General features: G+C 42.7%; 3 protein-coding genes across 3 annotated transcripts; 2 read left to right on the top strand and 1 right to left on the bottom strand.

The window, feature by feature from the left end:
• Nucleotides 1-10,857: 10,857 nt before the first annotated feature.
• On the top strand, nt 10,858-16,114 carry LOC311054171 (ankyrin repeat and protein kinase domain-containing protein 1-like; the record flags this gene model as incomplete). Its single annotated transcript, XM_084070049.1, has 9 exons — nt 10,858-11,000; nt 11,661-12,000; nt 12,273-12,418; nt 12,515-12,570; nt 12,982-13,137; nt 13,649-13,731; nt 14,048-14,087; nt 15,050-15,328; nt 15,567-16,114. The coding sequence occupies 9 exons, from the start codon at nt 10,858-10,860 to the stop codon at nt 16,112-16,114; spliced, it is 1,791 nt and encodes a 596-aa protein (XP_083926175.1).
• A 7,900-nt stretch (nt 16,115-24,014) lies between these two features.
• On the top strand, nt 24,015-44,200 carry LOC311054160 (uncharacterized protein; the record flags this gene model as incomplete). Its single annotated transcript, XM_084070039.1, has 8 exons — nt 24,015-24,107; nt 34,020-34,070; nt 35,670-36,122; nt 36,264-36,365; nt 37,169-37,398; nt 38,752-38,932; nt 40,452-40,596; nt 43,899-44,200. 8 exons carry the CDS (start codon nt 24,015-24,017, stop codon nt 44,198-44,200), a joined length of 1,557 nt encoding a protein of 518 aa, XP_083926165.1.
• Nucleotides 44,201-51,988: 7,788 nt separating this feature from the next.
• Nucleotides 51,989-54,400, bottom strand: LOC311054149 (translation machinery-associated protein 16-like; the record flags this gene model as incomplete). The annotated part of the gene is made up of 4 exons (XM_084070028.1): nt 51,989-52,522; nt 52,989-53,031; nt 53,436-53,584; nt 54,396-54,400. The coding sequence occupies 4 exons, from the start codon at nt 54,398-54,400 to the stop codon at nt 52,327-52,329; spliced, it is 393 nt and encodes a 130-aa protein (XP_083926154.1). The 3' UTR covers nt 51,989-52,326.
• Between the last annotated feature and the right edge of the window lie 1,216 nt (nt 54,401-55,616).

The following is a 55,616-nucleotide window of genomic DNA, read 5'->3' as shown; positions in this document are numbered from 1 at the left end:
ACATTTGTGGAAATCTTTAAATATATATATTTTTTAAAGCAAACATTTGTAAAATATGTTGGTCCAAGGACCCCCCAGAAACAAAGATTTGAGTTACAAATGTTCACTATTAAATATATATTCAAAGATTTGCACAAATATTCATGATTTTTCAAAAAATAGCAGATATACAAGCTCATAGCGCGGCACTCAGTGCCGCGCTATGAGATTGTATATCTGCTATTTTTGAATAACCAAAGAAATCTAAAAATTACACAGATGCGTTTCTTTCCCGGTCCTAATGGGTTAAAGAGGAGAAAAGGCTCTGTTGTCCATTTGTCTTGACCTAAAATCATTTTAATTTCCTTAAACCAGGACCAATGCAGACAGATTCTCCATCTACAGGCAGAGGGTCTACAGAACCTGCAGCCACAGCTCTTCTCCATCCCACAGCAGCTCCAAGTATGTTTATTTCTATTTAAATGTTGATGTTGATCTGAAGCCTGGACGATTCATTTCAAAACACAATACTTACTCGTTCATATTTTTTATTTTGTCATTTGTTTTGTTCAAAACTCACATGAATGAATACACATGATCTCTGGAGTCATGTGATCCAGATGTATCAATCAGATTTTTGCATATTCTATTGTGACAGTGTATATTTCCAAACACACTAATGTATGCATACTTTGTAGATTAGATCATGATATCAAATGACTTCTTGTGTTTACAGAGTCTCCAGTCAATGACTCACTACCATCAGTGCCTCCAGTCAATGGCTCACTACCATCAGTGCCTCCAGTCAATGACTCACTACCATCAGTGCCTCCAGTCAATGACTCACTACCATCAGTGCCTCCAGTCAATGACTCACTACCATCAGTGCCTCCAGTCAATGACTCACTACCATCAGTGCCTCCAGGGAGCACAAATAGAAAGGACTATTTAAAATGTGAGTACAAGGTGATCAGTAAACTACTTTTACACAAACCCTTCATACAGTGACATTGTTTGGATACAAGTAGACCAGTGGTGGGGTTTTGGGACCCCCAGGGGTCCTTGAAGGGGTTCCAGGGTCTACTCCCCCTCCTCTCCTCTCCTGTGAAAATGATCATATTTGAACTGGGGACCCCACAAAATGATCATATTTGAACCTGGGGACCCCCCACCCTGACGAGCACTTAGAATCTTAGGAGTTGAGGCATTACATTTAGTTTGACTCGGTTCCACAGATAAATATTGTGAAAATAGCAGATCTACAAGTCCACAACGCCTCACAATGATTCGCTATTTTCACAATTTTAGGTTAAAAAGGTATTAAAATTCCTTAAATTCACTTCACTGTCATCTGAGGACCCCCCAAAATCATGTGGGGACCCCCCTGTTAATTAATAATAAATAATAACTACATTGGATCAGTTTATTTTTCCTGTAAAGTAACAGTCTGGACTTACAAGGTTTCTACCTGACAGACTATGTGTTGGAAGAAGTACTCAGATTGTTTACATAGGTAAAAGTATTAATACCACAATGTAGAAATACTCTGTTACGGTAAATGTCCTGTGTTCAACAAATTACTTGAGTAAAAGTAAAACTATTGCCATCAGAATACACAAAAATAGTTTATTTTACTACTTTCTACTTCTACTCCACTACATCTCAGAGGCAGATATTATACTTTTCACTTCACTATAATTATTACTTTAGTTACTTTGTGTGTGTGTGTGTGTGTGTGTGTGTGTGTGTGTGTGTGTGTGTGTGTGTGTGTGTGTGTGTGTGTGTGTGTGTGTGTGTGTGTGTGTGTGTGTGCGTGCGTGCGTGCGTGTGTGACACTCAGTGAATGATGTGTTTAATGTTTATTGTGTTATTTTCTCATCAGATTTCTCTCGTCTCACACTGAACACAAACACAGCCTACGAGACCCTCTCTCTGTCTGAGAACAACAACAAGGTGTGGATGAGGAGAGAGGATCAGCATCATCCTGATCATCCTGACAGGTTTGATGAATGTGAACAGGTTCTGTGTAGAGAGGGTCTGACTGGACGCTGTTACTGGGAGGTAGAGAGGAATGGAATGGTTGATATAGCAGTGACTTACGGAGGAATCAGTAGGAAAGGATATGGTGATGACTGTAGGCTCGGAGGCAATGATAAGTCCTGGAGTCTGGTCTGTGATGATTATAATATCAGATACAGTGTCAGACACAATAGTAAGGTGACTGTCCTCCCTCTCCGTCCCTCTAGGCGCTCTAAGAGAGTAGCAGTGTATCTGGACTGTCCTTTAGGGACTCTGTCCTATTATGAGGTCTGCTCAGACTCACTGACTCACCTGTTCACCTTCACCTTCACCAACACATTCTCTGAACCGCTCTATGCTGGGTTCTGGTTATGCCTTACCTTCTCCTCAGTACGTCTGTGTGAGCAGAGATAGAGTCTCTATGTGAGGAGGACATCAGGTCACCATGGTTACTCCACATGTTAGTGACTCTAGGGTTGATATGTTTAACTCTTTCCTCTCCTACTGCTGTGAGCATGTTGTCGGCTGACTACTTTACTCTCATGTAGTGGTGGGAAAAGTACTTCATTTGTTTACTTAAGTAAAAGTATCACTACTGCAGTGGTGGAAAAAGTACTCCAATTCTATACTTAAGTAAAAGTATCACTACTGCAGTATAGAAATACTCTGTTCAGTAAAAGTCCAGAATCCAAAATTTACTTAAGTAAAAGTAAAAAAGTATTGGCATCAAAATGTACTTAAAGTACCAAAAGTAAAAGTACTATTATGTTTGAAAATAGTAGATCTACAAGTGAGCTTGCAATACTCCGATGTAGAAATACTCTGTTACAAGTAAAAGTTTGGAATTCAAAAATGTACTTGAATAAATGTACCAAAAGTAAATGCAGAATGTCCCATCTAAAATGTGTAAAAGTATTTTAAAAAATAGCCAAAGTTTAAATAGAACTGAAGTGGTGAATGTATGTTTTGTAATAATAATCTAAATATACAAAGTAACTAGTAACTAAAGTTTTCATATAATTGTAGTGGAGTTAAAGTACAATATTTTCCACTGAGATGTAAGAAGTAAAAGTATTGAAACATGTAAATACTCCACTAAAGTAAAAAATCCTCAAATTGGTACTTGAGTACAGTACTTGAGTAAATGTACTTAGTTACTTTCCACCACTGCTCTCATGTTGAACTCTGTAAATCAGTGTGGATTCAAACATCTACTAAATGTCTGCATTCATTCATTAATGACATTCAAATCATTCATTGTTCATGTATTGATTCATTATTACATCATTATGTTATTGTTGTTTTTATTTGCATATTCATTCCATATTCATCTCATTCTTCACATGTTATTGTATGATCATCTGTAGATGTTTAATTGTTTAATAAATGGATTCTTAAAAGTCTGACATTGTTCTTGTGTATTAATATTCATAGTGTTGTCATGACAACATGGCCTCAGCTCATTGGTCATGGTTGTTATTTCATGATTACAAATATAGAGTAATCCATTACTCTTTGATTACAAATACAATGTAATCAATACTATTTGATTACAAATATAGAGTAATCCATTACTGTTTGATTACAAACAAAAGTCTCCCCGAACGCGTGTGTATGTCACAAGTGCTGGCATCGGCAGACGTCTCCGGTCCAGTGTCCACTATTGTCTGAAAATGGCAGAAAAGGGCACTTTTCTGACCCCTGACCTCACTGGACGGCCCGCCACACTTTTTTTTACACCTCTCCCGCTTAGCGGAGAGTGTGGCAGTGTAGAGGGGGTCTCCCCGAACGCGTGTGTATGTCACAAGTGCTGGCATCGTCACAGGTTAAACTCATGTCATGAAAGCTGTGAAGAAGCTGTGAAAAACACCTTGCTCTACTTCACCATTCTGAGGTTTGATGGATTTCACACGGAACAGTGTTCTCACACATGTTGAAGTTATGTGTCTAGTCAGGAGTTTCTACTGCTCCAAAACTGCACAGAGCTGGCCGACAATTTCAATGACGATGTCTGGGTTGTGAGCTGAACAGAATTTTAAAGTTCTATGCAAGGCTAGCCTGGCTCCAGCCGCTGAATCGCTAGCCTCTCATTCAGGGTCTGGTGACGCTGCCGAAGGCAGGGTTTTCTCGGTTGAAAATCTAACCGGCGGCCCGGCCCAATTGAGATCGGGATAATCCAGTATGAACCAATCTTCAAAGAGTCCCACTTTGGCCACTTCCCCATCTCAGAAAACGGCCGCACTGAGAGGGCTTTCAGACTGAATAATGGAGTGAGTGAAACGAAATGAAAATTTCAGGCTGAGTGTCAGGCTAATGCAAGGCCACAATGCACGCGCCATTCACATTTCTGTATGACAGAATGGAAAGCATTCTAAAAAATAAGAATATACAGTATGGGGTCCCTGCTTGTAACAGAGAGGTCCTCTGTTACTTGCCATTTGCACATGTACATTGTAACATTTACTTATGGATGGATTAATTGCATAGCATAATCACTTTAGTATTTGCACGGCATAATTTGCACATTGTAGTTTGCACAGAAAGGAATGCAGTCATTTTTATTGTTGATTACATTTAACTGAACATTTGAGATGTGTCCTGTCCAGCTGAGCTGGCCACTCAGCTAACTAGTCCACCTATGGAGACAACATGTTTGGTGATATCTGGCAAGTGCAATTGGTGTAATAAGAGTGCAATAGAGCAGTGGTTCTCAAACTTTTTCATGTCAAGGACCCCCAGTTTGACATGCATTATGCTATACGGACCCCCATTTAATGGCATTTCTATCTCTGGGACCCCAATTTATATTGTAAAATCAATGTTAATTTAACTCTGAGAGTGTACAAATGGAACCAAATGGACCCGTAAGGGTCCATTTGGTTCCATTTGTACACTCTCAGAGTTACAGACCTATAAGGGCCCACTTGGTTCCTGTCCATCATTTAGCTGGGGACCCCCTGGAACCCCGTCAAATACCCCTGGGGGTCCCCGGACCCCACTTTGAGAACCAATGCAATAGAGACTAAGTGGAATGTGTGAGAGGTGCAATATGGGTAATGCTGAGTGATGATTGAAAACTTAACATGTACCAAAGTGGGCTGTTCCAATACAAAGACGAGGAATAAGAAGAATAAAGTAGAAGTTACGTGTGGTTGCAAGTGTAGACTTGGCCAAAAAACAATTTAAAACATTTTTGGCCCATTTTTGGATTTTGGCCTGGGGCCGCATTGAGTGACGGTGCGGGCCGCATGCGGCCCGCGGGCCGCCAGTTGCCCATCCCTGCTCTGGACAATAGGATATACTGAACAAAGGACACACTCCCCTCTTGGAGTGTGGCCCGTAGCGCATCAGTATGTATATATCTGAGAAACATTTACATTTCCTTCTTCTGCTGCGTGTTTTTAAAAAGTGTTGCATAGCGAGTGCTGACAACTTATTTTGCTATTTTCGTTCCTTTTATACTCTGGTTTTAACAAGAAACACAGAGACTGCCAAGCTCAACTAAAACGTTTTCAGCGTTTTCAAACAAAGCGACCTAACCTACATTGTATTGAAAGAGAGCAGGGTGGAGAGCAACTGTGGTTCAACAAGACCGATATTTAAATAAGAGAAGGGCAATTTCTCCTGTGAAAGCAAACAGGCAGGTCCTCGAGCACTGGTTGGCTCCTATGTGTGCACAGGTCACAGGTTAAACTGCATGTTACACAGGTCACAGGTTAAACTGCATGCTACACAGGTCACAGGTTAAACTGCATGCTACACAGGTCACAGGTTAAACTGCATGCTACACAGGTCACAGGTTAAACTGCATGCTAGGTCATCAAATTATTGTTTTAGGAATGTGACAAAGACTGAAACAAATATCCATAAATTCAAGTCTCCATGGGGTGACTAATGCATAGAGAAAAATAATTTTGAGTCATTCTTGAGAGTGTAAAATGAAACCAAATGGACCCTTACGGGTCCATTTGGTTTCATTTTACACTCTCAAGAGATAAAGATCTAATAAGGTCCATTTGGTTACCAGCTCTCTCCATCATTTAGCTGGGGACCACCTGGAACCCCCCTCACGGACCACTGGTGTTCCCCTGACCACTGGTTGAGAACCACCGTCCTAGTGGGACCAGAGGCGTGACCGACCGCACGACACAGAGTTGGACGATGTGAGGCCGATACATGGAAGAAGACAGCTCAAGGTAGGAATCAATCTTTCTTTCTTTTCTTTCTTTCTGTCTTTCTGTCTTTCTTTCTTTCTGTCTTTCTTTCTGTCTGTCTGTCTTTTTGTCTGTCTTTCAAAGTGATAATGTATAGTGCTAGCTAGTCTCAGCTGTGCTCAAAGGCCAAAGAAAAGAAGCATGTCTTCAATAGTGATTTAAATATATTTATAGACTGAGCAGCTCTAATATGGACAGGCTGTTCCACGGGCGCCTAACTTTCTCTGAGTGGGAGAGCACAAAGAGAGACTTAAGTGCAATTTTTTAAAATTCATTTATTCTTATTTTCTCCCTCAAAACATTAAGTTGAGTGTCTTTGTGTGATTTCAAGATTTTCAACCTTTTTCATGCCAAGGACCCCTAAATTGATATACATTTGGCCGCGGACCACCATCTGAAAATGTTTTGTGCCAGGGACCCCCAGAAGCAAAGATTTTAGTTAAAATGCATGTAATGTATTGCAAATATATTCAAAGATTTGCACACATTTTCAAGATTTTTCAAAAATAGCAGATCTACAAGTTCATAGCGCGGCACTCGGTGCCGCGCTATGAGCTTGTATATCTGCTATTTTTGAATAGCCAAAACTAAGTGGTTAAAATGATTCTGATGCTATGTTAACTCATTTTGCTGGGGACCCCCTGGTACTCCCCCAAGGACCACTGGTGGTCCCCAGACCACTGGTTGAAAACCACTGACCTATACAGATATAATGTAAAGCAAAAATACTGAGCATACTGTATCAGCACCCAAAATAATGGATAACCTTATTATTGCATTGTACTATAAATATACATTACATGTCACCATACTTAACAGTTAGCCAATACCCACCAGATTATCATCTGAGTCTGAATGTGGTCAAAGATGATTCATTTATCTTTTTCTTTGTTGGCATGCTTTCAGGTAAACACAGATAGCTTTAGCTTCTTGATTGGATAATGTGCATTTAAAATGCTAATTAATGGACTTTACTCCAAAAACCTTTCATTTATCAAATAAGCTTAACTGTAGGCCTAAGCTGATCACTGTATTCCTGTACAACTTATTTTCCTTTTACCATGTGGGTTCTGTACAGCATTATAAAAACAAATAATAATAAAAAACAGTTTTAATCCTTGTTTTTATTACCTAAAGTGTCATTAAATGAAAATACAGGCACCTCTACATTACCACAGCATGTCAATGTCAGTTTGGCTGCAACCGTCACATACTATTTGAAAATGGCTGATCTACAAGCTCACAACGCGTCGCATCATAGATCTGCTATTTTCAAACATTTTAGTACTTTTACTTTTGGTACTTTAAGCACATTTTGATACCAATACTTTAGTACTTTTATTCAAGTGCATTTTTAATTCCGGACTTTAACTTGTAACTGTACTGTACTTCTACATTGCAGTATTGATACTTTTACTCAAGTAAAACATTTGAGTACTTTTTCCACCACTGCTTTTTGCAAAGTGGTCTTCAATTATTCTGTGGATACAGATGAGTGAACGCTGCACACAGCTATAGGCTGCATTGCTGATAGTTAGCCTACAATCTAATGTTGTGACACACACTGACAAGCACTTAGTTAGACTTGGTCCCACAGATAAACCGTTGAATAAAGGCGTTGTGAGCTTGTAGATCGGACATTTTCACAGTTGTTCCCTCTTTCTTACACTATTTGACAAAGTGGCCAATATGTTTGACCAGTTTCTATAGTATAGTTTGTTGATCACTTTTGATGCAGTAATGGTCTTTTTCTTTTCTTTATTTCTTTTTGTTTGAGGTATTAAAAGGATCTTACAAGTCTTTAATTTGCCACTTCACTGTCATATGTGGGGGGGGTCCCGACCCACAGGTTGAGAACCACTGATATACATTATGAAAACTTTTCTGCTCTTTGTCCCAAAGGTTTTATTCAAAGTGAAGTGAAAGCAAAACTTACATAAACAAATATTAATGCCATTTGTTTCAAATGTTTTTCCCAAGCTGACTTTTCCTACTTGGATGTATAACTTTTTTTCTGACAGAAAATGCACAATTTGACTGGTTTTGCAAGATAGCTTTCTATAAGTTGCATTGTAACACGGCTCTGTTTACACACATCTTTATTCTTTGTTATAATAATTGTACCAACGTAGTTTTCTTTTTATTGTTTTGTTCGAGAGAGAGAGAGAGAGAGAGAGAGAGAGAGAGAGAGAGAGAGAGAGAGAGAGAGAGAGAGAGAGAGAGAGAGAGAGAGAGAGAGAGAAAACGTGTCGTGATGCGATGCATTGTCAGCTTGTAGATCAACTATTTTGAATTAGCCAAGGTACAACATATGGCGGTTAATGTATATTTTATAATGTAATGATAAAGTTATAAAGTAACTACTAACTAAAGTTTTCAAATAATTGTAGTGGAGTGAAAGTACCATATTTTCCTCTGATGTAGTGGAGTAGAAGTGAAAGTATAGTACTACTGGCCTTTGATCAATGTGATTGTCAGAGAACTGTAAATGATCGAATCAAAGAGAAAGAGAGGGCAGCACATAGCCTACAGTATAAATAGTACATCATGAACCTCAGTTCATACATTAAGCCTTGAGGACTTGACCGAACGGGTGAGCTGTTATAATTACTACAAAAGTTACTTTTGAGAAGCTGTTAGTTTCTTCTACCCAGCCGCTGTTGGATATCCTTCTCAAGATAAATCAAGTAAGTAAGAAGAATTGTCTTGGCCTTTTCCTTTTGCCATTTAAGTGAGTGTTTATATATAATGGCAACATTGTATGCTAGCTAAGCCGCTCTGTCAACTCGTTATCCTTAACTCTTTATCCTAAATAAAGGCTGCTCAGTGAACTTGTATTTCATTCAATAGTTATTTAATGTAAGTAAATGTAGAGCTTCACTTTAGGCTTTGCTTCATATTGTTTTTGGTCTGAAATACAAACTAAACATTGTCGCTACAATAGACGGGTCTCTTGCCTCATGCCTTTGGCAATATTGTACTTTTTACTCCACTACACTTATTTGAAAACTTTAATTAAAAGTTACTTTTTAGATTTATTATTACTGATCTTGACCAATTGTGAAAATGTTCTGCAAAATTAGTACTTTTACTTTTGGTACTTTAAGTATTTTGATGCCAATACTTTTGTACTAGTATTTAACATTTCTACATTGTGGTATTGCTACTTTTACTTAAAGGGAAAGGTCACCCCCAAAATAATGTTTTTCTATCGATCAGTCACTCCATGAAGACCACACCCCCATTGTCTCATTCCTAAGCCAATCATTTGATGACCGGCAGCGGTTCCGGTAGGAGACTCTTTGTGTCTCCTACCGGAACCGCTGCCGGTCATCAAATGATGCCTATCGGTCCACTGGTCATCTAATTATTGACAAAAACTAAACAATATCCATGAATTCAAGTGTCCATGGGGTGACTGATCCATAGAACAAAAGATTTGTTTTGGGTGAACTATCCCTTTAAATGTAGGATAAGTGGTATGTTGTGGTTAAAACATAGCATTTCTTGTTAAAAGGTTAAAGCACTATATTCTGATCATTGCTAAGTGTTTGTTCAGTGACATGAGTCTCCTTGTCTCTCCAGCTCTTATATAAACAGAAAATACATTTTCAGGTACGTTTAAACATTTCAGACATCTTTAAAATACAGTGATTTACTTTTTAATTTTCTCTGTGTGTTTAATGGAAGGTAACTGACATACGGCCTGTACTGCATTCTAATGACACATATACATATAGACACATCTGATGATTCAATCAGGTTACAATGACATCATCACCTAATGACCCAATCATTAATCAGTTTACAATGACAATGACACACGTCATCATCAAAGGATCCAACCACTGGATTTGATTGGCTTTGCTGCCATGTTGAGACTTCTTATCAAGCACACTGACAATGCATACTGAACACGCACGCACACACACACACACACACACACACACACACACACACACACACACACACACACACACACACACACACCAGTCAAAACCCTGGCAAAGGCCCCAAAAACTAGTGCCTATAAATGAATTAATGAATATATTACGAAGGTGGACTTGTAACCTGGAAGCCTTTAAGAGAGCGGCTAAGACATAAGGAACAACATGTTTTGAGATGGGGGTCCGTGGCAAAATCAAATCATTTTGGGGGTCCTTGACATGAAAAAGTTCGAGATCCACTGATTATAGCAAGTTTAAAAAAACAAAACTGTTAGTATTTAGAAGACATTTGTAGAATCGACCAGAAGCAAATATTTGGGTTACAAAGGTTCAGCTTTAAAAACATATATATATATATTCAAAGATTTGTTCACATTTTCACGATTTTTCAAAGAATAGCAGATCTACAAGCTCATAGCGCGGCACTCGGTGCCGCGCTATGAGCTTGTAGATCTGCTATTTTTGAACAGTCAAAGAAATCTAAAATGACAGAGATGCGTCCCCGGATTGAATGGGTTGACAAAGCATCAGCACTATGCAACCCTATCGCCAGAGGAAACTTTGTCATTGAACGCTTCATTGTCAGCAGAAAAGTACTGTACGTGTATGTGATTCATTGGTTGCTTCAGTATGGAAATATGTCATATTAATTTTGCCTATGCCTTACTGCCCTCTAGATTTGAATCTGTGGTGGAGAGATGGCAGCCCCGGACAGAGAGACGATTGGCGATGAAAGTCTGGAGAACTGGAAAGAGCTGGGCTCCGGGGGCTTTGGATGTGTCTACAAGGCCAGCCACAAGGACTGGGGCTTTGACCTTGCCATCAAGCTGCTTTATGTTGGGTATGATGAATATGATATTTAAAAAAAAAAAATTATTACAGGACTTTTATCAGCAACATGGTTGATTCTTTCACTCTAATCAATCACATACAATATTCAGTCCTATCAAAGTCAGCCTCACATAACTGGATTCTAACCAGTGGTGAAAAAGTACTCAAATGTTTTACTTAAGTAAAAGTATCAATACTGCAATATAGAAATACTCTCTTACAAGTATAATGTACTTGAGTAAAAGTACAAAAGTATTGGCATCAAAATGTACTTAAAGTACCTAAAGTAAAAGTACAAAAATGTTTGAAAACAGCCGATTTACAAGCTCACAACGCCTCGCGATGCGACATGTTGTGAGCTTGTAGATCTGCTATTTTCAAATAGCCTAGGTATAAAATAGGGCTGAAGTGGTTAATGTATGTTTTATAACGTAATCATTTATATCTGCAAAGTAACTAGTAGCTAAAGTTTTCAAATAATTTAGTGGAGTAAAAGTACAATATTTGCCTCTGAGATGTAATGGAGTAGAAGTAAAACAAAAAAAAATAAAAAATACCCCAGTAAAGTAAAAGTACCTAAAAATGTACTTAATTACAGTACTTGAGTAAATGTACTTAGTTACTTTACACCACTGATTGTAACTGCTGTCTTTCTCCTCCTAAACTGTAGCTCTGACACCTTGTCCACCGCTCTGGGGCGAGAGGCTCGTCACATGGACGCTGTCGCCCACCAGTTTGTGCCCAAGGTCTATGGGATGTACCAGGGCATTCCCCCTGTCCCTAAGCTGGCCTGTATGGAGATGCATGGCATAGTAATGGAGCTGATGGAGAGAGGCTCCCTGCTGACCCTCCAGAAGGCCCTGGCTGGGCCTGCACCCTGGCCCTTGGCTTTCCGTCTGGCCAACCAGGTGGCCGTGGCCATGAACTTCCTTCACAGCAAGAAGCCACCGGTTGTGCACTCGGACCTGAAACCAGACAATGTACTACTGGATGCCCACTTAGAAGTCAAGGTATGCACACACACACACACACACACACACACACACACACACACACACACACACACACACACACACACACACACACACACACACACACACACACACACACACACACACACACACACACACAACAACAACAACAACAACGTAACCTCAAGGTTTTGGTTCAGATTTCAGACCATGATGCATATTGCCATGCCATTTGTCACTGCTTCTCTTCACTGGGCTTCAATCAAAGCAGGAAGGCCTTAAATGCTCTTTTATCCTCTTTCTTTTAATAGTTAGCCGATTTTGGCCTCTCTATGGTGTCCACCAGTGTTTTGAATACCAGCAACAAAGGTGAAGAAGGAGGCACTCTATTCTACACTGCCCCAGAGGCCTTTGAACAGGAAAACTACCGTCCTGTCCGCTCTTATGATGTTTACAGGTAAACTCTTGAAGGAATGCTGTCGATATAGTCATTACATTTATTTATTATGTGAAAACAGTTTCAAACCTTTTTTTAAATATATTTTTTATTTAGTTACGGCATACTCCTATGGACCCTTCTTACTGGAAATTGGGAGCCCTATCTAGCAGGTAAATGGTCCACTATTTCATGTGAATGTATACAGCAGCACACATACAGTAAGTATGAGATGAATGTATACAGCAGCACACATACATTAAGTATGAAATGAATGGAGTTAAGTCCAGTGGTTGTAGAAAAAGGAATTTCACTTACAATCAACATGCTTGATTTGTGATATTTATGAGCCTTCAACTATCTGTTTTTATTTGTCATATTTGCTGTGTAAAGCAATGTGTAAACTTTGAGAAAAGTGCTAAACAAATACATTTATTATTATTATTATTTATACCACTATGTACATAACAACCACTATGTACTCATTCATAACTATGTATTCACATTTTGAACCTTACGCACGCATGTACGTGCACACGCACAGTCGCACGCATATACAAATATCTGTTCTGTATTTGTTTTAGGGGTGAATCATTACGTGCTGACCTTCAGGATTATTAAGGGAGACAGACCTGATCTTCACAAAATTGATCGGAGCAAAGCAGATGGATTAGACAAGCTGGTTGACCTCATGGAGAGGTGCTGGGACAAGGATCCCACTATGAGGCCCACATTCAAAGGTGAATTGACATTCTTACACAGATATAACGTTTTTAGGGAAAGTCATGAAATGGGAGCACACTACGAGCTTCCTGCTCAATGTTAATTGACTTCAAACACTTCAATAATGTGTCCAAAATATATTTCTGTCATGTTTTGTACATTTAAAAACTTCAAATATACTGTATGATATAAACGCAAACAAGTTTTTGGTAGAAAAGAAAAACAGTTTCGGATTCTCTGAGATCGCCATGCCGGTACTTTATGTAGCTGAAAGGATTCAAGTGGGATGTTGTTTTGTCGCCAAAATATATCTAAAATACTTTGTCAATATGATTTATACAGTAGTATCCAAATTGTACTAAACTGATTTAAAAAAATGTCATACATGTAATTCATGTGAAAGAATTAGACCTAGTGTATATCTTGTTATGTACGCACAACATTCACGCTGGTACAGAGGTACATCATTCTGCTCATTTACATTGTCAAATGACTAAATATCTTTGTCCTGTCATATGATGGTTTCAGAATGCACTGAAGTGACAGGTCGTGTTTTCTCAAAGCATCAGAAGGGAATCCGAGCTGCTGTCGATGAAACCTTGACAAAGCTGGTAGGTACACATTTTTCTAGCTGCGTTTTCAAACTCAGAACAACTTTTAATAGTTTATTGATGGAAGCCCACTATAACATTTTATGAAAAAGGCCTTACTTGTGACTTTATGATTTTTAACTGTACATCTCAGAAACACTTGTATAGTTTTTCTTGACAACATACCAACACAAGTTGGAAGTGTGAGTTGTGAAGTTAAAATTGTGATAAAGAAACTCAGACTTTATCAGTTTATTCATTGTTGGAAATGTGTTTCTGTACTTGTGACCTTAAATGTAATCAGTAATCTAATATGTGTGTAATGCCATTACTCCAGGACTCTGTGAACAGACAGGAGGAGTGTGTACAACCACCAGGTACGTAAACTATCTATTTAACTCCCATAAACATCACAGAACACTACGGCCTCATTATAGGGATGGCTATTCCACAATGCATGATGTGATTCTTTACTTTAGTCTGTGTATAATGACTAAATTAATTCACATTGCTTAACCCATTCAATCCTGGAACGATCTGTCATTTTAGATTTATTTGGCTATTCCAAAATAGCAGATCTACACGCTCATAGCGCGGCACCGAGTGCCGCGCTATGAGCTTGTAGATCTGCTATTTTTGAAAAATCGTGAACATTTGTGGAAATCTTTAAATATATATATTTTTTAAAGCAAACATTTGTAAAATATGTTGGTCCAAGGACCCCCCAGAAACAAAGATTTGAGTTACAAATGTTCACTATTAAATATATATTCAAAGATTTGCACAAATATTCATGATTTTTCAAAAAATAGCAGATATACAATCTCATAGCGCGGCACTGAGTGCCGCGCTATGAGCTTGTATATCTGCTATTTGCTATTTATATCTGCTATATCTGCTATTTAGAATAACCAAAGAAATCTTAAAATGACACAGATGCGTTTCTTTCCCGGTCCTAATGGGTTAAAGAGGAGAAAAGGCTCTGTTGTCCATTTGTCTTGGCCTAAAATCATTTTAATTTCCTTAAACCAGGACCAATGCAGACAGATTCTCCATCTACAGGCAGAGTGTTTATTTCTATTTAAATGTTGACGTTGATCTGAAGCCTGGACGATTCATTTCAAAACACAATACTTACTCGTTCATATTTTTTATTTTGTCATTTGTTTTGTTCAAAACTCACATGAATGAATACACATGATCTCTGGAGTCATGTGATCCAGATGTATCAATCAGATTTTTGCATATTCTATTGTGACAGTGTATATTTCCAAACACACTAATGTATGCATACTTTGTAGATTAGATCATGATATCAAATGACTTCTTGTGTTTACAGAGTCTCCAGTCAATGACTCACTACCATCAGTGCCTCCAGTCAATGACTCACTACCATCAGTGCCTCCAGTCAATGACTCACTACCATCAGTGCCTCCAGTCAATGACTCACTACCATCAGTGCCTCCAGTCAATGACTCACTACCACCAGTGCCTCCAGTCAATGACTCACTACCATCAGTGCCTCCAGTCAATGACTCACTACCATCAGTGCCTCCAGTCAATGACTCACTACCATCAGTGCCTCCAGGGAGCACAAATAGAAAGGACTATTTAAAATGTGAGTACAAGGTGATCAGTAAACTACTTTTACACAAACCCTTCATACAGTGACATTGTTTGGATACAAGTAGACCAGTGGTGGGGTTTTGGGACCCCCAGGGGTCCTTGAAGGGGTTCCAGGGTCTACTCCCCCTCCTCTCCTCTCCTGTGAAAATGATCATATTTGAACTGGGGACCCCACAAAATGATCATATTTGAACCTGTGTTTAATGTTTATTGTGTTATTTTCTCATCAGATTTCTCTCGTCTCACGCTGAACACAAACACAGCATACGAAACCCTCTCTCTGTCTGAGAACAACAACAAGGTGTGGATGAGGAGAGAGGATCAGCATCATCCTGATCATCCTGACAGGTTTGATGAATGTGAACAGGTTCTGTGTAGAGAGGGTCTGACTGGACGCTGTTACTGGGAGGTAGAGAGGAATGGAATGGTTGATATAGCAGTGACTTACGGAGGAATCAGTAGGAAAGGATATGGTGATGACTGTAGGCTTGGAGGCAACGATAAGTCCTGGAGTCTGGTCTGTGATGATTATAATATCAGATACAGTGTCAGACACAATAGTAAGGTGACTGTCCTCCCCCTCCGTCCCTCTAGGCGCTCTAAGAGAGTAGCAGTGTATCTGGACTGTCCTTTAGGGACTCTGTCCTATTATGAGGTCTGCTCAGACTCACTGACTCACCTGTTCACCTTCACCTTCACCAACACATTCTCTGAACCGCTCTATGCTGGGTTCTGGTTATGGACCTTCTCCTCAGTACGTCTGTGTGAGCAGAGATAGAGTCTCTATGCGAGGAGGACATCAGGTCACCATGGTTACTCCACATGTTAGTGACTCTAGGGTTGATATGTTTAACTCTTTCCTCTCCTACTGCTGTGAGCATGTTGTTGGTTGACTACTTTACTCTCATGCAGTGGTGGGAAAAGTACTTCATTTGTTTACTTAAGTAAAAGTATCACTACTGCAGTGGTGGAAAAAGTACTCCAATTCTTTACTTAAGTAAAAGTATCACTACTGCAGTGTAGAAATACTCTGTTCAGTAAAAGTCCAGAATCCAAAATTTACTTAAGTAAAAGTACCAAAGTATTGGCATCAAAATGTACTTAAAGTACCAAAAGTAAAAGTACTATTATGTTTGAAAATAGTAGATCTACAAGTGAGCTTGCAATACTCCGATGTAGAAATACTCTGTTACGAGTAAAAGTTTGGAATTCAAAAATGTACTTGAGTAAATGTACCAAAAGTAAATGCAGAATGTCCCATCTAAAATGTGTAAAAGTATTTTAAAAAATAGCCAAAGTTTAAATAGAGCTGAAGTGGTGAATGTATGTTTTGTAATAATAATCTAAATATACAAAGTAACTAGTAACTAAAGTTTTCATATAATTGTAGTGAAGTTAAAGTACAATATTTTCCACTGAGATGTAAGAAGTAAAAGTATTGAAACATGTAAATACTCCACTAAAGTAAAAAATCCTAAAATTGGTACTTGAGTACAGTACTTGAGTAAATGTACTTAGTTACTTTCCACCACTGCTCTCATGTTGAACTCTGTAAATCAGTGTGGATTCAAACATCTACTAAATGTCTGCATTCATTCATTAATGACATTCAAATCATTCATTGTTCATGTATTGATTCATTATTACATCATTATGTTATTGTTGTTTTTATTTGCATATTCATTCCATATTCATCTCATTCTTCACATGTTATTGTATGATCATCTGTAGATGTTTAATTGTTTAATAAATGGATTCTTAAAAGTCTGATATTGTTCTAGTGTATTAATATTCATAGTGTTGTCATGACAACATGGCCTCAGCTCATTGGTCATGGTTGTTATTTCATGATTACAAATATAGAGTAATCCATTACTCTTTGATTACAAATACAATGTAATCAATACTATTTGATTACAAATATAGAGTAATCCATTACTGTTTGATTACAAACAAAAGTCTCCCCGAACGCGTGTGTATGTCACAAGTGCTGGCATCGGCAGCCGTCTCCGGTCCAGTGTCCACTATTGTCTGAAAATGTCAGAAAAGGGCACTTTTCTGACCCCTGACCTCACTGGACGGCCCGCCACACTTTTTTTTACACCTCTCCCGCTTAGCGGAGAGTGTGGCAGTGTAGAGGGGGTCTCCCCGAACGCGTGTGTATGTCACAAGTGCTGGCATCGTCACAGGTTCCCTGCTCTACTTCACCATTCTGAGGTTTGATGGATTTCACACGGAACAGTGTTCTCACGCATGTTGAAGTTATGTGTCTAGTCAGGAGTTTTTACTGCTCCAAAACTGCACAGAGCTGGCCGACAATTTCAATGACGATGTCTGGGTTGTGAGCTGAACAGAATTTTAAAGTTCTATGCAAGGCTAGCCTGGCTCCAGCCGCTGAATCGCTAGCCTCTCATTCAGGGTCTGGTGACGCTGCCGAAGGCGGGGTTTTCTCGGTTGAAAATCTAACCGGCGGCCCGGCCCAATTGAGATCGGGATAATCCAGTATGAACCAATCTTCAAAGAGTCCCACTTTGGCCACGCCCCCATCTCAGAAAACGGCCGCACTGAGAGGGCTTTCAGACTGAATAATGGAGTGAGTGAAACGAAATGAAAATTCAGGCTAAGTGTCAGGCTAATGCAAGGCCACAATGCACGCGCCATTCACATTTCTGTATGACAGAATGGAAAGCATTCTAAAAAATAAGAATATACAGTATGGGGTCCCTGCTTGTAACAGAGAGGTCCTCTGTTACTTGCCATTTGCACATGTACATTGTAACATTTATTTATGGATGGATTATTTGCATAGCATAATCACTTTAGTATTTGCACGGCATAATTTGCACATTGTAGTTTGCACAGAAAGGAATGCAGTCATTTTTATTAAATTTAACTTAACATTTGAGATGTGTCCTGTCTGAGCTGGCCACTCAGCTAACTAGTCCACCTATGGAGACAACATGTTTGGTGATATCTGGCAAGTGCAATTGGTGTAATATGAGTGCAATAGAGACTAAGTGGAATGTGTGAGAGGTGCAATATGGGTAATGCTGAGTGATGATTGAAAACTTAACATGTACCAAAGTGGGCTGTTCTGTTTGCCAGTGTAATTGGGCTGGACCAAGTCAGAAGGGCAGAGGGGGGTTGTAATGTGTATTTGGAATTGTGAGGGATCTTGTGTAAAGTTGTAGTATGAGAATCATTAGTGGTGTAGTTCATGGAGTTTTAAGATATTTTATGAGTTAATTTTATATGTATTTCTGTATTTATATATTTCTGTATTTGTATATCTGTTTATCTACCCGTCTTAATTGCCTGAGCTGCTCCAGCTGAGTATAAAATGCTGCCAGTAACAAGCCTGTTTAGTTAGAGGTAGAATGAGAGCCAGGCAACACCATGTCGGCTACCTGTGTTGGAGCTCCTGCATTGTCTTGTTTGATGTCGGTGAATAAACACACCTTTTGGTTGCACTTTACAAAATGCCTCTGTACTGCTTCCAGCCGCAAAAGGGCTCATTCTCACACTGCTTCATCTCTATATCAGCTAAGGGGTCCTTGACCCCAAAAAACGTTGAAGACCCCTGATCTACAAAAAAGCGGAAATACATCATCCAGGCGCAAAAACCTATCCATATATCCACAACTTTTATGAGCTCTTGTTGTTCAACTCAAAACAAAACACGGTAATGGCGGCAGCAGGAGAAGAATGATCTGAGTCTGATCAGCAGCTGAATCAGTCTGACAAACCTCCATGAACACCCATGGCCTTATCTGTACATTTGACAATTAGTATCTGTACTTTTACTCAAGTACTGGGGTTGAGTACTTTTTCCACCACTGCCCAACAGCGACAATTTATAATCCATGTCACAAACTCAATGCTGATACCTGTGTTGTTTGCGCCTCCAAGACAGTGGCAGACTCAGCCATGACGCCCACAAATACCCGTTTGTGTGTCGAGGCTGATTTCTCATCGTGAATATGAAGGCATCAACCTGTATGAATGACGCTATGTGAATAGTTTGAGGTGAAATACTATTTGTAGTCATTCATTTGACACGCCTGACTGACGCCTCCGGCGTGTAAAGGTGTTTAGGGTTGCTGCTGTGTATAAAAGTGTAGCCAGCGGTCTGTAGTGTCTGTTTAGGCACTGGTGTGTTTGTTTTTCAGTGTATAATAATGGTGGTGCTGTCATTCAGCGGGTTGATACTGGTAGAGCGGTGGCTCCACTGCTTTTGGTCAAACCCATTAGCAACCACACTGCAGGTGAATAACAGCACTGTGTCACTGGAGTAGTGTGGTTGGGTTCACCTGCAGAAACACACTGCCCTCTCTCTGTATTTTGCTTTGGTAAACCAACAATGTCCCCGTCTACCAAAACAAAGAGAAAACACTAAAATACAGTGAGAAGGCAGTGTGTTTCTGCAGGTAAACACCACCACACGACTCCAGTGGCTGATGACTGCTGGTAGTGCTGGTACAGAGGGAAATGATGGGCAAAACATGTAATTATTGTTTTGTTTATGTAAAAACAGTTACATACTGTGCCTTTAAGTTTTGTATTTTGAGCAGTGTTTTTCCTTAATGAGACCAAGGACAATGACAGGAGGCAGGGGAGAGAGGAGGACAGACATGTACCTCAGTGGACAGTGTCCAACTGGACTCATTTTGTGCACCTTGTTGTCACAAGGTTATTTCCCTTGGGATTAAGTTGACAGATTTATTGAATGAAATACATAAACTTCACCAGGCAGCACAGATTTATAATGAATGTATTTATTTTATTTTATTTATTTTTATAATGAAATATATCAAATTGATAAATCAAATGTATTTATTTGTTTATTTTTATTGTATGAAGGCAGAATCATTGTCCGTTATCTACATGGAAGCAGGAAGGGCTGCCACCACCGCCTTAGGCGCCTTTGTTTATAAACATTGGAGTTTGTACAGCTCCTTCGGAGAAAAAGAACTGCTTTTGGTTGGTTGCTTGGTTAATCAGTACACTAAGACCAGGAGTGATAGCGCCCCCTGCCAGGCTCCTGCGCATGTTGCAGCTAAACCCTAATATAAGCTTTATTCGTATCAGAAATGATGTTCACTTTGGTCGCTCTCTGTAATGGTAAGGCTATCTCGAAATATACTCAACTGTCGTGGACACAGGCAGTGAAAGTCCTCTTTTAGTAAAAGAAAAAGTCCTCTATTATTGAAAAAAGCTAAAACATTCTGAAAGAAACTTTGAAAATGTTTGAAATATTTGTAGAAAGGGTAAAAAACTGACTATTTACTCACGAGTGTCACAACCCTTAAAAAACAGTCCATGACCCAAGATGGGTCATGACCCTATGTTTGTGAAACACCTACAGTATAGATAATTATCTGTGTGTGTGTGTGTGTGTGTGTGTGTGTGTGTGTGTGTGTGTGTGTGTGTGTGTGTGTGTGTGTGTGTGTGTGTGTGTGCGTGTGCGCGCGTGCTTGTGTGTGTGTGTGTGTGTGTGTGTGTGTGTGTGTGTGTGTGTGTGTGTGTGTGTGTGTGTGTGTTTGTTTACTGACCAGTTCAACAGTTCTGTTCCATCATAATCCCAATGAGCTGAGCCAATCTGAAATAGGATTACACAACACACATTACACACATGTACTCACTTACACACATGTACTCACTGTCACACATGCAGCCCACCTCGCGCACGCACAGGCGCACACACACACACACACACACACACACACACACACACACACACACACACACACACACACACACACTGGAATTACTTCTGAGGATGTTTTAGGATGCCTATTTTTCGTTATAAATGTCTTTTTTTATTCTTGCCATTTTTAACCCTAAAACTAAAACATCTAACTCCTAGAATCAGAATCACGATCAATTTATTGTCACGTCACAGATTTACATGTGTTAAGACTAAGAGAAGTGGGTGAAGTACTTTTTTTCGTGCGTGCTCCGTCATTTTGTAGTTTTTCGTGAGGAGAGAGGATATAGTGATAGAGTAAGAGCAGGAGAGACAATAAAAAAACAGGATAGAAGCATGTCAAATAATCAAAAAGATACAGTACAAATAGCAACCAGAAATCTAACGCACCACCTAACCCCTAAATTAATCAATATTACACTTGACGAGAGGGTGTGCTTTACCGTGGTTATTGGCACCACAGTGATGCAGTCAGGAACGAGGCGGAGCCGAGATCCACAAGCATCCCTCAAGTGTAATATTGCGATTATATGTATTCCTGGAAATACATGGGGTCTGTCCTTATCTCAATAGATTTTGGGTGAACTACCTTTAACCAGTAAAAAAAAAAAAATCCTGTGGTGTCTGGCATTTTGGATCTCACTTGAGAAAAATACTTCACTAGTCGACCCTTTTTACATTTTTGGACCCCAAAAGTATAGTAATACCTGTACGTTCACACACTTTAACACACAGTTAATCGAACAAATCAATGTAATCGATTATAAAAAATATCAATAATCAATCATTTATTGAAATAATTGATTAATAATCAATCCTTATTTTGGGCAATTCTTTTTTCTAAAACATTTTCAAAAACGTAAACAAAATTTAGAATTGCGGATGTACAAGCTCACAAGTGTGACGACACGACACAGTTGTTCGACAAAGAATAAAACAGGGGATGTTTTATCGATTTGTTGATATAAAAAACTTATTTTTATGAAAATAAAACACTAATTAATAATCGCTAATAAAATAATCAATAGTTACAGCCCTAATTTATCATAATCTTCTGTCATGTAACTGTTTACACAACTGTGGGTGTGTGTGTGGGGGGGGGTGCGTGTGTGTGTGTGTGTGTGTGTGTGTGTGTGTGTGTGTGTGTGTGTGTGTGTGTGTGTGTGTGTGTGTGTGTGTGTGTGTGTGTGTGTGTGTGTGTGTGTGTGTGAAATACATGCACACAACATATGTAAGCTCATTAGCACCACCGCTAGCAACTAGAGGGGATTGGGGTTAGTTAAATCCCTAAGCCTCATGGGACGTATGCGTCTTATTACCCAGCATGCACAGCGGCCGCAGCCTCCCAAGCTACACGCTCACATTGGCAGACTGGACTGTACACCTGGCCGTTCCTGTTCTCTGCTCCGACTGAAGTCTAGGTATGCAACTAACTATCCATTATTTTATTAACCATTATTCTATCCATTACTTTTTCTTTTTCTCTTTATTGAGTATAGTACAGTAGGTTGAGAAGAAATGGGTAGAAAGAGATGGGGAGTGACACGTAGCAAAGGCCGTCGGGATCGGGACTCGAACCTGCGACGCGCTGTCGGGCTATATTGAGCCTATAGGTGCCTGGACCGCTACGCCTGCCGTCCCGGCCTATCCATTACTTTTTGAATTGAATAACCGAGAAGCGATTCCCACGACACGGAGTGAGCATGTAGATCTGCTATTTTTTACCAGGTTGTCAAATCTTGTCTATATCTACACTCGCTAGTAGTCACTTCCTCATTGGCTGGTCCTTTTGCAAGACTTTTTCCATTTAGCCAATGAGGGCTTAATGTCCTCTCAGAATATGGGATCTCAAGACGACCCACAATACCGTGTTCGGCCACTGTATGCATCCCTATGGTAAATGGCGCTGTTGCAAAAAAAAAAAGTGTGGTCGTCGCCACCAAACAAACTATTGACTTGACTCCTCATACACACACACACACACACACACACACACACACAGTGACCTCCAACAGCGACCCAGAAAAAACAAGACAACGCGCACAAGCCCTTACTGAGGCACACAAACTGATTTAGCTCTGTTCAAAACGATTTACTATTTACTGCCATTTTGGCTGTTTTTGTTTTGTCCGCGAGCGAAAGGGTACAGGACCACGGGTCCATTTGGTTCCGCGCGCGCGGACGCTGGAGAGAGCAACCTGGTATAATACGACTGTGTCATATCTTGTTTTTGTTGATGTATTTGTTGCTTTTGAACATTTTCGCTTCTAACGCCATGCCCACAATAGGGAACAATTATTAATCAATCATGTTATTAAATGATTGATTACTTCAACCCATTACGACCGGGGACGCATCTGCGTCTCATTTTAAGATTTCTTTGGGCTATTCAAAAATAGCAGATCTACAAGCTCATAGCGCGGCACCGAGTGCCGCGCTACGAGCTTGTAGATCTGCTATTTTTGAAAAATCTTGAAAAAAATATTTTCCAGATTTTTTTCAAAAAACTGAATTTTTTTAAAGAATCGCCTCAGGTCTTAATGGGTTATCTGTTGCACACCCCTACTGAAGTCTCTCTCTCTCTCTTCCTCTTGCCCCCCCCCCCTCCCCCCCCCAGCAGGAAGGAGGAAAAGGTGAAGGCTGTCGCGCGGGTGTCCCCCTGTTGGCATGACGACCGCTCGCACGCCCCCCATCTCACGTGCCGTCGTCTGCCTGTTACCACGGTGACCCCGTTCCATCGTCTCCTCTGTTCTCGTCTCTTCTCATCCCGGCCTTGGGGAGGAGAGAAGAGCGTTGGTTGGGTCTCTCTCCATCCATCCGCTCACGGATGGGCCAGTGGATTGTGCGCTCCTGGACGTGGCGTGCGCGGTGGTAGTTGTTGTTGTGGTGGTGACGGCAGACAGGTGCGTCCCTCTGGGCATGCTGTGCTGGGAATAGGAGCTATAGGGGGGGGGGGACTGGGAGCAGCAGCATGCCGGTACAACAGATCTCTGTGACGTCGGCGGGACGGGAGACGGCCGGCGGCAACGGCAAGAGCGCCTCTCGCTCCAAAGACAAGAATGAGGTGAGTGAGTCCCCCTGAGAACGCTGGTCCTCAAACTTTGTCATGTCAAGGAACCCCCAGTTTAAAAAATATTATTTTTTTTTCAGAAAAGAGCTGATCTATAACGCATTGCGATGCTATATTAACAAAACATTTTGGGGACTCCCTGGAACCCCTTCAAGGACCCCTGAGGGTCCACGCACCCCACTTTGAGAATCAGTGCTCTAGTCTAAAACACAACTTTTCAAAGTGGAGGACCACACGAGGCATCATCAGGGTGGCTAAATGGAAAGGAGAGGGAAACTGGAAAATATAATATAAACTAGAAAAAGTGCTCCTCGGAGCACAGGTCTCCGCCAGGTCAGATTTGGACAGATTTGTTGGTTTGTTGTGTTCAAAACGAACCAAACCTGCAAACTTTGGAAGCCAATATTAGCCAATCAGGATAGAATATAGAAAATCGGACAGATCTGTGTTGATCACATGACTTTATAGATACTGTGTACCGATTTGTGTGAGGTTTGGACAAAGTCTGTAGGAGTGATATCCAAAAATGTGTCTTAAACAAATCGGCCTCCTGGTGGCGCTATAACAGGCCAATCTGAAAAGTTCGGGGCAGAGGTTTGGCTTTGGCATCCAGGGAGTGTGTGTGCACAGTTTCGCAGCGGCCGGGCTAACGGTGCCGGAGATTAGCTGTTCACAGACACACGGACAGACGGACGGACGGACGGACGGACGGACAGGGGGTAAAACATACTCTCTCGCCATGCCTTTCGGCTTGGCGGAGACAAAAATTCAATTCATGATTATTTTGCCAGTTGAACCACTTTCAACCTGACATCCCTATTTTCATTTTTAGCCTATCTACACGCTCAGAATAGTCATAATTATGTTATTGTATTTTTGAAAGGTTTAGTCGTTTTTTTTAAAAGCCATTTTACAAAAGGGGGGCCGCAGCCAGAGGCTAATTTGGGGGTCTTTGTCATGGAAATGTTTGGGAAAGTCCTGCTCTAAAACATGGCGTTTCTTTACGGGTGGCACTGGGACCCTGAGAGTAGCCCGCGAAACCAGTTGCTGGAACTCAAAAACACATAGATAAAGAACAGCTCATAATAGAGCAATGTTGTGATCATACTATACTGACTTCATCTTCGCTGCAAAATTCAAGTCCTAATAAAATAATAATGAAAACATTCTGAATCATTGCTCTAAAACCAGATATCTGTTACACTGGAGTTTGAATGGGTGTCCGACAAAGGTTAGCAGGTTTTTGACATCAGAGATGTTAGAAATTGGTTTGATGAACACAGGAGCAGGCGCACACACCAGTGTTGATGAGGAGGTGCTGCTGACCACGGAGGAGGCACTGTGTACATACACAAGAAGGAGGTCGCACATCTCGTAGCCACGACGTAATAACGGCAGTGGCTCAGGAGGAGGTAGGGCTGACGCTTGGGAATCGCAAGGTTCCCGGTTTGATATCCCGGGCTCCCACTGTGTTACTGTCGAAGTGTCCTTGAGCAAGACACTGAACCACAACTGCTCCTGATGAGCATGTTGGTGCTTTTGCATGGTTTCCTCCGCCAACGGTGGGTGAATGTAATGCACATTGTAGTGCTTTGGATAAAGGCGCTGTATAAAGGCACCATTCACCATTTTAAGTAACTTGTTGGTCAAAACGTTGGTTATCCTTTTAAAATGAATATGTTATTGCATCGTGGCTACGAGCTGTGAGACCTCCTTCTAGTAAATACAAACCGGTTTGATGCCACGAGCAGAAGTCTTTGTGGTAGAAGTTCAATGACCGTTAATCTCGGTAAAGGCAGAGTTGGGAGTCGCATGTGGGCGTGTTACGTGACTTGGTCAGGTGTGTGTGTGTGTGTGTGTGTGTGTGTGTGTGTGTGTGTGTGTGTGTGTGTGTGTGTGTGTGTGTGTGTGTGTGTGTGTGTGTGTGTGTGTGGGTGGTGTTCATCCTTGTAGCTTAATCCTCACTACACTGGCAGTGTCACCTGTCCTTTCATATTAGTCGTATAGTGGTGTCCAGTACTCAATGTAGACGATACATTTCGAGTGTTAATTAGCTACAGAGTGTTGTTACCATGACTGTACAAATGGAACCATCAGAGCCGTCTGGGAGAAATGCGGGGCCCGGTGCGAAGTCGCGTGCGTTTTGGGCGGATATTTCCGAGTTTTTGGTGGTTATTTGCGGTTATTTCTTTTAATAATTCTTAATAAACGTGATTCTGTTCACTTAAGAAAAAAAAAAAAGTATTTATTTTTTTCCCGTTTTTTTGCGGGCCCCCCCCCAGCGCGGGGCCCGGTGCGGCCGCAACCATTTGTAGTTTTGTACACTCCTCTGAGTTAAATTGACTCTAAGAATTGTATTGCGTATGCCAGTGTGGTGAAATGTTGACCTGAGAGAGAGAGAAGACGTCAGGTGTATAATACTTATGGACCAAAGTCAACATGTGTCACACATGTCAGCAATGTGCTTCCATTGTTTTTTTTCCGTCTTTGTTTCAAAATTTGACATCTTGAATAGCTAAAGCAGAGGCAATGGAGAGAGAGGGAGATGAGATGAAGGATACAGTGAAACAAGGAATATATTTATTGAATGTTTCATAGTTCATGATTGCATACAGGAATGTATGAAGTATTCTCAAGAAGCCAACTCCTTCATGAGGCTGATGCACACAATGCCATGTGTCTCTTTCTTTACCTGTCTGTCTGTCTGTCTGTCTGTCTGTCTGTCTGTCTGTCTGTCTGTCTGTCTGTCTGTCTGTCTGTCTGTCTGTCTGTCTTTTTCGCCACCTTTCTGTGTAATTCTCCCACACATGCATGCACGAATGTCACACATACGTACAGGCAACATGCGCGTAACTGCGCACGTACATACACACATGCGCACCCGCACCCGCACCCACCCGCACGCACGCACGCACGCACGCACGCACGCACGCACGCACGCACGCACGCACGCACGCACGCACGCACACACACACACACACACACACACACACACACACACACACACACACACACACTCACGAAGCACTTTAACTGCCGTCCCTACTGTATGTTACACAAGCCTTTTATTACTACTCCATCGGGGGGGGGGGGTATCCTTCTATCCTTCCATACTGTAGATGGCTTTTAACCACTTCAACTCCAGCATCCGTATTGTGGGGAAAGCTTTAGCAGAAAATAGCAGATCGATTGTCGATCGTCTATTTTCAGCGGAAGCTTTTCCCACAATAACAGAAAACAAAAAAGACATTAGCATAGACTAGAGCCCTGAGGGACTCTGGTCAATCATATATAGGGTTTAAGTGGTTAAAGTGTTTCTTTACTGAGACAATGTGAAGGTGATGTTGAGTTAGGTCTTTAATATCACTATTACTACACTATTACCAGACTAGATATCTAGAACATATCTAGAAATGATAGTTAACAAAATCATAAGGATGAGCATTTCAGCTATAATCATCCATTCACACATAGTGATATCACTACATTATTACTGTGTTGGTTTGTAGCTGATATAACACGTTCATGTTGATTATCCTGTATGGATTCATTCGGTTTCTCTCTCGAATTTTGAAAGGGGATTTCCACTTGATAACAACCAGTCAAGTAGACTTGATGAGACTGTTCTTCATTTACATAGTTACAGCTACTGTAAATGAATGATTACAACACGAGGCCTAGAGTCTGATAGATACTGTAAATATATAGATAGATAGATAGATAGATAGATAGATAGATAGAGTAATACAATTTGATATAAGATTGTAATAATCCAATGCTATATGCTGTGTATTATCTAAGGACCATGGTTGTAGGTTCACTAATAGTACTATGTAAGAACTTCCCACTAGTCCCACTATTACATGTACTGACAATGCCGTAACACAACACAACACAACACAATGACTCTAATGTGCAAATGTATCTGCTTTGGTAACTGGACTTCAGTTGTGTTTGCTTTTGAACATTATGTTAACAATTATTGCAAACAATTTCAAATGTAACAAATAAGAAAAATAGAAGATGTTCACAATGCGATGCATTGTGAACATTGTGAGCTTGTAGATCATTTTCGCTATTCGTCGTTTGATTAAGTATATACATAGGGCTCAAGTGATTATGGCAGAGTGTCATTAAGGGCGCACTGTGCTTGCTTCAATATTGAAGTGTACTTAATGACCTTTACATAATATGTTGATACACAGGTTAATACACTGGAACACTATGTGGTCTCTGTCGGGTGGAAACCCTACAGAATGTCCAAAACTGTTACTTTACAGGATTCAAATGAAACAATATGAACAAGTAGGACGTTAATTTACGGAAAAACACAAAAAGTTTAAATACGGAGATAGGAGGTTTCTGCCCGACAACAACGATATGCAAAGTGCTAACACAAGTGTTAATGTAAAGAGGCCTATTTGGTTACATAAATCAGTGATTCTCAACCTGTGGGCCCGGGGCACATTGGTGGACCATGAGGATATTACAAGTGGGTGCCCAAATAATTGGCAAAACACTAAGATTGTAATGTAATGATAATATAACATCAATATTTAGAAAAATGGATGTTAAAAAAGTCACTGTATTTTTTCTTTAAAACTTCAAAATGTAGTTCTCATTGTGATGCCAGTAAACAAGAACTTAAAGTATGCTATGTTAGTTCCATTGATCCAATTCCAAGGGTCAGGGTATTAGCATTTCCAAAGTGTTACTTTGGCCAGCTTGTTCATTTATCTTATTGTCCAGGGATAAAGCTCTTTAGCAGTCTACTGCCGCTGGCCATGTGGCTGCAGTCTGCAGAGACACTTTCCAATGTGTGTGTGTGTTCTTTTTAAATGCTCCCCCCCCCCCCCTTTTTATCTCCAATTTAGTCGTTATGCCAATTGATTCCTCCCCCACGCACTGTGTGGGTGAAATTAAAATGGTTGAGAATCACTGCTAGAGCCGTAAAAATATTCTCTTATGGGGGTGGTCCCTGGCATGTCTTTTCAAATGGGGGTCCGCGGCGGGCTAATAAGTGTCAATTTGAGGGTCCTTGACATGAAAAAGTTTGAGACCCACTGACGTCGAGCCTTCGTCCTACTCCTCCCGCCCAACAACACTCCCTGCTGAGCGGTTCCGCCCCATGCAGCGTGCAGTGACATTTATCTCCCTCCCTGCCCGGCTTACCTCCCCCGAACACCATGTATATAGACACTCGACAAAGCAACCATTTATTAAAACAAGAATGAACTGAGCGACTTCAGGTTGAGGTGAGGAAGGATGAGACTGAGGTGGCGGTGTATAGTCTCAAGCCTGACACTTTGTCGTACGATGGTGTGTCGCGTGCTGAAAATAGCCGATCTGCAAGCTCACAATAATGCGTTGCATGCTATTTTCGGCGTAAGGAGCTGACGGCCATTGCAGCTCTGCTCTGAAGTGGTCGTCATGGCTTCTTTTCTGCCAGTTTATGTCCAAGTTTATGGTTTATTTCAAGGTTTGAAAAAGAGGAATTGAAAAAAAGAATAAGGAAATGGAAAAGCAACTGTGTGTGTGTGTGTGTGTGTGTGTGTGTGTGTGTGTGTGTGTGTGTGTGTGTGTGTGTGTGTGTGTGTGTGTGTGTGTGTGTGTGTGTGTGTGTGTGTGTGTGTGAGACACCATTACCATCTTATTGTATGGGACAGGGAGAGTTGTGTGAACTTATGCGGACGATAAAGCTCATGTTGCTTCATGAGGAATTGAAATTAGAATTGAAAATAAGGAATAAGGAAAAAACGACAGGTATTTGTGTCTGACCTGAGTTGTGCACCACACTGTTGCACCACAGAACTGGTAGACCGGCTATTTTTGATGAAGATATAGTGTAGAGGGAACAAAGTATAGGGGACTACCTAGTATTGTAATAGAACTCTGGGGGGACTATGTTTTCCTTTTTTTTCATACATACAGACGGACATACAAATGGGTACAGGACTTCACACCCAACATAACAAGAATACGAGATAAATGATTTTTCCTTTAGATAAATGAGAACATTACAAACACAATAAGACATTCCCCTACCCTTTTCCCCTCCTTGGAACTTTGGCTCCCTCTCACTTCACCATACAGGCATATTAAACGTATCTTGAAAAGGGTAGTGGATCTTCAATAGAGCTTTTATTCCGTGGAAGTGAAGTTACAGGTAGCAGAGCATAGGCAAGCCATGGTCGTATTCTGACTGTTAAGACCAACACACACGTTATATTTATACCCTCCTTCTCTCAGTCTGGACCTCGCCCACGCCCTCTTCTCAGAACTGTTAGGGCATCTTTTTCATGTTCTTAACTTTAACTCAACCTGGTGATTTTGGCTTTCTATTCTTAACCCATTGACCTTCAGTAATAGCTGACTACACTCCATTCCTTAACTCCCAGAATGTGCGGAATAACAGACAACCATACTTTGAACATTTACTCCAGACATATACTCTACTCCACTGGTTCCCAAACTGGGTATCGGGACCCCCAGGGGGGTGATTATTTTGGGGGGTCCACAGATGATTTCCTTAATGTGCAACATTGTTTTCTCACTCAACAGTAAACCTCAGCAGTTACAGCAGTTACAATTTAATGACTTTTAAGACCTTTTTGATACAAATTGGCCAATATTGTCAAATATTACGTAAGAAAGAGGCAAATATTGTGAAAATATCAGATCTACAAGCTATTTTCACAATATTTATTTGTGGAACAGAGTCAAACTAAATGTAATGCCAACAATTACAAGTGTCAGGGTGGGGGGAGTTTAAATATGATTATTTTGGGGGGTCCCCAGTTCAAATATGATTATTTTGGGGGGTCCCCAGTTCAAATATGATTATTTGGGGGGGGTGAAAAGTTTGGTTACCCTTGCTCTACTCTATCTTTACTCTAAGTCAGGGGTCTTCAAAAGGGGGTCCGGGACCCCTAGGGGGTCCTCAGAGTTACGACAGGGGGTCCGCCGAATCTTACAAAACTTTCATTAACCACTTGAACCCTAGCATCCCTTTTCTGATGAGCCAAAAATAGCAGATCTACAAGCTCACAACGCCTCGCAGCGCGAGGCGTTGTGAGCTTGTAGATCGGCTATTTTTGGCAAAGAGTTATAGGTGTGTAGAGGGAAAAAAGAGCAGCAAAAGTGTATCTGAATTGTATACAATATAGAGGGGGGTCCCTGCTTCATCTCTCTCTCAGCTAGGGGGTCCTTGGCCTGAAAAGGTTGAAGACCCCTGCTCTAAGTACTCCTCACTATGATGCAGTCATCATGGGACTACAGACATCAATTCTTCTCCACTACAGCTTCAATGGTGCTATCACTCACAGGGACTGTCAAGTCAAGTTGCTGACTGAGTAGAATAATGTAGCTTTAGGTAGGATTTGTACTGTATGTTTAACAGTAAATTATAATGTCACTACAATTTGTCAGAGCTCAAACGAGAGCTATAGCGACTTCAATGGTACTCTTTTCCTGGGTTTTACTGTAAAATAAATGTATAGTAAATAGGCTAACTGCAATAATAGAAAATATGGGGTTATTTTCTAGAGGAAATTACAAACATATACATTCTTTAAAAAAATAATAATAATAGTATTGCCAATGAATTCCTCCCCTCACACATTACTGTGTGTTGTCACTGCTGTTGTATCCTACTGACTCACCTACCGGTGAGGAGCCCCCACCGGGAGGACGTAGACGAGCCTCTGTCCTACTCCTCCCGCCCAACACTCCCTGCAGGGGTGTGGCCGTGACACTTATCTCATGCAATTACCCCCCCCCCCCACCCCCCCCCCCTTCCCGCTTCAGGGGAGGTTGTGAGCCCAGAGACTGTGTCATGCTTGCGCACATTGTTGTGGAGCATCAAAGCCAAATATGATGCAATTTCATTGCAATGAATGTTTTTTTAACTTGACGCGCGTTGGTATGAATAATAAGCATGTTAAATAGTATAAGCACCAGCATAGAGGTTGCAGTTCAGACTCCCGAGAGTGCATACTGAATTGTGAAGTGTTAGTTTTCTAACAAACGTACTTTCCCGACTGCCCTAATCCAGCGGTTGTAGTTTAGTTTTTTTCGGGTACTTCTAGGTTCAAATAACATAATATCTGGCGTAGCAATGTGTACATGGCCTCCCTTTTTTTCCTTGTGCTCATGAGTTAAACCCTGATAACAGAAGTCATGCTCTGCCAACTCCAACCGTATGAGAGTTCACACAGCGCAGTGTGTTGGGTTCAAAGTTGTGTCAAAGCTCTTCATTTAACCACTTAAACCCCAGCATCCTTACTGTGGGGAAGACTTTCGCAGGGAAATAGCCGATCGACAAGCGTTGTGTGCTGTTGTCTGCGAAAGCTTCCCCCCCACAGTAACAGAAAACAATACACTAGTGTAGAGCCCTGAGGAACTCCGGCTGACCATATAGGGTTTAAGTTGGTGATGTTGCTGTAAATAGAGGCACATTGCAGAGCTGTGTCTCTGGCACTGAGCAGTAAGAGGATTGGTTGGCTTTATAACCTGAGGTCAGAGTGAGGGAACACACAGACACGTGGTCAAGCATGACTCCTGTCTATCGTGTTCTGGATGTCAGCCGGACACGTTCTGCTGCTGACAACTGGAACTCACCTTGAAACCTCTTATCTCCATATTCAACTTTTTTAGTTTTTTCTTAAATAAATGGCCTACTTGATCATGTTACAGCGACAGCAACACAAAAGTATCCAAAATATATCAAAAAAGCATCAAAAATTGCAGATCTACAAGATCAAATAGCAGATCTACAAGATCAAAAATAGCAGATCTACAAGATCAAAAATAGCAGATCTACAAGCTTGAAACGCGGCGCGAAGCGACGCGTTTTGAGCTTGTCGATCTGCTATTTTTGCTATTTTGGAATTTTAATCCTGAAAAGTACCATTTTTGGACATGGTGTCCACCCGACAGGGACGATATCAAAGATTCTTACTGCTGAAATGAAGATGAGAATCAACCACTTGATCCCTATAGCGTCCTTATTCTGGGCATGTCGTAATACGCGAACATTCACCGAAAATAGCAGATCTTCAAGCGTGTGAGCTTGTATTCTGCTATTATCTTTAACAGTTTTTTTTTTTTTTTTGTCGTAAACATACAAATCTTGCAGCAATTTCTTTTGTCATAAACATACATAACTGTAACAAAAAAACAAAACAATTTATTTATATGTTATTGAAACAATAATCTTATTTATAATTCACAAATGTTTTAAAATAATGGTAATAATAATAAAGAGAGAAAAAGAGGGGAAAAGGAAGAGAGGGAAGGGAAGGGAAGGAGGAAATGTATTCTGCTATTATGAGATAGATACACCGTAAGAGATGGTGAGGGGAAAAGGAGGGGACCTAGTATAGAGCCCTCGGGGACCCCTGTTAACTATGTATATAAATGCCCGTGTTTTAGATTGAAACGGTCAAAGCTGAAGGTCACAATCAAGATCAAGGACAAAATGGAGAACAACACATACTGTAGGTGGATTTTCATGAAACTTGTTTGGGAATGATCAGTAGGCTGCCTCAAAGAGATGATGATATTACGGACCCAAAATGTCAGAGGAACAGGGTCACAATCGAGGGATTAAAAAGACATCATCTCTCATATTTCAGGTGGATAATAATATATCTTGAAAACTGCATAGCGTTGGCAGAGGTTACACTTACTGCAATGTTTCCAGTTTGTTATACAAATTGTGCTTAGTACAGATATCTATACAAATACTGAAGATAGAGAAAATGTGTGCGTGTGTGTGTGTGTGTGTGTGTGTGTGTGTGTGTGTGTGTGTGTGTGTGTGTGTGTGCGTGTCAACCCGACATGAGACTCTCTTTTTCTCATCACCTCTCTCTCTCTCTCTCTCTCTCTCTCTCTCTCTCTCTACAGGGGGGGAAGGCCCCTGGGAAGTCAGGGAGGCGATCCAGCAACGTCTCCAAGGTAACGGCTGAACGTCAGAGAGTCTTACTGAGCTATAGGAGGAGAGGTAAAGCCACAGATAGACAGAGAGAGAGAGAGAGAAAGGTAACAAGAAAGAGAAAGGGGGAGAGAGCAGGGAAGGGTAAGAGAGACAGAGGGAAAAGAGAGACAGGTGTACGGTAGTGAAATGGAGTGGTATATCGTCTCTGTCAGGGTGGAAACCTCATACAACAATATGTCCAAAACTGTTACTTTTCAGGATTCACATTCAAAAGTAGCAGATCTACAAGCTTGCGTTGCTTTTGATGCTTATGTGTGACGCTGTAGTATGATCAAGTAGGGCGTTGATTTACCAAAAAAAAGGGGGGAAAAATTTAAATATGGAGATAAGAGGTTTCTGCCCGACTGCAACGATATAAGGGGTAAGAATGGCCCCTATTTTAGTCCAGACTGGCTAAATCCACTATTTGGGGATTTAGGGTGGCGCAAGGGGTGTTCCCGTGCAAAAGTTGCTATTCTGGGACACCTGCCTTACCCGCAAAACACCTGCACTACCCGAGTACCTGTTACATTATGTGGTGGTTTGGGCGTTACAATAATAAAACCAATCACTGTGCCAGAGGCCTTTAAGAGAAGACTGCGCAAGCCATTATCCCCAATGCAATCTTACACTCTCCTCTCTCCCTCTCTGTCAGTGTTGCCGGGTCTGCTTATTATAAGCCACGTTGGGCTTGTTTTTCTGTAAAGTTGCTTGTAAATAATGGTAGTTGCGGGTTGCGGTTGTGAGCTTGTAGATCGGCTATTTTCAAATAGCCAACATATATGAATATGCACATTGTTTAACAGGCGACATATATAGGTTTGAAGTGCTCATGTGGCCTAGTCGTTGCTTTTGGGCTTGTTTTCATAGACCTGGTAGCTTATTCCTCTCGCAAAGTCTGGCAACACTGCTCATGTTCTGACATGAACTCTGCTACCGCACTGAGGCGCCGTAACATTGGACACCATATGCCCGACGTTTACTTCATAGGCTCTATAGCCTTTGATTGCCTTTCAATAAAACCATATTTGATAGACATACGTATCACCTACATGTTAATGATTAGAGAGAATTTTATCTTATTGTAATCAGTTAATTATTTCCTGCGTAAGCGATGAATAAAACTGAAGTGTGTAATTTGGAGAGCATCGCATTGCGCGACGCACACATTATCTTCTTTGAAAAGATTATCATCTTATATAAACACAATTGACACAAGGAATTGACACTCTCACTTCTGCTGATTATAGGAACATTTTATTCACAGAGATTTGTTGAGAATTAGGAGAGAGGGAGCCTTTGAATAACAGAGTCGGCATAATGAATAGCAGGTATAAAGGTTTAGGGACAGTGCCAGCTCCCTTATCCGTGATTCATGGGTTGCGGGCAGTCATTTGCGGGTGGCGGGCAGCGGGTGCGGGTATAGCCATGGCCAGAATAGGGCCCTGTGATTCCTGCCCATTCATCATGTTAGAATGAGAACACCTTCCCAACAGCATGTTCTTAGTTTAAAAGATGTACATCTACAGGTCCTAAACACATAGGAAACAACTGTCTCATCTCAAAATACTTTGTTCCAGGGACCCCCAGAAGCAAAGGAGGAGGATACCTCGGTGAAGGTGGGCCCGTCGGCCCAGGCCACCCAGAAGAGGCAGGTGAAACGGCGTCACCGCCGCAAGAGGACCGGCAGCGTCCCGGCGGACGCCGCCAACACGGACCCCACCACCGCCACCACCACCAAACAGGACCGCCGCAGCCCCGACCCCAGCCCCCCCGGCTCCGAGAAGAGGGTCGAGAAGAGGGCGCGGACGCCCGGGCCACGCCGGGGGGAGCGGGAGCGGCCCGCGCGTCTCCGCGACGTCGACACGGAGTCGTCGTCTGAGGACGGCGGGGAGGCGCGGCGCGAGGCGCGAAGCTGGAGCAAGGAGAAGGCCCGGAGGGGAGGCCGGCGCCGCAGCGAGGAGGGCGGCGGCCGCAGCGAGAGGGCCATGGAGGAGGAGGTCATGATGGATGAGGTCATGGAGCTGCAGTCCGTCTGCTCCGAGGAGGGGAAAGGAGAGGAGGAGGAGGAGGAGGAGGAGAAGGAGAACCGGGCCCCGCCGGAGAACGGGGAGGGGGAAGGGGGCCTGAAGAAGCGTCGTAGTGCCGGCAGTGGGGGGTCTTCCTCGGTGAAGGGAGGCAGGGGGAGTGGCTCGCAGAGGAGTGGCTCGCAGAGGAGTGGCTCGCAGAGGAGTGGCTCGCAGAGGAGTGGCTCGCAGAGGGCAGCGGCGGAGGAGGTAACTCAGATTTCTATTTTTGTACTTAACCCATTGAGACCTGGAACTGTGTCATTTTTAGATTTGAGCTAAAAAGCATTATTTTACACTTTGGGCTATTCAAAAATAGCAGATCTACTAGATCTACTCTTGTAGATCTACTATTTTTTTTAAATCGTGATGCAAATGTGTGCAAATCTTTGAATATATATATTTTTAAAGCGAACATTTTTAACTCAAATCTTTGCTTCTGGGGGTCCCTGGAACAAAATATTTTGATGGGGGTCCGCGGCCAAATACATATAATTTTGGGGGTCCTTGAAATGAAAAAGATTGAGCACCACTGATATAGAAACATACGTTTTTCAGAAAACTGTTGGGATTTAGGAGACATGTAGAATCGGCTTCAGGTCTCAATGGGTTCAAGTAAAAGTAGCAATACCACAATATAAAAAAGTAGAACAAGTTACAAGTAGAATTCCTGTATTCAAGATTTATATAAAGAAAATTAAAATGCATTTTATTTTATCTTTTTCGATATTTTTGAAATATTTTCCAAAAATAGCAGATGTACAAGCTCGCAACGCGGCACCCAGCTCGTCACTTGGTGCCGCGTTGCGAGCTTGTACATCTGCTATTTTTGGAAAATATTTCAAAAATGAGCTTATGAGCTTGTATATCTGCTATTTTTGAATAGCCCAAAGAAATCTAAAAATGACAGAGACGCGTTCCCGGTTCGAATGGGTTTAAAAATGGGTGAAGTGGTCCTTTAAGTGCAGTACTTGAGTAGAAGGTACTGAGTTACTCTGCACCTGTGATGGCAGAGGGAGTCGTTGCATGGTGCTGACGGAGAGAGGGAGCAGAGGTTCGAGGGGAGCAGCTCGTCATCATCGCCGGCAGAGGACGGGGAGGAGCTCATCACCAAGCGCTACCAGGAGACGGGGGCGGGGGGCGAAGACATGTCCGTGCCCACGCCACAGAACGACGTGCACTTTGGGGAGAACGGCGGCACCGCGTTCCCCTGCTCTGATGACTCCGAGGTGGAGGTCTGCAAGTACGTGCGACTTGTCGTGCGTGTGTGTGTGTGTGTGTGTGTGTGTGTGTGTGTGTGTGTGTGTGTGTGAGAGAGAGACAGTGTACCCGTGTGTGTCCACATGCACGGGTGCGATCATTTGTGCACCGGCGCTCTACACTTAAATGGCATTTCGTTGCTCTTATCTCCATATTCTAACTTTTTGAGCTTTTTCGTAAATGAACGCCCTACTTAATCACACTACAGTGTCACACAAAAGCAAAAAAAATAGCAAGCGTCGAACTTGTAGATCTGATACTTTTGCTATTTTTGAATTTGATGCCACTATGATCTGCTATTTTTGAAAAATCGTGAAAATTTGTGCAAATCTTTGAATATATATACTTTTTAAAGCGAACATTTGTAACTCAAATCTTTGCTTCTGGGGGTCCCTGGAACAAAACATTTTGAGATGGGGGTCCGCAGCCAAATACAAATCTAAAAGTATGTTGCTATATCAGTGGTGCTCCAACTTTTCCATGTGAAGGACCCCCAAAATGATATGTGTGTGTCTGGCCTCAACAGCTGCAGCTGATTGAAACACAAAGATGCAACCAGTTACACTAATTAAACACAAACAGGGGTGCAACACATGCGCATAATGATCAAAGGCACCAGTCACTTCACACTGGGTGTGATTTTTGAATAGCCAAAAAAATCTAAAATGACACAGATGCGTTCCCGGATTGAATGGGTTAACTGAAGGTGCAAAACCTACAACCATTTTCTTCCCCAATACATTGAGACTAATTATTGTGATAAGTATATCTCACTTAATGACATGACATGATCATTTTAACCGTGATTGTGGAGCCCCGGTGTACACTGGTCATCTATCACAGTGGTTCTCAAACCTTTTCATGTCAAGGCTGATATGTATTCGGCCGCGGACCCCCCATCTGAAAAGGTTTTGTGCCAGGGACCCCCCCCAGAAGAGAAGATTAGTGTGAAATAATTTAGAAATTTGACATTTTCCAATACCTTCACGATTCTTTTTTTTTAATATTCAAAAATAGCAGATGTACAAGCTCACATCGCGGTACAAAGTGAGCTTGTATATCTGCTATTTTCGAACAGCCACATTTTGCTGGGGATCCAGGGGGGTCCCCAGCAAAAAGTCCCACCTTGAGAGCCACTGATCTATCAATATCTTTCACCTTCCATGATGCGTGCGTGGCTGGATGTGTGTGTGTGTGTGTGTGTGTGTGTGTGTGTGTGTGTGTGTGTGTGTGTGTGTGTGTGTGTGTGTGTGTGTGTGTGTGTGTGTGTGTGTGTGTGTGTGTGTGTGTGTGTGTGTGTGTGTGTGTGTGTGTGGATGTGTGTGTGCGTGCACAGGATCTGCCACTGTGAGGGAGATGAGGACTTTCCTCTGATCACTCCGTGCCACTGCACAGGGAGCCTGCGCTTCGTCCACCAGGCTTGCCTCAACCAGTGGATCAAGTCCTCAGACACACGCTGCTGTGAGCTCTGCCAGTACGACTTTGTCATGGACACGCAGCTCAAGCCGCTAAGCAAGGTATACAGCTACATGCACATGCCACATTCAGTGGCGTGCACAGACATTTTGAGGGGCAGGGGCTCAAGTAAATTATACTTTTTTTTGTTTACTTGGTCTGCTCTTTTTTCCCTCTACACCTATACCTCTTTGCCAAAAATAGCAGATCTACAAGCCCACAACGCCTCGCAGCGCGAGGCGTTGTGGGCTTGTAGATCTGCTATTTTTGGCTAAAGTTCTCCTCAGAAAAGGGATGCTTGGTTTCGAGTGGTTATGGTAAAAAGAAAAATCATATCACATAAAGATTTGGCGGACCCCCTGTAGTAACTCTGAGGACCCCCTAGGGGTCCCGAACCCCCTGTTGAAGACCCCTGGTGTAAACTGAAAAAAAAAAACATTTTTTTTTTCAAAAGGGCACTTCTGGTCAAGAGGGCAAAGGGCAGGTGCTCTAGCACCACCTAGAGTCTATCTGTGCACGTCCCTGGCCACTTTACTGGTGCTCTTTTACTAAATATTTCTGACGACTGTCTAGAAATCAATGGTTCTCAAAGTGAACGAAACATGAATGACCGCACAGTCGACTCTCGCCAGCCATACAAATAAAAGATGTCACAATAAAGACACCCCTCCCAGTCCCCAGGACTTTTTTTGTGTTATCTTTTTAGGTTCAATGTCTTACTGCACCACGTGCTGTTCACATTTGATTTATCCAAAAGGTTATACACACATACAAACACATAACAAACAACTACAAAACACCACAGACACTAGTACTCAATACAAGATGAAACGGGTACACATACCATCCAATTACTGATCGACCAAAACTTAAAGGAGATTCTAGTACAATACATTGGCATAGAAAGAGGCATTAATATTACAAACTTAAAGACAATAAGAAAAAAGGAAAAAGAGAATAATTAAAAACAAAAAACAAAAAAACGTTTTTTTTAAGTTTTATGTAAGTGAAATGTAATTAAATGCAAAGTCAACGTGCTGTTTACATTTATGACTAATACAATATTCAATCAATCAATCAATCAATCAATCAATCAATCATAATCCAAAACTGTTACTTTTCAGGATTCAAATTCAAAAAGAGCAAAAGTAGCAGATCAAAACGCGAGTTTCGAGCATGTGGATCTGCTACTTTTGATGCTTTTGTGTGACGCTGTAGTATGATCAATGATTAATTGATGATTAAGATGATTAATTTACGAAAAAACTCAAAAGGTTAAAATCTGGAGATAAGAGGTTCGTGCCCGACAGCAACGATATAAGATATACTTGTATACTTGAGTTTGTTGATCTGCTATTTTCAAAAGGTTTTTATACATCCGAAAACTCGTGAAATGGGACATTGTGCATAATGAGTACTTTTACTTTTGGGTACTTTAAGTGTATTTTGATGCCGATGCTTTTGTACTTTTAACTCGGTAACGCGGTATTGATACTTTTACTTAAGTAACGAATGTGAGTACTTGGTCCATCAATTCACTGCTGATGTCGTGTCTCTCTTCCTGTATCTCTCCTGCTCCAGTGGGAGAAGCTCCAGATGTCCACCACTGAGAGGAGAAAGATCTATTGTTCGGTGCTGTTCCACCTGATAGCCATCGGCTGTGTGCTGTGGTCCATCTATGTTCTAGTGAGGAGGACCGCCGATGAGTTCCGCACGGGCAGGACTGGTCAGTTCTCACGAGTACTCATGGTCGGGACCCATGTTTGGGTCGCGGAGCCATTTTATTTAAATAAATATCCCTTTTTTTGTTTGCTATTTTTTTTTTAATTAGCAAGATTAAAGATTAAAAGATTGCAAAGAAATCAATTATTTTTTAGATATTATAAATATTTTTCATTTTTTTTAATACATTTTCAAAAAGTCCCACCTAATGGTGACCGTAATGATTTTACATTTCCCAACATCCATCCTTCTACATCAGTACTTCTCAAACTTTTTCATGTCAAGGACCCCCAAATTGATGTGTAATTGGCGGCAGACCCCCATCTGAATGGGTTCCGTGCTAGGGAGACCCCCAGAAGAGAAGATTTGTGTTAAAAAAAACTCAAAATTATTAAAAATAATCCCAAACATTTTCGATATTTTCGAACTTTTCAAAAATAGCAGATGTACAAGCTGCAATTTTTTTTATAGCCAACATTTGAATGGATAAAATGTATACATTTTCAAAAAATCTAAGAAATTCCATAAATACATGATTTTATTTATTTTTTACGTATGAAAATAGCTGATCTACAAGCTCACAACGTGTTGCATGGCAACGCGTTGTGAGCTTGTAGATCGGCTATTTTCACTAGTTTGGGTCCCGGGGAGGCATAACATTTATTTTTTGGGCCCCGAGCTAAAAAGTTTGGGAACCACTGCTCTAGAGACCTTAGAACATAGTCTAGGGTTAGATGGATCTATGCACTTGTAGGTACTGTATATAACGGCCTAACATCAGTCTTTTCATTGATAATCAGATATGTGTTAAAGCTGCACTATGTAACTTTCCTCTTCTGCCCCGGATTTGAACCCGGTTTCCTGCGCAAGTGCTGAAATTTGTACCATTGAGCTAATAGAGCCAGCCTGCTTGCTATGGGGACAAATTGAATCTTGAGATCAAAATTCGTGTCAGATCCTGTGTCTAGGTGAGACATGACCTTTAATAATTGTTTCAATAGAAGAGCAGGGAGACAAAACACAACCACCCCGATTGTATAAGTAATTGTATTAACATACTCTACCATACAGATTGGATAAAATTACATTGTATTAATAAAAGAAAAGTTACATTGTGCCACTTTAAGGACAGTGAAAATACAGTATTTATGAAATGACATACCCAGGCATCTTTTATGTTGGTGTGTCAGTCCTTCACTGTTCCATGTCTGTCTTAAAGGTAGGGTAAGTGATTTACTTTGGTTAAAATAAGTGCTAAATAGCTCTATATTCTGATAGTACTCATTGCTATAGTGTTTGTTCATTAAAAGGAGTCTCCCACGTCTCTCCAGCTCTGTATTAAACAGAAAATGCATTTTCAGTGCTCTCTCCTGATTGGCTTAAATATTGTCACCTACCTGAAAATGTACTATATTCTGTTTACTAAAGAGCTGGAGAGACCCCTGTGACCGAACAAACGCTCTGTAGCAATGATTACTATCAGAATATAGTACTTTAACCTTTTTAACAAAAAAAAAACCCAAAATATATCACTTACCCTACCTTTAAGTCATTTATTATTTGTCCTTGTGACTTGTCATTGTGGTGTGCTGTGGTGTGCTGTGGTGTCGTGTCGTGTTAGACTGTGTATTGTCCTACACAGCAAAACATACTTCACTGGTATGTTTCAAAATAAACCAAACATTTTCCAGAAAACGAAATTGTATGTAACTGTATGTATGAAAATACATATACACGGACATACATCTATACTGGAAATCCATTTTCTCAAAATATATTCTGTAAAAAAACATATTTTCGTCCATATGGGTGGGCAAAATTATATATTTGCCATTTTTATATTTTGAAACATATGAATATATTTGTTGGTACTAAATAGTCGTTTGACGTGGCGTGCTGTGGATAGAGACTAAATAACAGACTATCAATAATAATAGTAGGTTTTAGGAACATAAAAATAGTTGTTGTACATCATAGCGTAGAATACGTTTCTCCAGAGACCGTAAAGGAATAAAGAGATATTACACTTATGTTGATTTCAGAGGATTGGTACAGATTTTCTCTGGCCAACTACAAGTATCAAAAGCAAGGTAAGCACAGCACAGCTACTGCTATTGCTCACTGTCGGCCAGAAACCTCTCTTTATTGTTGCTTTGTCGTTGCCGTCATCTCCATATTTTAACTTTTTGTTTTTAATTAACGGCCTACTTGATCATACTACTGCGTCACATAAAAGCATGAAAGGTAGCAGATCCACAAGCTCATCGATCTGCTACTTTAGCTATTTTTGAATTTGAATCCTGAAAAGTCACAGTCATAGTATCGCAATGACGTCCAAAAAAGGCGATCTACAAGCTCCCTACATGTCACATCACGGCACGTTGTCAGCTTATCGATCGCCTATACTCATTTTGAAAGATTTTGAACATTTTCCCGCCTATAATGACATGCGGCATGGCGTTATAATATAGGCCTCCCAGGAAGGCCAGGGTGAAAGTGAAAGTGGTTCAGTCTGTCTGTGGATTTTTATAAATATTTAACTAATGAATAGTATTAACAATAACCACATCGATCCATTGGAACTCAGGTTCTTTTTTCCATTTCGTGAAAAGTTTCGGTTTCGTACAAGGTTTCCACCTGACAGTGATATACTGTACAACACACATCATCATGCTCTCTGACACACGCTGCAGGCTCTCACAACCTGTGTGTGTGTGTGTGCGTGTGTGTGTGTGTGAAAGGTGTGAGAGGTGTGCGTCTGTGTTTGTATGCCTCTGTATATCTTTACATGTGTGATTCTCGATGTGTGCAGTGCACGCATGTGGCCTCTGTGTGTCATCATGGTTATTGTAGTTGAGTTCAGTTTTTCATTTGCATTTCATTTTGACTTTATCTGTTCTAATTCAGTTTAGTTTTAATTAGTTTCTCAAGTGGGTTTGCTAGGGTTAGGGTTACCCTAACCCTAACCCTAGTAGTTTACTGTATTGTAATATGGGGTACTGTTTTGTCAGAGTTGAGATTCAAAAAGGTCAGGAAAAAGTATAAAAACATGCCATTTAAACAATATGTATTCACAATACTAACAGCTAAGGATATTTTCCTCTCAGATGTTTTATTGGTTTTAGTTAGTTTTGTAAAATGCACAATAATGTTTCAGTTTGTTTTTTGTAAAGCCTTGTTTTTTATTGTTTTTTAAACTAAAACGCGCTTTCAATTCTAGCTTTCAGAATTGTGTTAGTTTTTGTTAAGTATAATGACGTGTGTGTGTGCGTGCGTGCGCGCGTCTCCGCGGCCTTCCCCCTCCAGGTGTGCTGGACTGGCCATTCTGGACCAAGCTGACGTTGGTGGCCATCGGCTTCACCGGCGGCCTCATCTTCATGTACATCCAGTGTAAGGTCTACCTGCAGCTGTGGCGCCGCCTCAAGGCCTTCAACCGCATCATCACCGTGCAGAACTGCCCGCCGCGCGTCTCCACGCTGGCCAACGGCAAGCCGCACCACGACGCCGTGGAGGTTCCGCTCACCCCGGTCCCCGTGCCCTCCGTCCCCGTCCCGGACACAGACTCTGAGGTGGAGGCTGCCGTGGCGCCCGCACAGACCCCTGTGTGAGAGCGAGGCTTGTCGTGTCCCCCCCCCCCCCATATATGGGGGAACATCACTGTGACCCCTGACCCATACACAGGTCAGCACCCTGTACTAGAGCAGGGGTTCTCAAAGTGGGGTCCTTGGGGGGGGGGGTTAGTTAATATAGTTCATATCACAATCATTTGAACCAATGTATCCATTTATATGTTGGCTATTCAGAAATAGCACTTCAAATAATTACTTATTTAAGGAAGACTATCGTCTTATATCAGTCATTGTGCTTGTGATTTGAGCCAACTGATTTTTTTATGGATAGTGATAAATACACTAACTTTGGTCTAACAGGCCCTGAGGACCCCCCAGCGCCTAAAACATCAATGCCAATGATAAGAATGACACCTGATGATGAGACTGTTCCGTTACTTGTATATATTTTACTTACTTTTTTTGAATTGCACTGATATGAAAACAGCCTAAAAACACTCTTTAGTGGACAATCATGGCTTCAGAACACCAAAGAGTCAGACCTAGCCAATCAAATGATTTAAGGTAGTGGCAGTGGTTCTCAACCATTTTATTTTTATCCAAGACCCAAATGTTTACCTTCTCCATCAAGTCACGACCATATAAACTCAGTAGGTGACACAATGTTCCCATTTCCAAGTATAACTCCATTCGTGACCCGTTAGGATTGTCTCACGGCCTGCTTGTGGGTCACAATCCACTGGTTGAGAAACGCTGTTTTAGAGGAAAGTTAATATAAGCCATTCCTGCAGTGCATGGTGATTCTAGCTAGGCCATTGCACTGAGACTTGATTGCACATAGTCCTTGTGCACAGGTATTATAGTTAAGATCAGAACAATCAATGGAAACATACTGTACTTGACAGCCAGATTTACTATAGCAATATTTTAAACAGAATTGCACTCAAAAGACCAAATTCGTCAAAGCAGGTTGAAGCTGTGAAACATCTCACAGTCAAGTGTATTCCCATTCTCGCAGTCTGGTGGGTTTAAAAATAACAGTGCAGTCAGTGTTAGAGGTTTAAGTATGAATTTAACAAAGCCATAGAAACAGTTACTTATCCAAAACATCGAACATTATGCAGCATCAAATCTTGCTTTATATAAGATATCTGCACTTCTACATTTCTGCAATTATCTATTTTAAACACTTGTTCTCTATCGTGGTCGAGACTGGCTCTCCACTACATATTATTCAATATGTACGGGAACTGACCCCCAGGGGCAGTGCTCGTGGATACTCTTTAAGACACATCACTCATGGTGGCCCTGCCCTGATCTGTGATCAGTGGGGTATTTAAGCCCCACCCAGGCAGAGCCACTTCGACTCTTTGATTTCCACGAGAGCAGACGCTTAGTGGACTCAGCTTAAGACAGTATACAGAACGGGTGTTTGGCGGCGTGGTCCACTTACTTAGGTAGAGAGCAGGTCTTGTGAGGCTCCTCTCCGGACGCTTTGCTGCCATATTTACACCAACACAAGTATATTCCATATTATTCCTGGCGCGGCGGGCACCCTGGTTCCGAATCTGACCTAGTCGGAGGGCGGACCAGGGCAGCTGCTGTTCTGCTCGAGTGACTCAAGTGGGAAGCCGTCTGTCGGCCGAACGCTTAGATCGCCAGCGCCAGTGCCGCGGCTGCATTCTGGTTCCGAATCTGACCTAGTCGGAGGGCGGACCAGGGCGCCGCCGCAGCGGGGTTCCGAGGTAGAACCCGAGCGAGGCTGACCCAGTCGGCGGACCTCCGGGCCATCTACTATCGGTTATCATTGCCGCCGCGGCAGAGGAAACCCTCGGCGGAGCCAAGTAAACAAACAAACAGAGAAAAAGTTTGTCTGCAGCGTGTACCTACTTCCGCATTGACGCAGAGCGTCAGCGTGGGGGAAGGGGCCTGGGTGCTCCCTAGAGAAGGGCTGCACTGTGCCCTGCAGGTCACAAGAGGGCAGTGTGGCGCTAGGTCAGGAGTTATCTCCTGGCAGCCCACTGACAAACTGCAGCAAGTCACTGTTGCAAATCACTGACTTTGGAAATAAATAATTAAGTGAAATAAAGAGACACTTGGCTCTGCCCATACACTTATAGAGATTAAGTGTATTTAATATACAAATATATAGACGGACGAATATTAAGTATATGAGTATACAATATTCGAGTATTGAGTATATGAGTATTAGATATACAAATACATACGTCTACGAATTTATACCTTTATATATATAATTTAGGTATAGATTTGCATACATAGCTAAATAATATAGCAAACATGGCCAGCCCGGTGCCCCACGTCTGTCTGGGCTGTGGGATAAAGATGCCCGTGGAGGACGGCCATGATAGATGTATGCTTTGCTTGAGGAGGGAGCACGCACGCACGGGCAGTATGCACCCCTCTGCGTGCATGAATTGCTTTATCCTGCCGGCTAGAGTGAGGGAGGCCAGGGCTCGGTCGTTTCTCTCCAACCCATGAACACTGCCTTAGGGCAGCTGCATCCGGCCAAACGGCGTAAGAGTGCAGTTGGGGGCGACCAGTTGCCTATGCCACCTCCTGTGGCCACTATAACAGTGGCTACAATGCTCCATTCAGGTGCCTGTTGTGTAGAGGCAAGCCGTTTCCACTCCAACCCAACAGACTGAACGTCCCAGGGGGGCAGAGCCGCACCATACGAGCGTATTGCTGGCAGGTTCGGCAGCTCCTGCGTTCAGGTGTAATAAAGCACTATACGGCGTATCGCTGACGGGGTCAGTTCACGCGACCGTGGTGTAGTTCTGTCTGTCGATCTGCCAGTGACACAGACAGGACGTGCTGGTCTGTCGAACACAAACTGGGCGGCCATTATAGCCCGCTATACGGCGTATCACCGATTGGGTCGGTTTACGCGTCCATGGCGGAGTCCCGTCAGTGGAGACACTGGGCGGGGCGCGCTGGTAGTCAGTTGGACACAAACGCAGTGTTATACCCGCGGCCATTATAGCCCGCTTTACGGCGTATCACCGATTGGGTCGGTTTACGCGTCCGTGGCGGAGTCCCGTCAGTGGAAACACTGGGGGGGGCGTGCTGGTGGTCTGTGAGAACACACATACAGCAGCCATTAGAGCCCGCTATACAACGTATTACCGGCTAGGCCGGTTCACGCGTTCATGGCGGAGTTCCGTCAGTGGAAACACTGGCGGGCGGCCTGGTGGTTTATCGACCACAACCTGTGCGGCCATTAGTCCGCTATGCGGCGTATCACCGATTGGGTCGGTTTACGCGTCCGTGGCGGAGTTCTGTCTGTGGATCTGGTCTCAGCGACACAAGACAGAACGTGCTGGGTCAGCCAGGGGTCCCCTGAATCAGTCATTGCACACTACACAGCGTATAGCCGACTGGGTCAGTTTACACGCGCTGTGACGTAGTTTGCTGGAGAACCGGGTTTGGTGATACCAGCAGAGTGCATCCGTGCTGTCAGGGGCGAGCGGAGCGCACCATATATGGTGTGTTGCACGGCGGGGCCGTCTACACACCTAGGTGTAATTCTGCGTGGTGGAATCCGTCATCGGTGTGAAGCCACGGAGTAAGCTCTTTGCTCATCCCGAGGATGCACAGAGCCATGGCTATCCGGATGCAGCTAGCCAACGCAGAGGCTATTCCGTCACTGTATCAGCGCCCGCGTAAACGGCGCTTGCGTGACCATAATAGCCCTGACCTTTATTGAGGAGCTGCGGCAACTGGCTCGCAGGCTCCCCAGGCTGTCTGAGGAACAGGCAGGGTATGGCTGCTCTCCGGTCGGTGAGGCGCCATCGGTGGCGGTCCTAGTCCAAGCTGTGGCCACTGGTGTGGACAGTCACTATAGCCTGCTTACGGCGTATCACCGATTGTGTCGGTTTACGCGTCCGTGGCCCGTCAGTGGAAACACTGGGTGGGGCGTACTGGTGGTCTGTTAGAACACACATAAAGCAGCCATTAGAGCCCGCTATACAACGTATTATCGGCTAGGCCGGTTCACACGTTCGTGGCGGAGTTACGTCAGTGGAAACACTTGGCGGGCGGTCTGGTGGTCTGTCGAACACAACCTGGGCGGCCATTATAGTCCGCTATGCGGCGTATCACCGATTGGGTCGGTTCACGCGTCCGTGGCGGAGTTCTGTCTGTGGATCTGGTCTCAGTGACGCAGGACAGAACGTGCTGGGTCTGCCAGGGGTCCCCTGAATCAGCCATTGCACACTATACAGCGTATAGCCGACTGGGTCGGTTTACGCGGCTGTGGCGTGGTTTGCGGGAGAACCGGGTCTGGTGATACCAGCAGAGTGCATCCGTGCTGTCAGGAGCGAGCGGAGCGCACCATATATGGGGGGTTGAACGGCGGGGCCGTCTACACACCTAGGTGTAATTCTGCGTGGTGGAATCCGGTCATCGGTGTGAGGCCGCGGAGTAAGCTCCTTGCTCATCCCGAGAATGCACAGAACGATGGCTATCCGGATGCAGCTAGCCAACACAGAGGCTATTCCGTCACTTTATCAGCGCCCTGCTTACACGGCGCTTGCGTGACCAGAATAGCCCTTACCTTTATGGAGGAGCTGCAGCAACCGGCTTGCAGGCTCCCCAGGCTGTCTGAGGAACAGGCAGGGTATGGCTGCTCTCCGGTCGGTGAGGCGCCATCGGTGGCGGTCCTAGTCCAAGCTGTGGCAGGAGGACCGAGCTTGTCCGATGAAGTGGCCATCGGCCATGTTGGGCCAAGAGGCCAGTGCCCGGCTACAACGAGCTAAGGAGGCTCGTGGAGGTGCACGGGAGGTGACGGCAGGAATGCTCCGGCAGGGCGGTGAGCAGCTTGCCTAAGTAATAGAGTACTTTCTCCACCACGGGTGTGGACAGTCATTATAGCCTGCTATACAGCGTATCACCGATTGTGTCGGTTCACGCGTCTGTGGCGGAGTCCCGTCAGTGGAAACACTTCGCGGGCGGTCTGGTGGTCTGTCGAACACAACCTGTGCGACCATTGTAGTCCGCTATACGGCGTATCACCGATTGGGTCGGTTTACGCGCCCGTGGCGGAGTCCCGTCAGTGGAAACACTGGGTGGGGCGTGCTGGTGGTCTGTGAGAACACACATACAGCAGCCATTAGAGCCCGCTATACAACGTATTACCGGCTAGGCCGGTTCACACGTTCATGGCGGAGTTCCGTCAGTGGAAACACTGGCGGGCGGCCTGGTGGTCTGTCGACCACAACCTGTGCGGCCATTATAGTCCGCTATGCGGCGTATCACCGATTGGGTCGGTTTACGCGTCCGTGGCGTGGTTCTGTCTGTGGATCTGGTCTCAGTGACACAGGACAGAACGGGCTGGGTCTGCCAGGGGTCCCCTGAATCAGTCATGGCACACTATACAGCGCATCGCCGACTGGGTCGGTTTACGCGGCTGTGGCGTAGTTTGCTGGGGAACCGGGTTTGGTGATTCCAGCGCATCCGTACTGTCAGGGACGAGCGGAGCGCAGCATATATGGTGTGTTGCCGTTTCTACTCCAGCCCAACAGACTAAACGTCCGAGGGTGGCAGAGCGGTGAGAGCCTAGCTCAGGCTATGGCTCCCCCTCTTTACCTGCCCTGCCTGGTTTGGACAGGTCTGTGGAGATGGATTTTGTTTTGAGAAGACTACGAGTGTTGAGGCGGCCTCTTGGTCGGCGCCCTCCACATTCACCAGGTTCTACTGCATGAGCGTGGCAGCCAGCACCCCATCCACGGAGCGAGTGCGGGGCTCCAGGCAGTAGAGCAGGTCATACTCACCGTGCCTCCGGGACCCCGGCTCCCGTAGGACGGGCCGGGGCTCGGAGTGATGTTGGGCATAGGAAGCTAGCCCTGCACCTTGCGGGCTAGGTGGCTAAACAGTGAGCCTGTTTTGACCGGCCTTGGCATCTGGCGGGGCCAGCTGGGCCTGGGTAGCGTCTTCCGCCTAGGCCACGAGTATTACATACTTCGTTGGATGACAGGATTTTGGAGCACGCCTTGGGCTCTGATACTTCGGGCTTAAACTGCTTCGGGCTGCCGCGGGGGCAGCTGGGTCTGCTTATTTCCTCGCGGTGTGTCTTAGAGTGTTCCCGTACATATTGAATAATATGTAGTGGAGAGCCAGTCTCGACCACGATAGAGAACGGGGGGTTACATCCGATGTAACCCGGGTTCTCTGAGTGGAGAGACTGGCTCTCCACGCTTGAGCCGCTCCGAAATTCGTGTCAATCAAAGTTAATCGAAGTGGCTCTGCCTGGGTGGGGCTTAAATACCCCACTGATCACAGATCAGGGCAGGGCCACCATGAGTGATGTGTCTTAAAGAGTATCCACGAGCACTGCCCCTGGGGGTCAGTTCCCGTACATATTGAATAATATGTAGTGGAGAGCCAGTCTCTCCACTCAGAGAACCCGGGTTACATCGGATGTAACCCCCCGTTCTTAGTGTCGCTGCGTTTGTACATCCTATTTAATCACTTTAACCCTATACTTTGACAACCACGGTCCCCCAGGGATCTGTACCTGGCCCCCTCCTTTTCCCCCCCCTCTATACCAAATAGAATCGGCACAAATCCGATCTACAAGCTTGTTCGCCTATTATGACATGCTCAGAATAGGGGCGCTAGGGTTATGTGGTTAACAGTATTTGATTTTGTTTTCCCCTACTGACACACTGTGAATGTGGTTGACCTTGACATCTGTCAATGTTAACCGTTGTTTAGACATTTTGTCCTGTATTCTAGAGGTATTGTTTGATGTTTTGAATTGTTAACACTTTAAAAAATATATATATTGAAGGAATATTTTTTCAAACAAAAACAACATGTTTATTATAGGATTCTCTTTGTCACTGGGTATGAAACCATGGTCTTCATACATAATTATGATGCAAATGTGGTATATGTGCAATAAACAATGAATGTAGATCTCCACTGTGCTTCAGTTGCTGAGCAAACCAGCCAGGATATCTGATGCTTTTATTCAGCACTTGTTAGATCAGCTGCTGCCATCTTCTGGACAGTGTTGGAATAGCAGCATGTAGCGATTCCAGGTGAGAAACAAGACGCATGTGCAAGCTTACACATACAAAACGTATTTAAACCAAGTCTCTCAAAAATACAGCTCCTAGATGGTACATCCACTGAGAAACTGCACCTGCACCTATTAGTATTCTTATTTTCAAAGCACATGGATGTTCTGTTTGTTTGGTTGCATGTTCCAGCCATCACACAGAGCCTAGCATGTTTGAAGCACTGGTCACTCACTGACAAGTAGGGCTGTCTCCTTGTGGTCAATTAATTGATTAGTCAGTAATTTTGGTCTTAGTCAACCAAGACTTTGTTAGCGGATTAGTTGTTTTTCAGATTTTTATAATGCACATCTCTTGTGAACATAACCCTTTAATTATGCCAGTCTATAACATTCACTAGTCACTAGCCATTGTGAAATCAATGTTAGAATGTTCCAGATCTTCAACCTCAAAGGCAGCTCTCTGCTAATTTGAATGCAGACACAATTTTACACAATTGTTAATTAAATCAAATTCCTTTGACTATTAGTTGACAAAAAATGTCTTTAGTCGACGACAGCCCTACTGACAAGCACATGTTTCAACATGGCATCACACTTTTCTGAATGACAGGTTAATGACTTAGTAATACGTGACTGTCCCACGCTTGAAAGATCATAGTTGCCATTCCCACAACAGCAAGGTTTTCCTGTCAAAGTGAGACAGGATACAGAATTCACTCCCTCACTGTAAGTCACTCAGGGTAACTGGCAACTACTCAATTCCTAAAACGATGGGAGTTGTTTTTTTAACCACTTAAGCCCTATATAGTTGATCTACAATATCAACAGCTCACAATGCATTACTTTGCAACACGTCGTGAGCTCGTAGATTGGACATTCATGCCTGGAATCGGGATGCCAAGTTGAAAGTGGTTTGAAAAAAAATGAAAAAGCTCCGAGGACAAAATGTTCATTTTAACAGGTTACACCACTTTTTTCTTTAAGTGGGGTACAGGGACCGTCTGGGTTACTTGAGGGGGTTCCAAATGAACCCTTACAGGTCCATTTGGCTTCTCATGTTGTGCCAGCAGCACCGACCCGCCAAGAGTCTCCGTTTGAGTCCGTCATTCGCTCAATGTTACTCCATGTCCTCCAACAAGGCATCCTCTTCCTCATCTCCCAGCTCAGCATCATCATCATCATCGTCATCACCAGCTTCCTCCTCTCCTGCCACGTGTTTCTCTTCTTCTGTTGTCGTCGTCGCGTCCTTGTCTTTGCTCGAAATCTTCTTCATTTTGAGGTTTGGGAGTTTCTTTAGGTCACCGCTCCACTCTCTGTCAATATCGATCAGCACACACACACACACACACACACACACACACACACACACACACACACACACACACACACACACAAACAAACACACACAGAGGTAGACTCAGCTCTAGGTGTCACGCCATATTTTGTCAGATGTGGCCATACATAGATAAGCGTTAAGTGTTTTACTAACGGCTATTTGAAGAACTCATCTTTAAATCAAATTACAACTTCCACCTTTGGATGGTACAAGAATTGGCACAAAATACACATTCATTGAAGTATACACTAGAAGAGCATAGCTTCATGAAAAACAGAACTAAGTGGTTGTGGCAGTTACTTGCCATCTCCTGCTGTGTAAGTGGCACAGTATTGCAGTTATTCTGACAGAGAGGCCTGACTGTCTGAGGTTTATTTTTTTTTGCAGAATGTTTAGCTCAAGATTAGTGCCATTTAACTCACAGGGATGAGACTTGAACTCACCTGAATGTCTTCAGATTCTTTGTATTGATGATATCTGGGATCTCTGGAAAAGAAAAACAATAATAAATAGGTTTTGTATGTTTAGTGCCATTCATACATAGAATGCAGATCAATGTGCTTTACGACACGGTTTCTCAACGTCGGGTCTGGGGGCCACCAGGGGTCCAAAATGGGCCGTTGCAGGTCAGTAACTCTGAGAGTGTACAAATGGAACCAAATGGACCCGTAAGGGTCCATTTGGTTCCATTTGTACACTCTCAGAGTTGAATTAACGCTCACAATTTTACAGTGTACACTGGCATCCCAGAGTTAGAAAATGGTATCAAATGGGGGTCCGTGGCCTAATACATATCAAACTGGAGGTCCTTGAAATGAAACAAAAAAGTTGAAAATGACCTTGTTTTACAAGGTTACATGTAAAGGAGTGATTTTCAAAGAGACACTCACCAATCCCATTGGTCTCATACTGCACTCGCTCTCGCTCTACAGTCTGTGTGATCGCCGTCTCCCTGGCCCCATGGTGCCGACCCTGGCGACCCTTGATCCCGTTGACCAACTCTATCTGCTCCAGCTCAGAGTCAAACCTGTGGAGGTATCTAAACACACACACACACACACACAATAAATAAAACCTTATCAGACCACGCCATTCTTCGGGTTGGGAGGGACCCCTAGTCCACACACCAGCTCTGACAGTGTGAAAAGAATAAAACGGTTCTGGAAACGGTTCCAAATGTGGTGGAACCGATTTCCGGTTCCTAAGTGTTGGATCCAGTGCCTCCGGTTCTGGATCCCAACCCTAGTTATGCACTAATGCAAAAGAACCCCACCGCTCATAATGAGACGCAGTGGAAGACGATTGCGAGCACCCATTTCAGATGCTGTCAATGCACTGAATGGGATATTATCACATTTAATACCTACCCACATTTAATATCAGACTATTGATTGGTGAGATTAGCCACTGACCTACTGACGGGGCTCAGTAGGTGTTTTGTATAAAGTATAGTTTTGGACCGCATCGCAGGCGAACTTGAGCCACGAGAGGCACCACGAGCGAGCTAAAGCGAGCGAGTTGCCGTGCCGAACGTTGCAAAGTTCACTTGAGCCGACTCAGCGCCGTCCCGAGTTATGTACCGATAGGTTACTGTATGTATGAAAATACATATACACGGACATACGTCTATACTGGAAATCCATTTTCTCAAAATATATTCTGTAAAAAAACATATTTTCGTCCATATGGGTGGGCAAAATTATATATTTGCCATTTTTATATTTTGAAACATATGAATATATTTGTTGGTACTAAATAGTCGTTTGACGTGGCGTGCTGTGGATAGAGACTAAATAACAGACTATGAATAATAATAGTAGGTTTTAGGAACATAAAAATAGTTGTTGTACATCATAGCGTAGAATACGTTTCTCCAGAGACCGTAAAGGAATAAAGAGATATTACACTTATGTTGATTTCAGAGGATTGGTACAGATTTTCTCTGGCCAACTACAAGTATCAAAAGCAAGGTAAGCACAGCACAGCTACTGCTATTGCTCACTGTCGGCCAGAAACCTCTCGTTATTGTTGCTTTGTCGTTGCCGTCTTATCTCCATATTTTAACTTTTTGTTTTTATTTAACAGCCTACTTAATCATACTACAGCGTCACACAAAAGCATGAAAGGTAGCAGATCCACAAGCTCATCGATCTGCTACTTTTGCTGTTTTTGAATTTGAATCCTGAAAAGTCACAGTCATAGTATCGCAATGACGTGCAAAAAGGCGATCTACAAGCTCCCTACATGTCACATCACTGCACGTTGTCAGCTTATCGATCGCCTATACTCATTTTGAAAGATTTTGAACATTTTCCCGCCTATAATGACATGCGGCATGGCGTTATAATATAGGCCTCCCGGGAAGGCCAGGGTGAAAGTGAAAGTGGTTCAGTCTGTCTGTGGATTTTTATAAATATTTAACTAATGAATAGTATTAACAATAACCACATTGATCCATTGGAACTCAGGTTCTTTTTTCCATTTCGTGAAAAGTTTCGGTTTCGTACAAGGTTTCCACCTGACAGTGATATACTGTACAACACACATCATCATGCTCTCTGACACACGCTGCAGGCTCTCACAACCTGTGTGTGTGTGTGTGCGTGCGTGCGTGCGTGCGTGCGTGCGTGCGTGCGTGCGTGCTTGTGTGAGAGGTGTGCGTCTGTGTTTGTGTGCCTCTGTAGTCTGTGTACATCTGTTTGCATGTGTGATTCTCGATGTGTGCAGTGCACGCATGTGGCCTCTGTGTGTCATCATGGTTATTGTAGTTGAGTTCAGTTTTTCATTTGCATTTCATTTTGACTTTATCTGTTCTAATTCAGTTTAGTTTTAATTAGTTTCTCAAGTGGGTTTGCTAGGGTTAGGGTTAGGGTTAGGGTTACCCTAACCCTAACCCTAGTAGTTTACTGTATTGTAATATGGGGTACTGTTTTGTCAGAGGTGAGATTCAAAAAGGTCAGGAAAAAGTATAAAAACATGCCATTTAAACAATATGTATTCACAATACTAACAGCAAAGGATATTTTCCTCTCAGAGTTTTTATCGGTTTTAGTTTTGTAAAATGCACAATG

The sequence above is a fragment of the Gymnoscopelus microlampas genome, assembly GCF_963454915.1.
Source record: "Gymnoscopelus microlampas genome assembly, chromosome: 2".
Classification (NCBI taxonomy): Eukaryota; Metazoa; Chordata; class Actinopteri; order Myctophiformes; family Myctophidae; genus Gymnoscopelus; species Gymnoscopelus microlampas.
This window is presented reverse-complemented; position numbering and strand designations above follow the sequence as displayed.